General features: G+C 44.0%; 1 protein-coding gene across 1 annotated transcript; it reads left to right on the forward strand.

Moving 5' to 3' along the window:
* Nucleotides 1–23,745: 23,745 nt before the first annotated feature.
* MEX3C (mex-3 RNA binding family member C) lies at nucleotides 23,746–59,869 on the forward strand. The gene is made up of 2 exons (XM_030566945.1): nucleotides 23,746–24,483; nucleotides 56,737–59,869. Exons 1-2 carry the CDS (start codon nucleotides 23,781–23,783, stop codon nucleotides 57,960–57,962), a joined length of 1,929 nt encoding a protein of 642 aa, XP_030422805.1. The 5' UTR covers nucleotides 23,746–23,780; the 3' UTR covers nucleotides 57,963–59,869.
* The last annotated feature ends 12,220 nt before the right edge of the window (nucleotides 59,870–72,089 follow it).

Raw genomic sequence — 72,089 nt, forward strand, 5'->3', positions numbered from 1 at the left:
AAGAAAAGCAAGTGAGTTAGGTCATTATAATAGGGTGGCTTCCCACTTAAGGGCTGGAGGGCTGTGGCCAGCCAACCCTGATTACTGAAGGAAGTGCTACAGCCCAGCTGAGCCACATTAACAGACTGGATGGGACCTGATGGAGGACAGCTCATTCCCCTATAAAAGGCAGCAGGAGGTTACAAGATTAGGAAGCTGTAAGAATGTAAGAACAGCCATACTGGGTCAGACCAAAGGTCCATCTAGCCCAGTATCCTGTCTTCCAACAGTGGCCAATACCAGGTGCCCCAGAGGGAATGAACAGAACAGGTAATCATCAAGTGATCCATTCCTTGTTGTCCATTCCCAGCTTCTGGCAAACAGAGGCTAGGGACACCATCTTTGCCCATCCTGGCTAATAGCCATTGGTGGACCTATCCTCCATGACTTGTCTTATCAAGTTCTTTTTTAACCCTGTTATAGTCTTGGCCTTCACAACCTCCTCTGGCAGAGTTCCACAGATTTACTGTGCATTTTTTGAAGAACTACTTCCTGTGGTAGAGATTATGGGAAGGATCCTTCAGGGAAGATCCTGAGACCAAGGGGGTTGCCCTAGGTAGGAGGACTGGGAGTAGCTTGCTAAAGTAGAAGGAAGTTGAACTGAAAAATGTTGCCATGGGAGTTTTGAAGTCAGAGCCTGAAGGCTAGGATACAGCTAGGTAAAGCTGAGAGATGGTGAACTGAGACCCTGCTGTAGGAAGGAGGCTAGGGCCCCCTGCCGAGGGAAGAGAGTGACACTGACCTGCAAATGGGGCCGGGATGGATGGTAAAGACTAAATAAATTGGATCCCCAAAGGGGAGTGTTTTAACTACCTTTTGGACTGTGGATGTGGTGTTTCTGGGCAACCAAGAGGGGAGACAAAGGCAGGGTGCTGCAGAGTGATCTCTGGTATAAGAGGGTGCTTGGGTGGCAACTGATTCTGTAGGTTGGTGAATGTATAAGTAGTTCTTCAAACAATCAACTACAGATACATTAGTTGGAAGAAAAAGAAAAAAAACAGGCCAGAATGAATCATTTGGCCAGCTCCAATCTCACATGAGAACTTGCACCCTAGATGCTAAATCAAATTCAGCGATAAAGAGGATGGCAAACTGAATTATGAGATGATTTGTGTCACTCCCTAAGTAGTCTGTACTGCATCAGGAGACTGTATGTAAACACTTCTGACTACTTGCTCTTGCATATTTGTCTTCTTGATGGCAGAGGGCCTGAACAAAGGAAAACCCATGGCAGAGAACAATACACAAAGGAAAGTATTGCATTGTTGTTTATGTTCTATCCATGAAGAGACTCAAGTAGAGTTAAAAAATATTGTTGAAATAGTTCAAATGCAAGAGGCTCAGGTGAAAGGCATGGTTTGTTGCTTCCTCTGAAGCAAAGAGGATGGAGCAGCTTTTCCTTGTGCAAGAAAATTGTTGGTTGTTTCTAGCATGAACACCTCTCAGGTGTTCCACCTTGCAAAGAACATTCCATGATATATGTTTGACTGTTCCGAGAGCCCATTTTCAGTGGGTTTTTTTTTTCTTTTTCAGAAAGCAAAATCCCTTTTACATGTCAGACCATGATAAGAAGTCAGTTGACTTAGATAAAATGTTATCAACATTTTATCTGTATTTCTCCTGTAAAATCAGCTGTCAAGCTTTGATGTCGCACATTTTATTTTTAAAAAAATGTGATTTAGGAACTTGTGCCCTACAACAGAGAATTAGCATCTTGAGGGATATGGCACTATTTCATTGCCAGAAGAAACCATCTGGCTCCAAGGCATATTCCCAATCTAAATGCTGTCAGAGACTAGTCTGGCTGCAGCACTGAATATATATATGGAGAGGTGTTTGGCCAGATTCTGCTCAATTTACACCAATATACAGCTAGACTTACTCCCCTATGTCAGTGGAGTGACTCTGGCTTTATACCAGAATGTTTTTAATCAAGTTGCCAGCAGTTGTCCCTCATTGCTAAGAGGGGCCCCTGTCATGAATATGAGAGCTCCAGCATGGGCTCTGAACAAAAGCAGTAGTCAAGGTGAGCTTCACAAAAGTCTCTACTAACTTCCAAAGACTATTTGGAATCTCTGCCCCTAAAGCATGAGGCCCTAGCCTCTGGGATTTCTTGCCTTTTCTGAATGAAGTAAAGTTCAGCCCTTTAATCTGTACTGTATTTGGTTCACAGCCTGTCTTTGGAATTCCTTCCCTCTGTAAGGCTGAACTGAGAAAGTCCTTGGGGGGTGGGAGACCAGGAGAGGGAAATCAAACGCAGTTCCTGATCCCTACTCCCTGAAGGGAAAATGAAAAAGTCTTTACAGATTTCACTGTAAAACCATTTTGATTAATGTTTCCGAGTCCTTGATGATCAGTGCCACACTTGGCTCCTCAGACATTTCTAGCTCTCCCCTGCTGATGGTTTGTTTCCTTTGCTATGCTCTAGAAAGGCTAATGGACTCCAGCTGTTTCCTTGCCCTGCTTGCTAAACCTTGCCCTTCCTCGTCTGAAGTTCTAGGGCTTCCTGACCTTATCATCCTCCTTGGGATGCAGACAGATGGTGCACCCAGTCACTGTACTGCAACTGAGAGGTGAATTTGGCCCATTGTTTCTTAACTCATGCTATTCCTTTTAAGAAGAAGGGACAGAAGGCTGGAATCAGAAAGTGCTGGGAGGTTGTATGACTGTTGGACTTGGACAGAGGGGAATAGTAACTGAGTTTGGGCAGCCAGGGAGGTACAGGGAAATCTGAAGAAAGTATGGAGGAAACATTAGCAGGAAGCAGGGTAAAGTGTTGGTGTGAAGAACAGTGTCAGGGAAGAAAGGGAGCACAGAGAAAGAATCAGACTCAAGAAACTACCTGAAAACCCGAGTGCCTTCTGGCATAGGACAAGTTTGAAAAGATGCCCGATAAAGTGTAAACAGGATAACTTCTTTTTCTCCAGTGAGCAAATTCTAATCTCTAAGGGCCCCAGGCTGCCCTTCACATGGTTTGCTGGGAAATCTTCCATCAGGGTGCTGGCTGGAGATTCTCTGGAATTGGAGCAAATCTCAGAGGGGCTGCCAGAGACACAGGGTCAGTCATTTGGAGGCTCTGTGCCATCTCTGGGAACTTCTGCCCATTTAGTCCTAGCTCCCAGGAAGTGTTGGCCCATTGAAGCCATGCTATCAGAGACTCATTAACTATAGTAACTGTTGCCAGACTCCTTCCCCACAAAGTGAGGGACTAGAGTGCAGCCAGCAGTAGTTAATATAGCCTCAGGCCATTTGCTCCTTCAGTTCTTAGTGGGGGACCAAGAAGACAAGCTAGTTCCTTCACAGCTGATCTGGATCCTCATCAAGGGGCATCAGCAGTGCCTGGGGAGAGGAGAACATTCTGCAGTGATGTAATTCCCCTTTCCACCAGCACAAGCTCCTTCCAAATGGATGCAGGGCAGGGGAAGCTTGGAGCCTTAAACAATATCTAGCCAGCTCTGCTGAAAGAGTGAACAGGCTCATGGAGTCACACACTCAAACTGAGGCTTTTATGTCATTCATTATGAGGTTCAAGGTCACAGTGACCAGTATCAGAGGACTCTGGTGTCATCCATGCTTAGTCACATCTTGGTGCATATGATGTCTTGTTTAGGATACCGAGAACTGTGAGCCACTATGTTACCCCTTTCACCCTCAGCAAGTGAGAACTTTGCAGTTGCTAAGCTATGTGTCATCTCCCTGACCCACTAGCTCATCCTCCTTGACAGCAGACTCTTCAGGATGCTGTCATACAAACTTTGCCTTCCAGGTGACAGTGAACCCAATTCACAACTTCCCCAGAGACATCCCTCTGCAGTGTCCAGTCCCTCTAACTCAGTGGTTCTCAACCTGCAGCCCACAGGCCACTTGCGGCCCAGTCAGCGCAGAGCTATGGCCTATGTGACATCCTTGGGTCATACAGGTATTATTGGATGTGGCCCACATAACACATTGTGGGTCCCACGTGCAGCCCACAATAGTAAATAGGTTGAGAACCACTGCTTTAACTGGACATTCACAGACATTAAGTTCTCTGCCTTCAAAGAGACAAAATGCACACTAGCCTGTTAGTTTAGCTGAAGACTTACAAGTCACTGTAATACAAAGCACAGAGATGGTTTTGTAATAAAACAAGAATAAGTTTATTAACCAGAACAGAAGTTTATGTGATAATAAGACTAAAAGAAACAGGTAAGGTTATAAGTAAAACCAAACCAAACCCACTTTCTAGTGACTAAACCTTAATTTCAGCAAGTTATTTATTATCTTTGTCTGAGTAGGATCTCACCCAGTCAATTTCTAGCTATTCTTGCCTTCCAGGCGAAAAGGATCCATCTTTCATAGGCTCAGAGGGGGCTGAACCTGAAGTGCGCTCAGTGATATATAATCAAAATGGTTTTTTGCTTGTCTTTATATTCCCCAAAGTTCATTGTTTGTCTCAAGAGCCAGGTTGGCTTCCTCAGGTACAGATTCCATCCCTCCTCATGATGATTAAATGCTCTTCTCCCCTGCTTGTTAGCTTGATGTCTTTGCTCACCTTATATTATTTAGTTGCTTCCCACTAAATGCCAAATGTCATGCCACCATCATTAGTGCATATGCACCCACTCTAACATGCTCTGACAACTCAAAAGAAAAATTCTATGAAGATCTCGACAGACTGATCAAGGCCACACCTGTAACAGACAAACTACTCGTACTTGGAGATTTCAACGCCCAAGTTGGGGCTGACAACGAGAACTGGAAAGAAATAACCGGGCCACATGGTGTAGGCAAAATGAACAGCAATGGACTACTCCTTTTGAGCCTTTGTTCTGAAAATGACCTGACCATTACCAACACTCTGTTCCAAAAAGCAGATAAATACAAAACAACGTGGATGCACCCTAGGTCCAAACAGTTGCATCTGATAGATTATGCCATTGTCAGAAGGCGAGACATCCGAGACGTACTGATCACCAGAGTGATGCGAGGCGCAGAGTGCTGGACAGACCACAGATTAGTCAGGACGTCTCTCCAACTTTATATCTCTCCCTCTCGGCACAAACACCCTAAGTGTGTGTGACCTGATTTCAACATAGCCAAACTGAAGGATGCTCAATGTTTCAACAACTTCCAGAAGAGTTTTGATGACAAACTGACATCCCACGGACAGCTGATCGGTACTGGAACCAAAAAGTGGGACCAGTTCAAGCAGATGGTGACTGACACAGCAATAACATCTCTTGGACCAAAGAAAAGAACACATCAGGATTGGTTTGATGAGAATCAAGAAGAAATATGCTCAGCTCTGGAAGTAAAGAGAAAAGCCTTTATCAAATGGCAGAATGATCCCTCCTCAGTCTCCAGACGGGACCATTTCAAGTACCTTCAGAGCAAAACACAGAAAGACCTCCGTCAGATACAGGACGACTTGTGGGAGAACAAAGCCAAAGAAATTGAGCACTATGTTGAGACCCACAACTCAAAGATGTTCTTCATTGCTATTAAGACTGTCTATGGACCTTCTAAACTAAGGACGACCCCACTGCTCTCATCAGACAACACAACGCTGATTAAAGATAAAGAAGGCATCAACGAAAGATGGCGAGGACACTTTAGCAACCATCTCAATAGACCATCAACCGTGAATAATAATGTCCTCAATGAAATTCCACAACAACCTGCTCTGACAGATCTTGATTCTCCACCCACTATAGATGAGATTAAGAAAGCTGCTAGCCAGACGAGTTCAGGAAAAGCTCCTGGAAAAGATGGGATACCAGCAGAGAGAGACAAAGCAGCAGGTCCGCAGCACTAGCAGCGTTCCACAGAATGATCATCAGCATCTGGGAGGATGAAAACATACCACAGGACCTCCAAGACACTACTATTGTCTCTCTTTTCAAGAACAAAGGCAGCAAAGCAGAATGTGGAAATTATAGAGGCATATCCCTCCTCTCCGTTGGAGGGAAAATCATCTCCTGCATCATCTTGAACCGCCTAATAGCCAGTATTTCCGAGGCAAATCTACCTGAAAGTCAATGTGGTTTTCGACCTGGCCGGAGCACAGTCGACATGGTGTTTGCTGTCAGAAAAATACAAGAGAAGTGCATTGAACAGAACATGCACCTGTATGCTGTCTTCATAGATCTGACAAAGGCATTTGATACCATCAACAGGGAAGCCCTTTGGACAATTCTAACATGACTTGGCTGCCCAAGAAAATTTGTCCAGATTATACGCCTTTTTCATGACAGCATTACAGGCGAAGTATTGGCTGATGGAGCCACATCTGCTCCCTTCAACATCACCAGTGGCGTGAAACAAGGTTTCGTTCTCAATCCTGTCTTATTTAACCTGTTCTTTGCATGCGCCCTAAAGCATGCAATGAAAGATCTGGATCGAGGTATATATTTGAAATACTGGCACGATGGTTCACTTTTTGACCTCGGTCACCTGAATGCAAAGACTAAGACAGTGCAGAAACTCCTTCTTGAGGCACTCTTTGGCGACGACTGTGCTGTCATGGCTCACACTGAAAATGATCTTCAGCACATTGTCAACAAGTTTGCCGAAGCCTTGCAACTCTTCCGACTAGCTATCAGCCTCAGAAAGACAGAAGTTCTCCATCAACCTGTACCTGGATCAAATGCTTCTGTTCCGAGTATCTCCATTGATGGCACTCAGCTTAAAGTAGTGGAGAACTTTAAATACCTGGGTAGGGTCATATCCAGTGATGGATCACTGGAAAATGAGATCAACGCACGAATATCCAAAGCAAACCAGGCACTTGGCTATCTGCATGTCAAAGTTTTAAACCACCACAACAGCCGGATGTCAACAAAACTGCTTGTGTACAGAGCTGCTGTTCTTTCATCTCTTTTGTACGAGTGTGAAACATGGACACTATATAGGCGTCACATCAAGCAGCTCGAAGCATTCCGCATGCGTTGCCTCCACAACATCATGAAGATCCGCTGGCAAGATAAAGTGCCCAGTCTTGAGGTTCTCGAGAGAGCCCAGATGACAAGCATCAAAATGATGATCATGAAGTCACAGCTACGTTGGACCGGTCATGTCAGCCGCATGGATGCCAACAGAATCCCCCGCCAGCTTCTCTATGGTGAGCTCTCCCAGGGCATCCGGCATATAGGTCGTCCACGAAAACGTTACAAGGACACCACCAAAGCCAATCTGCAATACAGCAGTGTCAAACCCAGGGACCTTGAGGACGCCGCCAGCGACAGAACACAGTGGCGTGCAAAAGTCAGAAATACCTGCATCGCCTTTGAGGAAGACCACTGCCGGCATCTGCAAGAGGCATGCGAACAATGTCACAGAGCACCAGCAGCACACAACCCACTGACTGCAAACTTCCCATACACCATCTGCAGCAAAATGTGCACCTCTAGAATTGGCTTGTATAGCCATCAGAGGGCACACCATGAGACCAACAATAGATGTTTTGCTCAGATTTGTCATCATCAGATCGATGGACTACCAAGAAGGATTTGGGTGACCAGATAGCAAATGTTAAAAATCAGGATGGAGGTGAGGGGTAATAGGTGCCTATATAAGAAAAAGCCCCCCAAACTGGGACTGTCCCTATAAAATCGGGACATCTGGTCACACTACCTTATGTGTAAATATACTTACATTGTCCTCAGCCTGTGATCAAGCTGGTCAGACAAGAAGATACACATTCTTTTGTTTAGGGCAGGCTGGGCTTATGTGCTGTCCTCCAAACACACTTTGAGAACAGATTTCCAGCATGCACCTATAACTCTGTATACACCCTGCACATACACCACATAATTATTTTTTGGGACCAGTGTGTTACCAGTTTGCATATCATACTTTACATGACACTTTTTAGATACAGATTATGACAACAGCGTATTGAGGCAATGAGTGTGTCAGGCCTGATGTGAGTCACAGTAGGGTATGCCCTCTGCCAGTTGGTATTGAGGGGCTCTCAGGATCACAATGTGACTGGCAGAACACAGCCATGATGGTAGTCGCATACTTTAACCATTGTGAATATTTCCTAGCCTGAAATAAAAGAGAATAGTGTATTAAGGATGTAACAGTGTTATTTCCCACCACAATGTTCCTCTTTGGAATTAATATCCCTGGGATATGAACATTTCCGGGGATTGTTGACGCTTCATATAAAGACTAGGAAAATTAATTCCAACAAATTCATAGATTCTAAGGCCAGAAGGGTCCACTGTGATCATCTAGTCTGACCTCCTGAGTTATACAGGACACAGAACTTCCCAAAGTAATTCCTAGAGAATATCTCTTAGAAAAATATCCAATCTTAATTTAAAAATTGTCAGGGACAGAGAATCCACCCTGACTGCTGGTAAATTGTTCCAATGGTTAAATTAAAATGCTTGCCTTATTTCCAGTCTCACTTTGTCTAGCTTCAACTTCCAGCCATTGGATCATGTTATTTCTTTCTCTGTTAGATTAAAAAGCCCATTCTTATTTATTTGTTTCCTGTGTAGGTAAGTATGGGCTGTAATCAGATCACCCCTTAACCTTCTCTTTATTAAGCTAAATAGATGGAGCTCCTTGGGCCTACCATTATACAGCTGGTTTTCTAATCCTTTAATCATTCTCATAGCTCTTCTCTGAACCCCCTCCAATTTAGCAATGTCCTTTTTGAATTCTGGCCCCCAAAACTGGACACAGGAGTCCAACAGTGTTTGCAACAGTACCAAATAAAGAGATAAAATAACCTTGTTATTCCTACTCAAGATTCCCCTGTTTATGCATCCCAGGATCACATTAGCTCTTTTGTCCACAGTGTCACACTGGGAGCTCATGTTCCACTGATTATCTACCATGACCTCCAGTCTTTTCAGAGTCACTGCTTCCCAGGATAGACTCTCCTATAAGAACATAAGAACGGCCATACTGGGTCAGATCAAAGGTCCATCAAGCCTAGTATCCTGTCTTCTGACAGTGGCCAATGGCAGATGCCCTAAAGGGAATGAACAGAGTTATCATCAAGTGATCCATGCCCTGTCACCCAATCCCAGCTTCTGACAAACAGAAGCTAGGGACACTATTTCTGCCCATCCTGGCTATTAGCCAGGATGTAGCAGTGTTATGAATCTATCGAGCTCCCTTTTGAATCCCATTATAGTATTGGCCTTCCCAACATGCTCTGGCAAGGAGTTCCAGAAGTTGACAGTGCATTGCATGAAAAAATGCTTTCTTGTGCTTGTTTTAAACCTGCTACCTATTCATTTCATTTGGTGGCCCCTTGTTCTTGTACTCTGAAAAGGAGTAAATAACACTTCCTTATTTACTTTCTCTATATCACTCATGATTTTATAGACCTCTATCATATCCCCCCCTTAGTCACCTCTTTTCCAAGCTGAAAAGTCCCAGTCTTATTAATTTCTCCTCATATGGAGCTGTTCTATACCCCTAATCATTTTTGTTGCTGTTTTCTGAACCTTTTCCAATTCCAATATATCTTTTATGAGATGGGGCGGCCTCCCACATCTGCATGCATTATTCAAGGCTTACCATGGATTTATATAGAGGCAATATGATATTATTCTGTGTTATTATCTATCCCTTTCTTGATGATTCCCAACATTCTGTTCACTTTTTTGACTGCCGCTGCACATTGGGTGGATGATTTCAGAGAACTATCCACAATGACTCCAAGATCTCTTTCTTGAGTGGTAACAGCTAATTTAGACCCCACCATTGTATATGTATAGTTAGGATTATGTTTTCCAAAGTGCATTACTTTGCATTTATCAACATTAAATTTCATCTGCCATTTTGTTGCTTAGTCACCCAGTTTTGTGAGATCCTTTTGTAGCTCTTCACAGTCTGCCTGGGACTTAACTATCTTGAGTAGTTTTGTATCATCTGCAAATGTTGCCACCTCACTGTTTACCCCTTTTTCCAGATCGTTTATGAATATGTTAAATAAGACTTGTCCCAGTACAGATCTCTGGGGGACACCACTATTTACCTCTCTCCATTCTGAAAACTGACCATTTATTCCTACCCTTTGTTTCCTATCTTTTAACCAGTTACTAATCCATGAGAGAACATTCCCTCTTATCTCATGACTGCTATCATTTAACTATGAGCTGCATTCATATTTAGCTATATTAAAATGCATATTGTTTGCTTCTGCCCAGCTTATCAAACAATGCAGATCACACTGAATCAGTGACCTGTCTCCTTCATTATTTACCAATTCCCCAGTCTTTGTGTCATCTGTAAACTTTATCAGTGATGATTTTATGTTTTCTTCCAGGTCATTAATACAAATATTAAATAGCATAGGATCAAGAATCTAACCCCACAGAACCCCGCCTGGAAACACCTACTCAATGACAATTCCCCATTTGCAGTTACATTTTGAGACCTATCAGTTAGCCAGTTTTAATCCATTCAATGCATGCCATGTTAATTTTAGATTGTTCTGTTTTTTAATCTAAATGTCATACAGTACCAAGACAAATTACAGAAGTCTATTACATCAACACTATTACCTTTATCAACCAAACCTGTAATCTCTTTAAAAAAATCAAGTTAATTTGACATGATCTATTTTCCATAAATCCATGTTGATTTGCATTAATTACATTACCCTCCTTTAGTTCTTTATTAAGTGAGTCCCATATCTGCTGCTTCATTATCCTGCCCAGGATCAAGGTCAGACTTACAGGTCTGTAATTACCCAGGTCATCCCATTTACCCTTTTTAAAAATTGGCACAACATTAACTGTCATCAAGTCTTCTGGAACTTCGTCAGTGTTCCAAGACTTATTGAAAATCAACATTAATGGTCCAGTGAGTTCCTCATCCAGCTCTTTTAAAACTCTGGAATGCAAGATCATCTAGGTCTGAGCTCCTGTATAACACAGGTCATAAAATTTCACCCAGATGCCCCTTTTTTCAGCCCAAAAACTTATATTTGACTAAAAGCATATCTTCAAGAAAGGCACTCAGTCTTGATTTCAAGACTTCAAATATGCAGAATACACCATGTCGCTCAGTAGTTTGATCCAATAGTTAATCACCCTCACCGTTAAACTTTTAAAAAAAAAAAAAGACAAATTTCTCACCAATTTTTGACCAGCTCTCTTTAGGGGATTATGCAGATTATGACCAACTGTTGGAGTCTGTGGAGAGTTGCACTATGATAGTAACTTACTTGACTTGCAAACATGATTGAGAATGAGAAACTCATTTAAATTTACAAAGAAAAAAAATGACTATAATACAATAGCAACACAGGTTTAGTTTCCGCTACAGAGAGATGTGTTTTCCCCAGTGAAAGCTAACAGAGTGCAGCTGGAATGATATTCTTCTCCACTCTGCATGGTATTTAAACGGCAAGCTCGTGTTTTGGATAATATCCCTTTAAACAGGAGATTAGAATATTAGAAATGGATTGTTACATGCCATATGGAAATGGGGCTGTTGGATAGAGCTAAAGAAAGTGTCATGTGATCAGGATGTGGGTGGTCATGCCTAGTGGTTGGAGCAGGAGTCAGGCCTAGTGGTTACAACAGGAATCAGTGCCCAGGTGAGAGTCAGAGGCCAAAGGTCACAGTCGGAGTCAGGAGCCAGAGGCCAGATGCCAAAGCCAAGGCTGCAGCCAAAGTCAGTGACCAGGATCTGAGCCAAAGGTCAGAATCAGGTTATTTGCAGAAAGGCAAGTCTGGGGCCAGACCAGGTGCTATCACAGCCCTGGGCAAGTGCTTTGAATGACTGCTGGGCTTAAAAGACAGTCTGCTGACTCTGCCAACCAATCAGGCATCATAGCCAAGCAGGCAGCCTACTTCAGGCCAGCTGCACTCATTAGGTTGCCCAGAGAGATTGGCTCTCCTGCAGGGTTAGATTCCTGACAGAGCAGTCTCAGAAAGGTTGTCTTCAAGAGGAGATCCCATGTGGAGACGGGGCAAACAGAGTCAGGGAAGATAAATTAACAGGAAGCTGGGTAAACGTGAGAAGAACAGGGAAAGGGATGTGAACATGACTTGGAGAAAGAAAAAGGGATAGAACTGCAAAATTGGGGAGAAAATGAAAGTAGCCAAGAAAAAAGGTGAGAAACCTGCCTGAACTAGGGTGATCCTATTTCACTAAAGTGAAAATGGGACACTGGGTAAGCAGCGACACCAGGTGGCTTGTACCAGCCCGAACCATGTGGCGTCACCACTCGCCTGAGCTCCACTGTGTTTCAGGCCCCCCGGCTGACAACCCAAGCCACCTGGTGGTGTCACTCGCCCCTGAGCTGACATCATGACTCTTCTGGCAAAGCTGGGCGTTTGTCCCATTTGCTCTTGCCCAAACATTCCTCCGTGCCCCCCGCAGGGCAAGAGCAAGTAGGACAAATGCCCAGTTTTGCCAAAAAAAGTCGTGAGATCCAAGACAGAGCTTAAAAAAAGGATTGTCCTGGCCAAAACAGGACATATGGTCCCCATAGCCTGGATGGAAATGAAACCTGCCTCCTGGTTACTGTCTCTCTGCACTGATGAAAGCCTTTGAAATGTTTGTATAATGCCTGGTCTGTCTTTTGCTTAAATTAAAGTGTCTCGGGCTCCTTTGGTAGCTGCTTAGGTTTCTCTCCCTCCAGAACTCACAGGGGAAACAGCACAATACAACCTGAAGTTGAAAGAAAGCAGAACTGCCAGCTTCTTCCATTCATGTGTTTCTGAAACCATTCCACCCATCTATTCTCTCACATAGGAAACATCACAAGTTTCATCTCCTAAAGTCTTCCCTCCTTACATGTTTTCCCTCCCAAATGAGAGAATGGAGTCCACAGATAAGTTTCTTATTTCTCCAGTTCACAAATGACTATCTGTAAGACCACAGTGAATCAATCCTGAGTAAGTTAAATGGTCTAAGGGTGATTATACTAATTCTGGTGATTTTAAGTGACATAGTGCATGGATTCCAGCTTACAGTGGCAACTATCTGAACAGGACTCCAGGTCATCCTAGGTGAGGGACATTTGCAAATCTCTTAATTCTCTGCTTGTAAATACATATGATCAGGCTAAGGCAGGTATATAATAGGATATCAAGTGTTCCCCACTAAGCAAGATCAGTTTCAGCTTCTGAAAAACCCAAACATATTCTGTTTTATGAATATGATATCATCAATTGGGCCGCTGTCCTTATGTGACCACGGGTTAGGGTGACCAGATGTCCTGATTTTATAGAGACAGTCCCGATTCTTGGGTCTTTTTCTTATATAGGCTCCTATTACCCCCCTACCCCTACCCGATTTTTCACACTTGCTGTCTGGTCACCCTGTCACAGATAAAGGTACAGCATCAAGCTCTGTGGAGGTAACCAACTGTGGCCCAAGCCCTGAAATGTTGTTCTACGGGGCCAGGGTTGTGTATTTTTTGTTGTTGAATTAGGACTCACCTCCATGAATACCCAGATAGAAGAGCCCTCATAAAGCAGTGCTCTAGCTTTGAAAATACACACCTGTGGTTCCATATACATAAAATATATACCACAGACACCACATGAAGCATACAATAAAATATTCGAAGAAGAATCTTCAATTTAGATGAGAGTCATTAATATATTAGAAGAAATGTTATACTTGTGTGAGCAGGTGCCGTTCTCAACCGACTCTACAAATCCAGTCCCTGCAGAATGTAATGTTCAAATTCATCCCTTTCCTGCAATTTAATTTTATTAACAAAGACTGATAGCAACAATGAGATAAAGATCAGTTCCAGCCTTCTACCCAGGCTGGACTGTCCCCAGGGTTGCTCCCTGTAACTGCTGAGCTCACACCTTAGAACATCTCTCTCCCAGAGTGCCATACTGAAATAGAGTAATGAGCCAAGAAGTCAAAATAACTTTTTAAATACCCTTTCCCAGTAGGATCAACACCCTGTTCAAAGGACAGAGAGCTTCAAGCAAATACTGTTGTGTTACAATTGGTTTTATAATTCTGTAATTCTAATACTACTAACTTATATCTATAAACAAGGAGATTTCAGGAGGGATCTGTGTTCAAGAGGAATTTTTTTTAAAAATGAGTGATGGCCTTGCTAATCAGGTACACTTGAAAAGTAACCTGAAGAACTCTAAAGTTTGTGTTGAAATAGTTCTTGCTGACATGTATTGAAGGGTGGAGGGAGGAGATTTGAGTGGGAAGAGTAAGGAAAGTTATCTATTGTAGTACACGTTTTTTATAAATGTATTTCTGTTATAAGTAATGACATTATTTTTCTACATGGCTAAAAAAAGTGTTTGTAGTAAAAGAATTATTTTTCAAGTAGTTATGCTGGTAGCCCTTAAACTTGACAATGGACTTAAATGCAAAATAATAGCAGCTAGATAGCTTTGGCATTGGAAGTGTTTCCTATAGTGAGAATATGGATGCACAAGGGAATGTGAAATTATCATTATTTTAATATTATTTGTATTATTGGAGTGCTTAGGAGTCCCGTTCATAGACAAGGACCCCATTCTGCTAGGTGCTGTACAAACACAGATCAAAAAGACAGTCCCTGCCCCCGAAGAACTTGCAATCTGTGTTTATAAGACAAGAAACAACAGATGGAGACAACAAACAGACCAACTGGGGAGTACAAAGAAACAATAAGACAATACTGGTCACTGTGATAGTATGGTCTCAGCACACCATTAGCCTAATCATTGTCAAAATGTTTGCAGGTTTCAGTTTTAAGGATTGATTAGAATGAGTTGGTTTTGAGGATGTTTCTGGGGAGCTCCTCCCAAGTGTCTGGATCAGCACAGGAGGAAGCACAAAGGTGGTGGTTTAAAAATTTAACAACTGCATGATGGAGGCTGACATCATGGGCCAATCAGAGGTGGCAGTCAACCTTTTGATACTGAATGAGATGACAGGTAGAGTGGGAATAGGTCCTGAAGGGCCTTGAAAGTGAGAACAAGTAACCAGAGTCATGCAAAGGAGGGTTCATACAGTCCCTGTGGAACAAGGCCTGGACCCACAGAGGGCCCTGTTTTTATACTACTTGCTCTTTTCTTCAGTCATGGGTTGCTAGCCTTCTCTGTAACTGCTCCCTTCACTTGACCTCAATTGACCTAATCTGTATTCCTGAACTCTGGGTCATTATTTTCACTTGATATAAGTCTGAGTTTCATAGTGATATTATGACCTTTCACCTGATTTCTCTCAGAATTTTGGTTACACCTTCTGCTTGCTACCATAGTCATTCCAAACCTAGTAATTCATTTTTTGGAGAATTCTTATAATCAACCATAATTTCCTCCATGAATACCTACAAACACAAGAGTGGTGCTCAAAAGCACAAGCTGCAGCAGGCCTATGAAAAAGAAGATCAGAAAAGTGGGCTTGGTCTGCAAAGTTTCTTGAAACGTGTGAAGTTTGGCTATGTACACGGTGAACAGTCTGACGATGGTTCTGCTACTTGCACTTCTGAGATGTCCTTAGCTAGTGAGGATGTTGAGTTGGGTTTGTCAGGCTTGTTGGGTGCTGGAGTCTGATTCCAACACAGAACTTGGCACTGAATTGTTGGGTCCTGGAGTCTATGATTCTGGGACACAAAGTTGCCTGTTGGTTGCTAATGCAATTGGTATGGTTGGGGGCACTGAAACTGGTTTGATTATTGAAAGTGTGGGGTGGAATTTTTGCCACATTTTGGGGGGGGGGTAGAAAATGGTCCTGTTGTTAATTTAGAACAAGGCTTTTCACCTAGCAAACACAAAGAAAGGCAAGTATTAAAGCATGGTTCTTTGTCAAGTTACTCCAGAAGTCATGGTAGAAGCACAGTTTGACTCATGCTTCCTTGTTCTGTTTCACTTATTTGTTTTTCCAGTCAAATTCCTCATCTTCCTCTGCAAACCATAAAACTGGGTTTAGAAACTTTTTCCACTTTAGCACGAGTATGCCAATGTGAACATTCAAAAGAACATGTGGAGGCAAACACTTGCTGCTGCAATGGTTCTTCACAAATTGTTCTATTTTTTGGAATTGTTCAAAGATGGTAAATCCTGTTTTTGGCTTTCTGCTAGTTTTGGGGATGTGTAGAGAAAGCATTGTAAGGTAAACGTGAACTTAAAGAATTAGAGTTAGTTACCTTAAGATTGTTTAATGAAATATGTGTTGTAAAGACAGCCCCTGACTAGAAAGTAAAAGGAAGGCCTTGAAAATAATAACTTATAAAGCCAAAAGAAATAAAGTAGAGAGAATATCTGGTTGAAAGAATAACTAAATGAGAAGGGAAATTTCTAAAAAGAAGGCCTCTGACCACTACAGATGACTACAGATTGTTTAAATTACAACAGAGAGAATATGTCTTAAAATAAGCCAACATGGCCCTTACCAAACCACGCATGAGTCTTAAAGTCAATGTGAAAACTAGGGGGAGCAAAAAGGGAGGAAAGGCTTTGGGAACAAAGGAGGTTGTAAATCTTATCTGAATTAAGAGATGGTTTTTAGCTAAAGTCAGTACTTGGCAATGACATCACTTGTTTGTTAAGGGGTATAAAAAAAGTAAACTCTTAAAGGGTTCATTGCTAATACTTGTCTGACCATACTGAAAGTATCTTGATCAAATGCCTATAAATGTTCTGTTAATCTATTGGGTGTTGTAAATTGCTTATTATTTACATTTTTAGGAATGTTTAGAGCAATTGAACAAATGCCATTTGGCCTTTGGATTTAATAAAATAATTTATATTAAATTAGTGTTTGGTGGTTTCCCATATCAATATTAATAATTTCAAAAATTAATAATTCCAATAAGCATATTAGCATTACATTAAAATGCCAAATCATGACAAGATGGTTAGCAAGGTTTGTTCCACTTCAAAATCAGGTCGAGTGTGTTCTTGATGCTTTAGACAAGATCAGTGCTTCACACGGAAGTTGATAGCTTGCCAACAAACATTTCAGAGTTTTCATTCCTTGTTTTGGCTGAGACACGGTATACTCTCTGTCCAAAAGTTAACATTGTGAGCAAAAAATTGCCGAGTCCAGACCGTGATATTAAAACATTTACTGCAGTTTACTTGGTGGCCTTTGAGATGCTTTGTTGGAATTATGGTCCTCTGGGTTCATTTCATGTAAGAAAACTGCTACTTCACAGAATGAGATTCATAGATTCCAAAGCCAGAAGTGACTGTTGTGGTCATCTGACCTCCTGTACAACACAGGCCACAAAACTTCCCCGAAATGATTCCTACAGCATGTTAGTGAAACACCCCATTTTTACTCCTGAGAGAATTCTGTGCCAAAAAATAAAAATTCTGCACAGTATTTTAAAATTCCGCAAAATTCATTTGTCAATAAATAAATGTGGAGGTTTCAGCATGGCAGTGGGGCGCACAAGCCACTTGCTGCATGGAGGTGGGAGATCATCCTGCAGCCACCATCCCCTCCCCACAAGGATATGGACTCTGTAGTGAGGCTGTCCCAGAAACACCCCAGGGCCCAGCCCTCTGCGCCAGGTGCACCAGGTATTGGCAGGCTCAGCCCAACAGGATCGAAGTGTGGAGGGGCTTAATGTGGGGGATCCAGGTGTGGGGTAAGAGGGTTTTGTGTAGGGCAGTATGGGTGTGGGCAGCTCCATGGGGGATCCGGATACCCAGTGGCTCGTTGCAGGGTTCCAGGTGCAGGGATAACAGGACTCTGCAGGGGAGTCCAGGTGAAGGTGGTTGGGGCTCAGCAGCAGGGGTCTGGGTGCTGGGGTGTGGGCCTTGGTGGAGTGGTGCCAATTGCAGCTGGTTGGGACTCAGTGGAGTGATGGGTCTGGGTGGGGGGGGGGAGAGCTCATTGAAGTGGTTCAGGTTCAGGGGGGTGGGGCTCATCAGGGTGGGGGTTTGATGGGCCTGCTTAATGGGGCAGCCCCAGCTGCTGCTGCTGCTGCTGCTGCTGAGGGGATGCCACATGCTGGGTTTCTGAGCCCCCTGCCCACCATCTCCTTCTCTTTCCTATCCCCTCACCCTTTCTCTCCCCATTGGGACCCTGTCCCATTCTCTTCCCCTTCCTCTCCCCACTGTCCCCTGCCTTTCTCTAAAAATCACAAAATATTCAGGTGGCTTCCAGTCTCAAGAGATCAGTCACTTATCCCAGATCAATTTGTAACTTAGATCTCACACCAAAGACAACATGTGTAGCCAATCCTGTAATAAACTGACTAAAGGTTTATTAACCAGGAAAAAGAAATGAGTTATTTACACATTCAAGCAAGCATATACATATAAATGAATTACTATCTATGGTTCCTACCGATGACAGAGATGTCGTAGTCTGTCATTTCAAAATATCTTTCAGGGCGGACCCTGGAGATCTCTGCCTTAGTTTAGTGTCTCTGGCCCTGTGAGATAACCATTTCTTCTTACGAGCATCTTTATATCATCTTTTCCCCAAGTTTAACTGAGGAAAAGAGGGCTCCTGCATGCAACTTCTTCATGGGTGGATGCGGCAATCAACAAAGCTTTTTGTGATAGATGGCCCATTAAGTCTTGATAGTCCTTCTTGATGAGTGGGGGGAACCACTTTCCTGTCTGAGTTCACAAGTGCAGAGCAAGCACCTTTACTATTATAAAACCAACTTATGTTACCTTGCAGCATGGAATACAGACATTACAGGTGAGATTAACGCATGCAGTAACTTATAACTATTTTATAGACTCTAATCACTAACTGCGTTCTCTATTCCCTATTTTGAACAAAACTAATATACAGGTGAGCTGGTTTGGTTGCCAGCTATGATTTTATCATAGCTAACGCCTACAGCCTTGGCCAGAGCTCACACTTGGTTTACCAGCATCACACTGTGATCAAGTCACCCCTTAACTGTCTCCCCAAGCTTTGTTAAGCTAAATACATTGACCTCCTTGAGTCTCTAATTATCCGGCACCTTTTCTAATCCTTTAATCATTCTCGTGATTCTTTGTCCTATTTTTCAACATCCTTTTTGAATTTTGGACACCAAAACTGGACATGGTATTCCAGCAGCTGTTGCACCAGTGCCAAATGCCAAGGTAAAATAACCTCTCTACTCCTACACAAGATTCCCGTATTTATGCATCCACGGATTGCTTTAGCCCTTTTGGCCACAGAGTTGTACCGAGAGCTCAGGTTCAGCTGATTACCTACCACAACCCCCAAATCTTTTTCAGAGTCACTGCTTCCTAGGATAGAGTCCACCATCCCGTAAGTATAGTCTACATTCTTTGTTTCCAGTGGTATACATTTGCATTTAGCCATATTAAGATGTACACTGTTTGCTTGCACTCAACTTACTAGGCAGGTCATTTTATAACAGTGACCTGATCTCTTCATTATTTACCACTACCCCAATATTTGTGTCATCTGAAAACTTTATCAGTGATGATTTTACATGTTCTTCCAGGTCATTAATAAAAATGCTACATAGCATAGAGCCAAGAATACATCCTTGCAGGACCCTACTAGAAACACACCTGTTTGATGATTCCCCATTTACAATTACATTTTGAGACCTACCAGTTAGCCATCTTTCAATCCATTTAATATATGCCTGGTTAATTTTATATCTTACTAGGTTTTTTTTTTTAAATCAAAATGTCATGCAGTACCAAGTCAAATGTTGTACAGAAGTCTAAGTATATGGCATCAAATTTGTGATCTCATAAAAAAAGGTATCAGGTTACTTTGAGCTATTTTCCATAAACTCACATTGACTGGCATTAATTATATTACCCTCCTTTTCATTAATCAAGTCTCATAGCAGCTGCTCTATTATTTTGCCCAGGATCAATGTCAGACTAACAGGCCTATAATTGCCCAGGTCATCCCATCTACCCTTTTTAAATATTGGCACAACATTATCTTTCTTCTAGTCTACTGGAACTTTTCTGGTGTTCCAAGACTTATTGAAAATCAAGATTAGTGGTCCAGTGAACTCCTCAGACACCTCTTTTAAAGTTGTTGGATGCACATTATCCAAAGCTGCTGATTTTAAAATGTTTAACTTTAGTAGCTGCTATTTAGCGTCCTCCTGCAACACTAGTGGAATTGAAAGAGTATTATGATATGGCTACATCTGTTTTTTCCCCAAATATAGAACAGAAATATTTATTAAACATTTCTGTCTATTCTGCATTATTATTGATAATTCTACCATTTCCATCTAGTAATGGACCAATACCATCGTCAGGATGCTTTTTGTTCCTAATATACTTTAAAAACTTTTTCGTATTGTCCTTAAATCTGTTAGCCATAGGTTTCTCATTGTAACCCTTTGCTTCCTTTATCAATTTTCTACAATTCATAGCTTCTGAATTATATTTCATTACTGTCAACTTCCCCTTTCTTCCATTTGTTGCTTTTTTTTTTTATAGCTGCCTTCACTTCCTTCTAAACCGGATGGATTTAAAAAAAAAATGGCCTTCCTCAATTGTGAGATTGTGTTTTTGGGCAGCTAGTAAAGTTTTCTTAAACAATTACCATTCACATTTTTCTGATTAAATTCTTCCTCTCAGTTGGTTTGGCTGATAACTTGTTTTCAAACATTTAGCAATATCCATGCAGTTCAAAGAGAAATTATCTCAAAGGAGGAGAGTAATGCTATGTAAACTTGCAAAAGATGGAAGGTCATCCGATCTTGAAAAAGCTTGTGAATGCAAGGTTTTCAACTCTGTAATAGACACAATATTAACACAGTTGGAGAACAGGATTCATAAGTACGATAGAGTCAGAGGAAGATTTGCTTTTTTTCATGGGCAAGAAACTTAAAAGTATCAGGAGTGAAGATTAAACAAGCACACACAAAATTCACCAAGCAGCTATCCTGTGGATGTAAACTCTGGAGTATTGAGAACAAGATTGAGCTTTTCACCAGTTTTTTGCAAGTGAATTGTTAAGGATGACTTGAAAATGAAGGCACCTGTTGATCTCCTTAGCTACATTCACAAAAGGTCTTTAGATGCAAGAAGCAACACTGTATAATTTTGTGGCCTTCCTGTAACTGTAGCTGCTAATGAAAGGAGATTCAGCAAGCTAAAACTAAGCAAGAGTATCCATGGAGCAGAAAAAGGTTAAATGATCTGGCAGTTACTTCAATAGAACTCGGAAGCAAGGCAGATTGACTGGGATGAGTAATTAATGAGATTACTTCAGAGAAGGCTAGGAAGGTCCCTTCGTAAAAGTTATTAGTGGTGATTGCATTTCTTGGGTTCTTTTAAGAGAGTGGGGGCAGATTTGGGTTCTGGGAACCCTTGCCTGGAGTCAAGCACTTAAGTTGTTTTTTGCAAGAAATGCTGGAGAAGAAACCTCCTTTATAACTTTAGCCCTGTGGCTGAAGCACTCACCCAGGATACGGGAGACCTCAGTTCAATTCCTCACTTATACCTAACGAGAGAAAGGATTTGAACAAAGATCTCCTATCTCTTGGGACGGTGCACTAGCCACTAGGCTATTCAGATGTGGGACTCTCACTTGTTGAAGGTGTTTCACTCTTGATTGTGTGTTCTGTTCTCCAGCTCCGACTTGCATTGCATGGTTACCTTTAATGGCTGACAACCACTTGAATTGTTTGGACAAATGTGACAGACAAATAAACGGTACACCCACCAACACTTGTATGCCAACTGTCTATTATTGCATTAGAAACCATAATGAAAGCAAATGTAATAATAAACTTTACTTTTTTTCTTTTTTGCAGTGTTCAATAATATGCCTCTAAATAGGGTGGATTTACCAAGGCTCACATACTGGGAATGAACAAAAAACACTGTTTGTGCTAGGAAAAACCTGAAGGGTTTCCTGCCCAACAAAAGTGCAGGAAAACTGCTTGTTCTTTCCATCCATGCAGAAAGAACAATTGGTCCTCCTCTGGTTCTATACTGAGTCAACATCCCAATGCGGGTCAAAGGCCCAGAATGAGGAAAAAAAAATAATGCAAGAATTTTTTTTATGTGAGATTAATTTCCTATCATAGCCCTCATCCTGCAACCATTCATACACATTAGGCTTTGTCTACACTAGGACTTCTGTCAACAAAATGTTTGTCAGTCAGGAATGTCAAAAAAAAACCACCCCTGACTAATGTAAGTTTCACTGAGAAAAGCACCAGTGTGGACAGTGCTATGTTGGCAGAAGACGTCTCCCACTGCTCATTGGGGGTGGTTAATAGAGCAGCTACACGGGAGTTGCCCTTTGGGAGGAATGCCACTGGAAAAATACCAGAATATTAACCAGGGCCTTTCATTTACTTTTGAGAGAGGACTGTGTGAGAGTTGTGAAACTTGTCGGAGGGCTCAAGGAAAATGGCCACAACTATGTTTAGAATGAAAGTTGGTGCACAGCTTACGTGAACGGCTGAAAATACTGTTATGAGCTGGGTGAAGCCTTGTTATAGACGGAGTTAAAAACTTGTTCAAACTGACCTGTGAATGTGCTCTTCATTTAAGATAGTAAGAGAAGGTTAAGGGCCCATACCTCAAACATGTGGGCATGGGGGGGAGGGAAAGAGAACACACAGCCAGACACCAGTGACAGACAAGAACAGAGCAAGATGCAGAAGTAAACAGCAAGAAAGTCAAACAGTAACTGGTGAGTAGTGTGACACTGGGAAAAGCAAGACAAAGACAGCTTCGGAGTCTGTTGGCTAAAGAGGCTTGAGTCTGTATAAGCTACAAAACTGCTCCTTTTGTTCTTAGTTCCTCCTGTGTGTGAGAAGCAGGACTTTATAGTTCCTTGTAAATAAATACAGATGCATCTAAGTGAATATCAGACTTCATCAATTTCTGCTTTGAAGTGGAGCATCCCTGGGGTCCTGAAATTTTACTAGTCGCTCATGTAAAAAAGGGGCAACACCGCTCTCCAAGTGTACAGTTATTGTTGTTACTGTTGGATTGAGCACGGTTGAGCACAAAAGCAATCAAATGATACCCAGATCCCAATGCAGCATCTCAGCAGCCAGACCGCATGGGCAGAGACTCAGACTTTCTAGACACAGCCTGGAAAGGCTTGTTATAGTTATTCCACATTTGAAATAGAAAGGTGCTGGGATACTCGGGGAAACTCGCAGCTACTCCGGATGCCCCAGGTACACGCACCACAGACACACACCCCGGCGGGCTCCCAGGACACACGAGTCTGAGCACAGACAGGCACCCAGCGCCGCGCTCTAAGGACACGCGGACGCCAGGCACAGGCAGCCCCGCCGGGCCGCTCTCCAGCCAGCCACACACATGCTCAGGCGGTCGAACCTCTTCTGGGGCCGCTCCCCGCGCACGTGTTCGCAGCCGGCTCCGGAGCCCTTTCTCTGTGCCAGCCCCGATGCCTCCTCCCTTAGCAGCAGAGCCGCGGCCGCCCTGACCTGACCCAGGCCGGGGGAGGAGGTGGAGAAAGGGAGCTCCAGCCCGCCCTCCTCGCCGTCACAATAAGCGCTGGGCCTCCCCAACAATCAGCGCCTGCTCATGCTCAGGGGCTGGGGGAGGGGGGCCTTCCTCCTCTCCCAGTCCTGCCCCGGCACCGGCTCCACCATCCAATCGCTCGGCGGGGAGAGCGGGGCGGGGCTGCAGCTGCCTTCGCCGCCGCCTGCGGCTCTTTCTGGAGTGGGAAGCGATGGAACAAAAGAAGCGCTGAGCGCGGCGGCGGCAGCAGCGCCCAGGCCGCGCCCGGTGCCCCCTGCCCCGCGTCACTCGGTGTCCCCGGCAGCGGCATGGAGGGGACGCTGCCCCTCTAGGCTCTGCGGCGGCGGCAGTAGGACCCGGACCTAGCCGAGCCCCCCGCCCCCGGCCATGCCGAGCGGCAGTGCCGCCGCCGCCGCCTGCCCCCAGGAGGAGCCCCCCGAGGCCCAGCGTCTGCCCCCGTCGCCGCTGCTGCTGCTCCAGCAGCCGGACACTCTGCTCCTGCGGGAGTGCCTGGCCGGGCTGGGCCTCCACGATCACGGCCTAGCGGGCAGCGGGGAGGCGGCCGCCCGGCAGCAGGCCCGGGAGCGGCTGGCGGGGCTGCCCCCGCTGCCTGATCCGGCGCGGGAGCCGGGGCCCGACGGGGCGGAGGAGGTCGAGGACGAAGGGGACCTGGAGCTGGAGGAGGAGCTGCTGGCGGCGGAGGAGGAGGAGGAAGAGGACCGGGCCTCGCTGCTGCTCTCCTCGTCCTCCTCTTCCTCGCCCTCGCAGCTGCCGCCGGGGGGGCCGCCGCCGCTTCACCCGCTGTTGCCCGGGCTCGGCTCCGTGCTGCTCTCCCCCGCCGCCGCCTTCGATGCCCAGGAGCCGGCGGTGGCCGGGGTGCTGTACGGGGCGGACGATGCCCAGGGCATGATGGCGGCGATGCTCTCCCACGCCTACGGTGGCGGCCTAGGCGGGGGGCCGGCGGCGGCGGCGGCAGTCCCGGCTCTGAACGGGGAGCAGGCGGCGCTGCTGCGGAGGAAGAGCGTCAACACCACCGAGTGTGTCCCGGTGCCCAGCTCCGAGCATGTGGCCGAGATCGTCGGCCGTCAGGGTGAGTCCCGCCCGGGCGAAGGGGAGTCGGGACCTGGGGCGAGTCGTGCCCGAGGAGAGAGGGACGGGGCCTGGGCGAGGCCGGCAGGAGATGCGGGGCTGAGGCCTTCCCGGTTGGTAGGATTGGGGGACCGGGGAGGCCCCGGGCCTGGCTGAGCCTGGCAGGTGGGGCTCTGGCTCGACAGAGGCAGGGAGGCCCCGGGGAGGTGCCTGGGACTGAGAAATTGGGGCGGGCTCGGGCCGGCTCCCTGGGGTGGGGTAATCCCGGGGGAGCCCCCTGAGGGTGTTAGCCATGGGTAGAGGTGTGGCCAGCCTGGCAGGTGACCGTGGGAGGATGTTACAAGGGGGGCTGGGGACTCTGGGCCTGCGGTGGGAGTGGACACCCCAGCGAGGTGAATGCCCATATGAGGATCTGTTAAGGGGGGGGCATTCAACGGAAGGTGGCTGGCGACCAGCCCCTGAAGAGGAGACCTGTGTTGGTGTGAACCTTGGCCAGGGGACTTGGTTTGCCCAGAGGCGAAGCAGGGTGAGGGTTGAGGAGACTAGGCAATAGCATGCTGGATGGGTGAGCTGAGCCCTGCGGGGACCGGGCCACAGTTCCTGCCAGGAGATGGGTGGGATGAGCTCCCTGAGGGATGAGCAGTAGATTGGTAGGGCAAGTTCTGCCAGGGTAATGGGCAGTAGTGCCTGGGGTGGGGAAACTTGCAGAATGCCAGAGCCACAACAATCACTGGCTCAGGCAAGGTGGTGGTGAGTATTTATACTAAAAAGGGGTAGGGCTCTGGGAAGGTGAAATTTACCAGTCAAGTGGCCTGAAGCCTGGGTGCACCAATGGGGCAGGATGGCAGAACTGAGCTGGCACAGGACAGCTCTGGTAAAATGGGAAACTGGAGTCTGCTTAACAGACTGATGTTACTAACTAGACATGGAGGGGTATAGTATAGCTTATCTCCAGAGAAAGGGAATGCTGGACAACCGCTAGAGCATAAACCAGCACAAGCCACTGTAGGGAGGCAGAGGTATGGTTGTGAAGGGGTAGCACTGTAATCTCTTCTGGGCAGGCTGTTAGAATCAAAGACTGCTTGGTTAAACTTGATAAGGTTTTTTTCAGTTTTTGTAGCTGCAACTATTGAGGTTTGCATAATGGCATGAAAGAGCTGAATGAATGCCTCTCTTCATTCTCAGTCAGTGGAGTAAATTCTCCAACCAGTCCCTTAAACTGACTCTCCCAGTCTTTGATTTAGTTGGGAATTGGTCCTGCTTTGAGCGGGGGGGTGGACTAGATGACCTCCTGAGGTCCCTTCCAACCCTGATATTCTATGAGTCTATCTTTTTGTTTGGGGATACAATAACTGAGGCTTAGGATTGGTGGGAACAGGCCTTTGCATGTAATAAAATGTGAGACTGGAATGGCCTGGGAAGCCTGCATAAAGAGCTGAGTGCAAGAATAGTTCAGACTCATACATTTAGTGGTGATTACTTGTTTGTGTGTGTGAAACTTTTGAAGCCATAAATTTCAATGTAATCTGCTTGAGGTCAAATAGTTTTGTTTTACTTTCAGTGTGGTGGTTTAAAAAAAATAATAATTACAATTTGTGGTAAAATTGAGTTTGAAATTTACTAACTTTAGGCCAGTTTCTGCAAACACATGCATGTGAGTAGTCCCATTGGCTTCTTTGGGTATGTGAATGAAGATTGTCACTTGCCTGAATGTTTCCAGAATTGCAGGTTTAGTCCTTTATTATGACAAACTTCCATTCATGCTCATTCAGACAAGTAAGATGATGAGACTTCCACCTGAGCAAACTTAAGGGGGAATAAATGTGTGTTATTTCCCTTGTTGCTATTTTTAACTGTCACTTGTTTGACTAAGTGTTCTTGCCCTCACACTCCAGTTTTTGCTTCCTGTTGATCTTACTGCAGAGTCACATGTTTGTTTTTCAAATCATGCTTTCATGATAAGGTCATGCTTGTGACGTCATAGATTCAGTATTGTCACTTTCTTGTGGTATCAAGGTGGGAGAGAAAGATGGGGGTGTTTAAGATCAATTCATGCACAAGTGTTTCTGGTAAGAAACTTAAAAGCATTTTTCTTAACTTGTAAAGGGGGAGGGCCTAAATGATCAAACATGGTTGCCTAAAGTTAGGTGCCTAGACAAAACACTCTGTTCCCTTTCTCTTTTTGTATTACGTTGTTTACATTTTCTAGTTGAGTCAAATGGCGAGTTAAACTACACAGTCCATGGTGTTTCCTCAAAACAAAGTTAACTAAATAGTAAAAATAATTGATACGAAATAAGAGGAGCTAACAAGATGCATTCTAAACACAGTTCATTCGCTGGGTGTACTTCCCCCATCCTTTGTCTGTTATCTGTTTGGACTGTAAGCTGCTCAGGTCAAGGATTTTCTCTTTATTTGTTTGTGAAAAGCCTATACACAAATATCTTTTTTTATTTAATCATTTCTGTGGTATAGGTAGTTGAAGCGTTCATTTAACAAACTTGAAAATCAAATGTTTACAGATGATTAGAGTAGGAATATGCACCTGGATTCCCCATGCAACAAAGTTGACTACACAGATCTGAGACTTACTTTAAAAGCGTGTCCATGAAAGCAACAGATAATTTCAGTATTCAGAAGTGAAAATGATTTTCCAGGAAATAAACAAAAGTGACTAAAGACTTGGTCACATGTAATGGAAAACAGAATTGAAAAATGTTGTTGTTTTCTGTATTTCTCTTCCTCTTTCAGAAGATCATAGAAATGAGATGTGAAAGACTCATTAGGTATCCAGTTTATTCTTCACCAGTTTAGGATTGTTCCTTATAGTATATTCTTCAGTACTTGTTTTAAATGACCCACACAATGGAGTTTGCATGAAAACAGGATCTTTGTTCCTGAAGTGTTCATCTGCTCTGCCTCCTTTTATTCCTCAGCTGACGACATACTTTTTAGTTTGTGATAAAACACTTAGTTGCTGTGGTGAAGACCATGCCAAAAACAGAATGATGGCTTCAGAAGAGGACAAGTATCAGAAAAGAGACCTCAGGATTTTCATTACTATCTTTTGTTACCAAAAACACTGACATAAAAGCATTGCTTTTCTTAAAGATGTATTGGCAACTCATTAAAGGAAGTCTGTACTTCCGATAACTAAACAAGCAGCTGGTATAAAAGTGGTATACTTATCAAAGGAATTTTCAGAGTTGTATTTAGAAATACCTGTTACTCTTCTAGTATCTCTGTTTATTGAATAGAACTTTTCTCATACGCAGACAGTCTACCCATGTATTGATGGAGCAGTGATCCCAACCTTGACTGATTCATATACCACCTTCTTAAAAAAGTGTGTTGAGGTGAATGGATAGGACATCAAGCTCACACCTAACAGTTTGGGAACTGCTGCTTTTGATTTTGATGCTAAATTCTGCCTTCCTTGTGTCCATTCCAGTATTAGTAAGGACACTGCAACTGCACTGTTGAATGTGATTATCCCATCATATCTCCTGAATCTGGTTGCTTTCTACTTTTGAACTAATGCAGCTTCTATAGCATTGCATGGGTCTCCTGTTTTTGTAATATTTTTGTTTAATAAAAAGAATATTTGTGTGCAGTGCTGATGCAATTTAAAGGTGACCCATGAATGCTCTTACAGTTGGATTTGTGTCCTTTTGTATTTTTTGTTGTTGCTTTTTGTTGTGTCTTTTGTTGTACAAAGAGAACCTGGAAGGTGTTCTCTTAATATGTGTTTCCTGATTGTTTAATCACGGAAATATCAGGAATGTCAAATCTGGTGTGGGTTTTCCTGGAGGATTCATTTAAAAGGAAGAGCTAGAGTGATTGGAACTTAACAAAATGTTCTTTAGCCAAGCTGAATTTGTAATGGGGGGCGTGGGAATGGACTGCCAGAATTCTTCATACACCTTTTTTGCTTTGCTATGGTATAAGCTGACTTCTGATTTGCCAGTTATATTTAAACTTACAAAATACTTGTATTTATATATTAAAAATGCTAATTTATGCAATACTTTAAAATATTGATACAGCACTTACCCTTCTGGATTGCTGTTCCCACAACCCTCCCACTTTCAGGACTTGTGCTGGGAACTGACAGAGATCTTTAATGCCTAGATACTGGACCAATTGGAGGCCATGTCTACATTAAACAGCATCGGTATGGCTCCATAGCTATGCTACTGTAACTCGGTAGCACTGATAAATAACTGCAGCGATGAGAGGGATTTTTTCACCACTGTAAGAACTCCACTTCCCTGGGCAATGGGAGCCAACTTCACTGATTTCAGATTCGTAGCTGTGTTAGTCTGTATCAGCAAAAACAACAAGGAGGCCTTGTGGCACCTTAGAGACTAACAAATTTTTTGGGGCATAAGCTTTCATGGGCTGGAACCCACTTCATCAGATGCATGGAGTGAAAAATACTGGAACAGATATAAATACGTGAAAGGATGGGAGTTGCCTTACCAAGTGTGAGGTCTGTCTAGTGAGACGGTTCAATTAACAGCAGGATACCAAGGGAGGAGAAATAACTTATAAAACTTCAAAAGTTAATTGAAGCATTCTTCTGTCAACCTAGCTTGGTCTACACCAGGGGTTAGGTTGGCATAGCAGTGGTGCTCAGGGATGTGCATTCACACCCCTGAGTGCTGTAGCTATGTTGACCTAATTTTAAAGTGTAGTCCAAGCTGAAGGAGCTGTGTTGTGTAAACCTGCTGAATATATCCACACTGGTGAGGATGCATAGTGTGGACACCCTGCACTAGTGCAAATTACAGAGGTTCTGTTGATGTGTAAGTTGCAAATGTGCACTTCTCTGTGTAGATGATGCTTCATTGAGGGCTGCTGCTTCAGGCCCGGTTTATACTTAAAACGGGTCAAGATAGCTACTGCACGTGAGGTGTGAAAAATCAACACCCCTGAGCACCACAGTTAAACCAATCTAATCCCTGTTCTGGATGCAGTCAGTGGTCCCAAACCTTTTTGTCTGGCAGGCGCCAGATGAAGGACTGTGGCAGTGGTCAAGCATCTGCCAAAATGCTGCCGAATTTCGGTGGCGACGCCTCTCGATGACACCGCTTATTGGTGGCAAGCGGCATCATCGAGAGGCGTTGACGCCAAATTTCGGTGGCATTTCAGCGGATGCTCGATTGCTGGCCAGGATGCGGGCGCCATGGCGCCCGTGGGCACCACGTTGGGGACCCCTGATTTAAGTCGACCTAGCTACCATAACTCAGGGAGCTGGAGTTTGCACAGTGACAGAAAAACTCCTCCAGTTGTTGTAATTTGTATCTGCACTACTGGGTTATGGCAGCATAGCTTAGTGCCATACTATGTCTATAGTACCCGTAGTTTAGACATGGCCTTAGTGACATAGTCGTATATGTTTCAGTCCTCGTCTTCCTACTGTGAGCATTCATGTCCCATTTGAAAACACGTGGAGGAAGGTATAACCCATTTGTTCCAATGAATTCATGCATTTTTCCCAAAACAATACATTTTCTTTATAAATTCTGAAACCACTAAGTTTTCCACAATGTAGAGAGGCATTTTGAACACTGGCAGAAAGGAGGGGAAGATAGAGACCTGCTGGCTGGCATGATAAAGGATGGGTTAAATAACTTGCACAAGGTCACATAAGTCTGTAGCCAAACTCAGATAACTGTTGACTTGGGCTGCCCACTTGGGCCCCCGACATTGCTGATAGAAATGGGAATTTAAAAATCAAAAACAGGACAAAAATGTGGTTGGCAGTGGTGGAAGGAGATTGGGTGAAGCCTTCCAGATGTTCCAGATATACAAGTTTTTGAGGCGGAAAAATAAACCAAAGAAGTTTTGTCCACAGTAGACTTATTTACCTCCTAAAGCTTCCTACTGTTGCTACCATGGATACCCTTCCCCTGATAGAAAGCTCTAGTGTAGGCAGTAAATAACACATATAACTGCTAGTGCTTTAAAAACAAACAAACAGTTGTCACTGTCATTTTACCTCCTGAAGTAGTTAACATATAATGTTTTTTTCACCTCTAGCCCTTCCCATCCGTCTCACACCTGAAGTGTGCCGATTTTTCCATTTATATCGCTTGTGGATTTTCATGTGTGAAATCTACATCTACAGAAGTCCAGACTAATGTACTTTCTAAACCACACTGGACTAACTGGTCCTGGGGGAAGCTATTTCACAAGCTGCGTCAGCAAAGCTACCAGATCTTGAACGTTTCCCCACATGATACATATGGACTTAACAATCTGAGCAAGACCCTGACCCTAGTGTACCACTAGATGCAGTGCTCCACCAGGATCAGCAAGGTGCCTCTTTTTAAAACCTATTTTCTAAGAATTGAGCTGAGAGGTCAAGGGTCGCTTCTCAGATGCAATGAAAAAGATGATGATTTGTGGGAGGACTCAAACCTTTTAAACTGACATTGGATTGTAAACTTATCAGCAACTTTTTAAAAAAATCTTGTTGGGTCTTGGAAGCTTAAGGTGGTTTTTTTTTGTTTGTTTTTAAAAACAAGGGTAAAAAGTCCAGGAAATTCATATTCTACTTCAAGTTTCAGATACTTCTTTAAAAGAAAGCTCTCCCCAGATATCCTCTGTCTGTCAAGGTATTTAACTGTCCATATTTTTCCACACACACACTTTTCCTGAATTCATAGTACATTACACCTGCATACTTTAAATCTCCTAGGTTGATGGTACAAACCATATGGTACTGCTGTTTCATATGAGACTATGTCCTAGGCAGCAAATTGCCAGGAAACTCTACTGCCCTCAAATGTAAGAGGGCAGTATCCCTTTTTTGGCATCGATGACTTGGAAGTTATGCATTATGAAGGTTTGAATTGAAAACACATCAGTAATAGTCAAGGCTGTTGGGAGGGCAGCTGACAGTTTTGACAGTTGGGCCTTCTGACCTAAAGGGTTACCTGGGAGGTGTCTCGGTTTTCTTGCTTGGGCAATCAGGATGCATATTGAGACCGCCTTCTTCCCACAGTTGGCCTCCAAAAACTGACCGACTTCATTAGGCAGTTCAGGCTCGCTTCCATTGTTTCCTACCCTTTCCCTCCAGACCGAATTAAGACTCTTGGCTTAAAGGTGACTACTTTCCTATAGTTATTGGAGTGACTCTCAGAAAATACCTCAGTTTTTATTTGGAAAATGACCTTTTATAGATAGATATCAAGTTCTTTGGGGCAGGGACTGTCTTCGTTCTGTTGGTGTGAGGTGCTCTACAGTGGGCTCCTGGTCTGTGAGTAGGGCTCCTTGGTGCTACAGTAATAAAATAATAATAAAAGGTGTTGCTCTCTGGTTTTTCTGTTGGGCCAAAGGTGTCTTCAGAGTGTCTGGCAATGGCTGCCACTCATCTCTGGTATTAGCATATTTTTCTCATGAGACTTGCAGACTGTTGCAGTCTGCAGATTTATAACACATTGATATTTGAATGGGGCCTTGTACCTACCCAAATAACTTTTCAGAAGGGCTAGAGCAGACCTGCACAACCTGCAGCCCGTGGAGGCTCACTGTGCGGCCCGCGGCAGGGATTCAAAAGGCTCTGAGCTGCCCACAGCGGCGGAGAGCCCAGAGCCCTTTAAATCTCAAGCTGCGACTGGGATTCATAGAGCTCTGGGCTGCCCGCAGCAGCGGGGAGCCCAGAGCCCTTTAAATCCCAGCCGCGGCCAGCATGCAAAGCGCTCTGGGCTGCCGACTGCGGCGGGGAGCCCAGAGCCCTTTAAATCCCATTGGCGGCCGGGATTCAAAAGGCTCTGAGCTGCCCGCAGCGGCGGGCAGCCCAAAGCCCTATGAATCCTAACCGCAGCTGGGAGACCTTTAAATCCCAGCCGTGGCCGGGATTCATAGGGCTCTGGGCTGCCCGCAGCAGGGAGCCCAGAGCTCTTTAAATCCCAGCCGTGGCTGGGAATCAAAGGGCACTGGGCTGCCCGCAGAGATTCCCAGCTGTGGCTGAGATTTAAAGGGCTCAGGGCTCCTGTCGGCTGCAGGCAGCCCAGAGCCCTTTGAATCCCAGCGGCGGCTCCAGCAAATGGGCTGGGGCTGGGATTTAAAGGTCTCGGGCTCCCCTCAGCAGCAGGAGCTCTGGGCCCTTTAAATCCCTGCCCCAGCACCGCAAAGCTCTGGGTTCCCCCAGCCACCGGAGCCCCAGGCCCTTTAATTTGCCCCTGACAGCTTCCAGCCACCTCTTCAGCTGGGAGCCCCTGGTTGATTTAAAATCAAGTATCACCTCCCCACCTCCAACCTTCCTTTTTGGCCCACAGCTGTTTTGGTGGGGTAGCACTGGGGAAGGAGGGTTTGTTTCTGCAGGGCTGGGCGGCGCTGGGGTGGAGTATTTCCACGGGGCCGGGAGGTCCTGGGGGGCGTGTTTCCATGGGGCTAGGGGTTTCAGCCCTCAACTGTTTTCTTTGGAGTAATGCGGCCCTCACCGCTTTATGAGTTGTGCAGGCCTGGGCTAGAGCATGGGCTGCCCGAGGGCCATTTCTTCCAGAATAAAGCTTAAGTGTCACTGAATCAATCTTCCTCTGAGAGCTTAATCTAAAATCAGTAAGCTCTTACCTCAGGCTAATGGAGTAGATGGCCACTTCTCATGTGAGACACCTTTATAAAAACTTATTTCAAGTTAGCAAGGTTAGTTAGCAAGAAATTTCACTCTAAATATGGATGACATTGGAGCTCTGGTGATTATTCTTCAGTTTGTCTGCAAGCTGTCACCGTGTGTTGAAATATTCCATCCCCAACTACTGTATTTGTAACTGATGTTTCTTGGTGGAGGATCCCATCACCGGAGACTGACCAGTTAGGGTAGGTGGAATGTGTGAGAGAGTAAGTTCCGTATAAGTGTTCAGGAGCTGAAAATTATAAAGTGAGCTCTAAAATCTTTGTTGCCACTGATCAATGGCTGCATTGTTAAAATGCTAACAAATAGACAGAACTACAGCTGTATATTACGTCAACAAAAAAGGAGGTGCAACTCTGGCAGGAGACATGGGCAGTCAGCAATCCCACAAAGCCAAAGTGTATCCACTGTTTCTCAGTCTGGAAGCAAAGAGAACACAGTATCAGTTCATAGGCTTCAGGAACATCACAGTTGATGGATTAAACAGATGGGTCCACTGTTCAAGAAGTAGGGCCGTGCATCCATAGCCCTCTTTGTGACGAGCCTCAGTGCATGTCCTTAGTTGATTGTCTATTTATTCCACCACTGGTCATGAAGTTAGACAGAGCCTGAGTTATACTGGTTGCTGAAACGTGGGCCAAATGTAATTATTACACTCAATTTTTGTGTAGCCTCAGTATTTATTACCATTATCTTCAGACCTGCTATCTTGCCTTCCATCCCAATCTGGAATTGCTTTGTCTTGCTGTTTGAATCATGGGACATTTAATTACGTTTGACCTGACGTCTTGTAAAAGTGCAGAAAATTCTGCTGCAGTTTAGAAAATAATCTTTGAAATCTTACTCTCAGAAATGGAAAAGGTTTTTTCTAAATAGCCTGTATCTACATTCTACCTCCATATCCTGTACAGTAACTCCTCACTTAATGTTGTTACGTTGCTGATCAATTAGGGAACACACTCATTTAAAGTTGTGCATTGTTCCACTCTTACGTTGTTTGGCTGCCAGCTTTCTCCACAGCTGGCAGCCTCCCTACACGCGCCTGCCGGCAGACCCTGTGGATCAGCACCTTCTCATGTTATCAGGGAGGATGAGGCCCTGTTCTAGCAGTTGAGGTGTGAAAACCAAGGGAGGAGAAACTGGTTTTGTAGTTGGCAAGCCATTCACAGTCTTTGTTTAATCCTGAGCTGATGGTGTCAAATTTGCAGATGAACTGAAGCTCAGCAGTTTCTCTTTGAAGTCTGGTCCTGAAGTTTTTTTGCTGCAGGATGGCCACCTTAAAGTCTGTTATAGTGTGGCCAGGGAGGTTGAAGTATTCTCCTACAGGTTTTTGTATATTGCCATTCCTAATATCTGATTTGTGTCCGTTTATCCTTTTCCGTAGCGACTGTCCAGTTTGGCCGATGTACATAGCAGAGGAGCATTGCTGGCATATGATGGCGTATATTACATTGGTGGACGTGCAGGTGAATGAACCGGTGATGGTGTGGCTGATCTGGTTAGGTCCTGTGAGGGTGTCGCTGGTGTAGATATGTGGGCAGAGTTGGCATCGATGTTTATTGCATGGATTAGTTCCTGAGCTAGAGTTCCTATGGTGCAGTGTGCAGTTACTGGTGAGAATATGTTTCAGGTTGGCAGGTTGCCTGCGGGCGAGGATTGGCCTGCCACCCAAGGCCTGTGAAAGTGTGGGATTCAAAGACTGTGAATGGCTTGCCAATTACAAAACCAGTTTCTCCTCCCTTGATTTTCACACCTCAACTGCTAGAACAGGACCTCATCCTCCCTGATTGAACTACCTCATTATCTCTAGCTTGCCTGCATATATATACCTGCCCCTGGAAATTTCCACTACATGCATCTGAGGAAGTGGGTATTCACCCACGAAAGCTCATGCTCCAAAACGTCTGTTAGTCTATAAGGTGCCACAGGATTCTTTGCTGCTTTTACAGATCCAGACTAACACGGCCACCCCTCTGATACTTGACATCATGTCTTTTGTATTCTTTAGTCTTGCTAGAGTGGTTGGTGCAATATAACCATTACATAGTCTTACACTAGCTGCTCAGTGCTATGAGAGGACACTTGTGCAGACACCACAGGCTTGACAGGAGTGGAGTTGGGGCCATATCCCACCACTGTGAACCCACAGAAGCAAAATTCTTTAACCACAGTTGCCATGGTAAATAACAGGTGATTTCTCCATTGTCCCCCTCAAAATTTTTTACTTTGATGTTTTGCAAGTCGCCTTCATAAGTCCATCTTGAGAGTTGGAGGATCCCTGATCCTACAAGAAGCTGAGTGCTTTCAGATGTCATCAGTAGGGAGTTCAGCACTCTAGATCCTCATTTATTTGTAGCACCTGTAGGCCCCAAATAAGGCCTGGACTCCTGGCAGTAGGCGCTATATACACATGAGGAAAAGCCCTGTCCCAAAGAGCTTACAATCTAAAATCTTGGATAAAACCCTTTGACCCAATGCATTTTTGGCTCATACTGAAAGTACTCAAATATAAAGCCAAAGTCCAAAAGAGCGGACATTGATGCATTATAAAAAGGAAACAACTATGCATGACTAAATTATAATGAGAGTTGTAAATAGCTATGTAAAGAATGAATCAGTATAGAAATGTTCCACTGGTCTGTAAAAAGACTCCAGATAATGGAGTGTAATTAAATACTTAATTCTGATTGCAGTGGTAACTTAATGAGCAGAGGGACCAGAATGTCATCTTTATCAAGTTGTTTTCATTTTTTTAACATGCGAGACCCGCACATTGTTTTTCTCCCACTTGGAAAGGCCCCTCCAGAGCTCCACTTACTCTTTTTTTTGTACCATTCAATAACTTATTTTCCTCTAGTATTGTTTGCCTTTATGGTAGAGCCCTGCAATGGGACTGGGGTACCGCAGAACCCGCTGCCATGGGGAGCAGGATAAAAATTCAAGAAACAATGTGGGAGTGGATATTGCAGGGCAGGATGGAAGCGGGATTAAAAAATTCCCCACAGGGCTCTGCTTTGTGGTACTATTGTATTTGCAACTAGAAGTAAAAGAGGCAGCATCTCCTGTTTCTATAGCCACCTCTCTCAAAAACAGGCTGAACCTAATTTCACCTCAAACTTGGATTCATGTGTCTACCTTGACATCACACATTTTGAAAATAAATTACTCAAGAACTGGTTTCAGGAGTCATAGACTTTAAGCTCAGAAGGGACCATTATGATCATCTAGTCTGACCTCCTGCACGATGCAGGCTACAGACTCACCCACCCACTCCTGTAACAAACCCCTAACCGATGTCTGAGTTATTGAAGTCCTCAAATAATGGTTTAAAGACCTCAAGGTGCAGGGAATCCTCCAGCAAGTGACCCGTGCCCCATGCTGCATTAGAGATGCATTAAAGGAGTCTGTTTAGAAAGTACTGAGCACCCACCCTCTGAAAACCAAACCGCTTTAAAAGCGTTAAGATGTGCACCCAAAAATTGAGATGTGAATACCTCCATTGCAACAAGCTTGGAACCATCTGGAAGAGCACTGCCAGTTGAGGCTGTGTGGCTCAAACATTCAGAGGAAAGTTATGAAAGAGACTGCTGACATGGGTGATGGTGTGAAGCTGACAAATGTAAAAGGACTGGCCATTTGTCTGCAGCGTCATCGTCTTCAGAAACTACCTACCAGGAATCAACAGGGTAGATGACAGCTTAAAGGAAAACAAGATAGGCAGCTATCTGATCCTTCAAACTTGTTAACATCTGCATCATCTTTAAAGCATCATGAGAGGAGTCCTGAGAGTCAGTCTGTGTTTTCCCTCTTTTTTTGAGTACTGTCTGATTCATATGGAATGAAGTGCAATTGCTGTGGATCATTGAGGTTTAGAATTTAGAGGCTGGCAATGCAGTCCAGTCAAGGGGGAGCATGGTACAGAAAGAGGTCACTGCCTGGGATTTGTTCTCAGTTCTGAGACAAACTGCAGTGAACTTGAGCACATCACTTCACCTCTCTGTGCCTCTCTCCCTTCCTGCCTTTTGTCTGCTCTGATTAGATTGAGATTTTCCGTAACCTTGCTGTGCCATTGTACAGTCCCTAGTACGATGGAAGCCCCAGTTTTTGAGGTCTGTAGGTGCTACTGCGGGAGTGGACAAACTTTTTTTGGCTGGAGGACCGCATCAGGTTTTGGAAATTGTATGGAGGGCTGGTTAGGGGAAGGGGGTATAACCCCCCCCCCCCCGCTTCTCGCCCCTTGATGGCCCATCCTCGGGGCCGCTGCCCTATCCACCCTCCACTCCCTGTCCCCTGACCACCCCTGGATCCCCCGCTCCATACTGCCCCCCGTCGCCCCGTCCAACCACCCCTTTTCCCTGTCCCCTGACTGCCCCGACCCCTACCCACACCCCTGCCCTCTGACTACCACCCCGAACTCCCCTGCCCTCTATCCAACACACAGTCCCCCCACTCCCTGCCCCCTTACCGCACTGCCTGGAGCACCAGCCGGTGGCTGAGGGCGCTACAGCCACGCACCGTGCAGCACAGAGCACCAGATCAGGCCAGGCTCTGCAGCAGTGCTGCCCCAGGAGCTCACAGCTCAGCCACCCAGAGCATTGCTCCGGCGGCAGGGCAAGCTGAGGCTGCAGGGGAGGGGCCGGGGGCTAGCCTCCTGGGCCAGGAGCTCGGGCTGGGCAGCAGGGTCCCACGGGCCATAGTTTGCCCACCTCTGGGCTACTGTAATCTAAACAAAGTTCACTCCATGCTGCTTATCCTTACTTGGACAGTTGTTTAAAAGTAGCTGCTACAACCAGTGCCAAGCCTGCTCTCTGTGTGCTTCTAAGTTTTCTGGGACTTGAAGCGACTGATCACTTTTCCGCCTCAGGGTGTCTCAAGGTCACTCCCTGTCTGATTCCTTTGTATGGCAATGAGACTCTAAGTCCAGCTGCCTAGATCCTGTAACAAATGCATCTGCCATCCTGACTCCCCTCTTCTCCTAGCTGCTTAGATGTGTTCTCCAGAGTCCATCTGGCTGTAGGAGCTCTAGTTATACATACAAACTCTTTAAGAGTAAAGAGTATGGGAAAACAACATCACTCCTAAATGCAGTCCTTTGTGACCTTACTGCCTCCATGAATCCTTTAGACCTTGCAACTCTTCCAGCCTTCTTGCCCTGTCCATGGCCTTCTGGCAGTGAAATGGCCTGCTTTGCATAGAGAACATTCCAACCTCTGATTCCTTTCTGTGCCTCTGTTTGGGGAATTTCCAGGCTGCAACCCTCTCAGATTCTGGGCAGAGTTCTTCAGCGTCCATGGCCCTGCTGCCATACTCGCTGTTCCACTGAGGTAGAACCATTCAAGGTTGATGCCCCTTGATTGCGCTGTAACAGTTCCCCAGATACATTGGGTAGGAAGTTCCTGCAGCACAATGAATGCTCACAGACACCATATAGCTACACTGAAAATGGAAGTTGTAATACAACATAGCTTTCACAAGGCAAAAATGGAATTTCAGTTGACACAGATCCATCCACCAAACTGTCACATTTAGCTGTTTCTTTAAATGGGAAATGTAGAAGAACCTCAGTAGTCTGGGGGGAGAGGAAGAAGGAAGAGGTTGTAATTCTATTTTTCTCTCAAAAAAAAAATATTAAAAAAATTGAGACTTAAGCTATGTCTACACTACAGACATTACAGCAGCACAACTGTACCGCTCTAGCTGTGCGTCTGTAAGGTCTCATGTGTAGCTTCTCTATGCCGCCGGGCAGGAGAGAGCTCTCCCACTGGCATAATTAAACCACCCCAATGAGCGGCGGTAACTATGTCGGTGGGAAACACTCTCCCACCAGCACAGCGCTGTCCACACTAGCGCTTTTGTTGGTAGGGGTGGTTTCTTGGGTTTTCATAACCCTGACCAACAAAAGGTTTGCTAACAAAAGTGCTACTATAGAGACATAACTGTAGGTTGTGCTGATCTTGAGACCTCTAGACCGACTATGTGACGTTCTGGGGAAGAGCCAGTGGTTCTGGTACATGCAGATACCAATAATATAGGGAAAGGTATGAGAGCGGTCCTGGAGGCCAAAATTAGGCTGCTACGTAAGAGATTAAAGTCCAGGATCCACATGGTAGCGTTCTTTGAAATGCTTCCAGTTCCACACATAGGGCCAGTTAGGCAGAACTTCAGGGTCTCAGGGCATGGAAGAGCTAATGGTATAGGCAAGGAGGGTTTTAGGTTTATTAGGAACTGGAGAACCTTTTGGGGGGGTGGGGGAAGGGAATCTCTGCAGGAAGGATGGGCTCCACCTAAGCCAAAATGGAACCAGATTGCTGGTGTGTAAAATTTAAAAAGTTGTAGAGGATGGATTTATTTATTTATTTATTTAAACTAAGGGAACGCCAGCAGGTGCAGAGGAGCACACTGTTTGGGCAGAGACATCTCTGAGGATAGATCTTGATAAAGTACAGGTAGGAATTGAGGGGAAACAGTCAAATGAAAGAGTCCCATTCAATTAAATCACATGAAGGCACACAACTTAATGGTGACAAATTGTATAAATGCTTGTATACAAACACTAGACATCTAAGTACTAAAATGGGTGAATTGTAGTAAGTGCCTGGTGTTAAATGCAAATATTGATATAGGCATCACAGAAACTTGGTGGAATGATGATGATCAGTGGGGCTTGGCAGTACCAGCGTCAGGGCCGGCTCCAGGGTCTTTGGTGCCCCAAGGGTTGGGCGGTGGGAGCTGCGATCGCGCTCGGCGCCTGCTCCACCGCACCACTGTCAAATTCAGCGGCCGGTCCTTCCCTCCTAGATGGACTGAGGGACCTGCCACCAAAGAGCCCGACATGCCGCCCCAAGCACCTGCTTGCTGAGCTGGTGCCTGGAGCTGGCCCTGACCAAGGTACAAAATATATAGGAATGACAGAGTAGGTTGTATGGGGGAAAGTGCAATGGAGTGGCACTATATATGTGAAAGCATAGAATTAAATACATTTAAAAAAAATCTTGACTCAAACTGCTATAGAATATCTCTGGATAGAGATTCTGAGCATGAATAATAAGAGTCTAGCAGTAGGAATAAACTGCCCACCACTTTACCAGGTTGGTGGTGATGGTTGTGAAATGGTCAAGGAGATCAGAGAGGCTATAAAAATAGAAAATTCAATAATGAGGGATTTCAGCTGTCCCTTTGACTGGGTGCATGTCACCTAAGGATGGGATGCTGAGATAAAATTTCTAGATACCATTAATGACTGCTTCTTGGAGCAGATAGTCCTGGAACCTACAAGGAGAGAGACAAATTCTTGACTTGGATCAGATCTTGTGTGCCACGTTGACCTAAGAGGTGAATATATAGCTGAACTTCTCGATGATAGCAACTGTAACATAATTAAATGTAACATACTTTTTCGGGGGGGGGGGAGTGGGCACGGTGGAGGAGAAATACTAAAGGCCACCACCAGTGTTCCTTCTAATTTTTCCCACCCATGTGCAGAATGAATTTTGTTATGTGCACCAATGTGGGAATTTAGGCCACCACAGTAGCATTTAACTTCAAAAGGAGAACTACACAAAGATGAGGAAGCGAGACAAACAAATTAAAAGGAACAGGCACGAGTGAAATGCCTGCAAGCTACATGAAAACATTTTTAAAAACACAATAACAGAGGCTCAAATGTATATCCCAATTTAAAAAAAAAAAGAGAGAGAGAGAAAGAGGACCAAAAAAGCTAAACAGAGTAAAGTCATGTCTATGCATACAGCACGTCTCTGGTGAAGATGCTCCGTGTTGGCATGAGAACCTTTCCCGAAGTGTAAAAGTATAATTAAGCAGGACAAAAAATAATTTGAAGCTCAACTAGTAAAAGCCACAAAAGCTGAAAGCCTGCCAAACAATTGCTGGATGGTTGAAGTGCTGATGGAGCATTCCAGGAAGACGCAGCCATTGCAGAAGAGCTAAGTGAATTCTTTGGGTTGGTCGTCATTGCACAGGATGTGAGGGAGATTCTCACACCTGAGACATTCTTTTGAGGTGACAGATCTGAGGAACTGTCCCAGATTGAGGTGTCAGTAGAGGAGTCTTGGGGACAAATTGATAAATTCAACAGTACTGAGTCACCAGGACCAGATTGTATTCACCCAAGAGTTCTGAATGATGTCAAATATAAAATTGCAGACTTACAAACCGTACCAAATGACTGGTGGATAGCTAACATAGCACTGATTTAAAAAAAAAAAAAAAAAAAAAAAAAAGACTCCAGAGGCAATCCTGGAAATTACAGGACTGACTACAGTTACAGGCAAATTGACTTAAACTATAGTAAAGAACAGAATTATCAGAGAGAGAGCAGCATGCTGTTTGGAGAAGAGTCAACACTGCTTTTGTAGACAGAAGTCATGCCTCACTAATCTATTAAAATTTTTTGAGGGAGTCAACAAGCATGTGGACAAGGGTGATCCCTTGTCAGTGTACTTGGGTTTGAATAATAAGAGTGTTTGGATTTTTAGAAAGTCTTTCACAAGGTCATCACCAAAGTCTTTTATGCAAAGTAAGCAGTCATGGGATAAGAGGGGAGATCCACTCACTGATCAGTAGCTGGTTAAAAGACAGGAAACAATAGGTAGGAATAAATGTTCAGTTTTCATAATGGAGAGAGTTAGATAGCAGGGTCCCCTAGGGATCTGTAGTGAGGCCAGTGCTACTCAGCATATTCAACAGTGATTTGGTTAAAGGTGTAAACGGGTGGCAGAATTTGCAGGGGATACAAAATTACTCAAGAAAGCTAAAGCCAAAGCAGATTCTGAGGAGTTACACAGGAATTTCACGCAACTGGGTGACTGGGCAACGAAGTGACATAGATTCATAGACTCTAGGACTGGAAGGAACCTCGAGAGGTCATCGAGTCCAGTCCCCTGCCCTCATAGCAGGACCAAATACTGTCTAGACCATCCTAGAGAGACATTTATCTAACCTACTCTTAAATATCTCCAGAGATGGAGATTCCACAACCTCCCTAGGCAATTTATTCTAGTGTTTAACTACCCTGACAGTTAGGAACTTTTTCCTAATATCCAACCTAAATCTCCCTTGCTGCAGTTTAAGCCCATTGCTTCTTGTTCTATCATTAGAGGCTAAGGTGAACAAGTTTTCTCCCTCCTCCTGATGACACCCTTTTAGATACCTGAAAACTGCTATCATGTCCCCTCTCAGTCTTCTCTTTTCCATACTAAATAAACCCAATTCTTTCAGCCTTCCTTCATAGGTCATGTTCTCAAGACCTTTAGTCATTCTTGTTGCTCTTCTCTGGACCCTCTCCAGTTTCTCCACATCTTTCTTGAAATGCGGTGCCCACAACTGGACACAATACTCCAATTGAGGCCTAACCAGCGCAGAGTAGAGCGGAAGAATGACTTCGTGTGTCTTGTTTACAACACACCTGTTAATGCATCCCAGAATCACGTTTGCTTTTTTTGCAACAGTTATCACACTGTTGACTCATATTAAGCTTGTGGTCCACTATGACCCCTAGATCTTTCTGCCATACTCCTTCCTAGACAGTCTCTTCCCATTCTGTATGTGTGAAACTGATTGTTCCTTCCTAAGTGGAGCACTTTGCATTTGTCTTTATTGAACTTCATCTGGTTTACCTCAGAACATTTCTCCAATTTGTCCAGATCATTTTGAATTTTGACCCTGTCCTCCAAAGCAGTTGCAATACCTCCCAGTTTGGTATCGTCTGCAAACTTAATAAGCGTACTTTCGTTGATGAAGATATTGACAGAGCCGGTCCCAAAACAGACCCCTGCGGAACCCCACTTGTTATACCTTTCCAGCAGGATTGGGAACCATTAATAACTACTCTCTGAGTACGGTTATCCAGCCAGTTATGCACCCATCTTATAGTAGCCCATCTAAATTATATTTGCCTAGTTTATCTATAAGGATATCATGCGAGACCGTATCAAATGCCTTACTAAAGTCTAGGTATATCACATCCACCGCTTCTCCCTTATGCGCAAGACTCGTTATCCTATCAAAGAAAGCTATCAGATTGGTTTGATATGATTTGTTCTTTATAAATCCATGCTGGCTATTCCCTATCACCTTACCACCTTCCAAGTGTTTGCAGATGATTTCTTTAATTACTTGCTCCATTATCTTCCCCTGGCACAGAAGTTAAACTAACTGGTCTGTAGTTTCCTGGGTTGTTTTTATTTCCCTTTTTATAGATGGTCACTATATTTGTCCTTTTCCAGTCTTCTGGAATCTCTCCCGTCTCCCATGACTTTCCAAAGATAATAGCTAGAGGCTCGGATACCTCCTCTATTAATTCCTTGAGTATTCTAGGATGCATTTCATCAGGCCCTGGTGACTTGCAGGCATCTAACTTTTCTAAGTGATTTTTAACTTGCTCTTTTATTTTATCTTCTAAACCTACCCCCTTCCCATAAGCATTCACTATGTTAGACATTCCTTCAGACTTCTCAGTGAAGACCGAAACAAAGAAGTCATTAAGCATCTCTGCCATTTCCAAGTTTCCTGTTACTGTTTCTCCCTCCTCACTGAGCAGTGGGCCTACCCTGTCTTTGGTCTTCCTCTTGCTTCTAATGTATTGATAAAAAGTCTTCTTGTTTCCCTTTATTCTCATAGCTAGTTTGAGCTCATTTTGTGACTTTGCCTTTCTAATCTTGCCCCTGCATTCCTGTGTTATTTGCCTATATTCATCCTTTGTAATCTGACCTAGTTTCCATTTTTTATGACTCCTTTTTAATTTGTCGGTCATGCAAGATCTCGTGGTTAAGCCAAAGTGGTCTTTTGCCACATTTTCTATCTTTCCTACCCATCGGAATAGCTTGCTTTTGGGCCCTTAATAGTGTCCCTTTGAAAAACTGCCAACTCTCCTCAGTTCTTTTTCCCCTCAGTCTTGATTCCCATGGAAACTTACCTTTCAGCTCTCTGAGCTTACCAAAATCCGCCTTCCTGAAATCTGTTGTCTCTATTTTGCTGTACTCCCTTCTACCCTTCCTTAGAATTGCAAACTCTATGATTTCATGATCACTTTCACCCAAGCTTCCTTCTACTTTCAAATCCTCCCTATTTGTTAAAATCAAGTCTAGAACAGCTTTCCCCCTAGTAGCTTTTTCAACCTTCTGAAATTAAAAGTTGTCTGCAATGCAGTCCAGGAACTTATTGGATAGTCTATGCCCTGCGGTGTTATTTTCCCAACATATATCTGGATAGTTGAAGTCCCCCATCACCACCAAATCTTGGGCTTTGGATGATTTTGTTAGTTGTTTAAAAAAAGCCTCTTCCACCTGGTTAGGTGGCCTGTAGTAGACTCCTAGCACGACATCACCCTTGTTTTTTACCCCTTTTATCCTAACCCAGAGACTCTCAACACTTCCGTCTCCTATGTCCATCTCCACTTCAGTCCAAGTGTGTACGTTTTTAATATATAAGGCAACACCCACTCCCTTTTCCCCCTGTCTGTCCTTCCTGAGCAAACTATACCCATCCACACCAACATTCCAATCATGTATTATCCCACCAAGTTTCAGTGATGCCAACGTAATAGTTGTATTTATTTATCAGCAGTTCCAGTTCTTCCTGCTTATTACCCATACTTCTCGCATTTGTATATAGGCATCTAAGATACTGATTTGATCTTGCCTCCCAGTTTTGCCCTGACCCTCCTTTCTCTCTGCCATTATAGCCCACGCTCCCTCTTTTTTCCGACCCATCTCCCAGGTCTTCATGTTCCCCATTTACCTGTGGGCTTTGCTCACCTGTCCCCGTCGAACCTAGTTTAAAGCCCTCCTCACTAGGTTAGCCAGTCTGTGTGCAAATAGGGTCTTCTCCTCCTCGAAAGGTGAACGCCATCTCTGCCTAGCAGTCCTTCCTCAAATAGCATCCCGTGATCGAGGAAGCCAAAGCCCTCCTGACGACACCATCTTCGCAGCCAGGCATTCACCTCCATGATGCATCTGAAATTTATTGTTGATAAAGGCAAAGTAATGCACACTTGAAAAATGCCAACTGTACAGATACAATGACAGCTTCTAAATTAGCTTTTACAACTACAGAAAGATCTTTGAATCACCGTGGATAGGTGTTTTTTGAAAAAATCCACTCAATGTGCAATATCGGTCAAAAAAGGATGACAATATTGGGAACCATTAGGAAAGGGGGATAGAAAATATCATAAAGACGCTATATAAAACCATGATATGCCCACACTTTGGATACTGTTTGCATTTCTGGTTGCTCCATCTCAGAAAAGATGTATTAAAATTGGGAAAGTTACAAGAAGGGCAACAAGAATGATTAGGGGTATGGAACAGCTTCCATATGAGAATAAATTAAAAATACTAGGACTGGTCAGCTTTATAGACATCTGTCAGATCCCCCATGGAGGAGAGCTCCTATAAAATCATGAATGGTCTGGAGAAAGTGAATAAAGTATGTTTTACCCCTTCACATAACACAAGAACCAGGGATCACCCAATTAAATTAATAGGCATCAGGTTTAAACAAACCTACGGAAGTACTTCTTCACACAACGCAGGGTCAACCTGTGGAACTCATTGCTAGAGGATGTTGTGAAGGCCAAAAGTATAACTGGGTTCAGAAAAGAATTTGATCTACCCTGCATGAAATTATCTATCAGTGACTATTAGCCAGGATGGGCAGGGATGTAACCCATGTTCGGGTGTCCCTAAGCTTCTGACTGGCGGATACTGGGATTGAACAACAGGGGACAGATCATTTGATAACTGCCCTGTTCTGTTCATTTCCTCTGAAGCAGCTGGCATTATCTGGACAGGATATTGGCCTAGATGGACCATTGGTCTGGCCCAGTATGGCCATTTTTATGTTCACCCCACGACTGGGTAGTGACTGCTTGTTAACCACCTACCTCTGGGGATGTTCTGTGACCATTTGGAAGGAGAGAAGGATTACTTAACAGTAAGTGTTCTTTGACTATATTGCCTCTGCAGATCCATGCCCAATTTCCCCCTTCTGAAGAATCGCTTTGGAGGAGTCACTTCAATTTTAGTGCAAGGAAATAATTGAGGGAGTTTGGGACTTGAGTTCCTTCCTTAATGTTTACGGGTGTGTCTGCACTATAGCAGCATAGGAATGGCACTACTGTGCTATAGTGTAGACCTGTGGTCACCAATTGGTCGATCGCAATTAACTGGTCGATCCTGGAGACTCTCCCAGTCAATCGTGATTTCTGGCTGCTAAAAGTCTGGTGGTGCAGCGGGTCTGTCACTAAGGGAGGCTCTCTGCCTGCCCCAACCCCATGCTGTTCCCAGAAGCAGCCATCACGCTCCCGGGGGAGGGGAGGTAAGGGTCTCCGTGCACTGCTTCTGCCTGCAAGCACTGTCCATGCAGCTCCCATTGGCCGGGAACGGGGAATTCTGGCCAATGGGAGCTGCAGGGGTGGTGCCTGCAAAGAGGGGCAGCGTCTGGAGCCATGTCTGTGTCCCATCCCCTCTCCCCAAGGGCCTCAAGGGAGCATTAGCCTCTTCTGTAAGTGGTGTAGGGCCGGGGCAGGCAGGGAGTCTGCTTTAGCCCCACTGCACCACCAAATGGGAGCCATCTCAAGTAACTGCAGCCTGGTAGGACCCCAACCCCCTGCCCCCTCCCAGAGCCAGCACCCTGATCCCCCTCCTGCACACACCCAAGCCTCAGCCTCCTCCTGGAGCTTGCACCTCAAACTCCTTCCTGCACCCTAGCTCTGAGGACCTCCCAAGCCTACACCCTGAACCCCTGTCCCAGCCCTGAGCCCCCTCCCAGAGCCAGTACCCCATACTTCCTCCTGCACCAAGCCCCTGCCCCAGCCCTGAGCCCCCTCCAGTAGTCATTGCTTTTCTAGATGGTTCTTTTATCAAGTCATTTGGAGGTTTCCCTTTCCAAAGCTTGGCGCATGAAACTTGTTATCTTAACAGTTTGTCTCATCTGGTTTATTATGTCGAAGTCCATAAGAACATGATGATGATTATTATTGCCTATTAACAAAAGATTAGAACTGTGTAGAGCAGTGGTGCCCAAGCTTTTCCTCTTCCCCCCCCCCTTACTAGTAATAGAATGTGTCCACATGCGCACACTCCATTGTCACACAGTTGGCAGCAGAGGCGCTGGGGCTAGAGGTGGAGAGGGCAGAACTGGGCTAGGTGGTGCTCCCTCCCTGCTCCCTGTCATGAAGTGAGACTGTTTTTAATGTTTCCTCTGAATACTGTGTGGGTACCTCAGTTTCTGGCTGACACTCTGTCTCCTGGGCAACTAATGGCCCGGGCCCTTCCCCCCTGCAAGGGAATGCTGACGGTGTGGGAGAACAAAGAGGTCAGGTGACCTACTGGCCCAGGAAAGAGACAAAGGCTAGAAAGGAGGGACTGGAGGGGGTCAGTTTGGGGCTGGCTGGGGATAAGGAGTGAGTGCAGACAGGGTGGTCTGGCTCGCTGGGCCCCAGGATGTACTCAGCTGAGAGGTCCTGTTCTCTGTACCTATAAGCTCTGTTTTAGCTCATGTTCCTGTCATCTAATAAACCTCTGTTTTACTGGCTGGCGAAGAGTCACGTCTGACTGCGAAGTGGGGGTGTGTGCAGGACCCTCTGGCTTCCCCAGGATCCCACCTGGGCAGACTCGCTATGGGAAGCGCACAGAGGGGCATATGCTGAATGCTCCAAGGTCAGACCCAGGAAGGTGAAGCCATGTGAGCTGCTTGCCCTGAAGACAGTCTGTTGCAAGGGAGAGGAGGCTCCCCAAAGTCCTGACTGGCTTTGTGGAGAGCAGTTCCAGAGCATCATCCGGGGACTCTGTGACACCCCCCATGGGGCTGGCCTGGCCCTGCTGTGTGCACACCCTCAAATGTTCCTCCGCACCCACTTACAAGGGGCACACCCCATAGTTTGGGAGCCACTGGTATACGGCATTAGTATTACCATTTCAGCTGCTACATTTAGGAACATCAGTGTTTTCTCCTCAACTATTTAGTGTTGGGGTTTTGTTTTTTTTTATTTTGTTTGGTTTTTAAATACTTGAAGTCAAAAGTTGAAATTTAATGTATCTATTAAAATTTCTTTGGCTGTCCTGCAGGGCTTTGGAGTGGAGCATGGAGCAGTGGAGCTGCAGGTTTTTGCCTGGAGCTGGAGCACTGCTCCAAAGCCCTGCTGTCCTGTGCTCCTCATAGGCATCACTCTAGCTATAGTACAGCTGAGACATCTCCACTCCACACCCGTATTTTGAGATTCTGATTTGAACGAACAAAAGCTCAGTAAAATTGCTAGGTACATACATCAGTTCTGAATCTGGAGTTGCCCTATCTGCAGTGGCAGAACCTGATAGAAACTAACACAGAACATCTTGAAAGGAGCTATTACTGTAAAATAATTCTTGCCCTTTAAAAAGACTTAATTGATTGCATGGGGTAAATAAGGACATTCTTAGTGTAATCCTGACAGGCTTATTTATCACAAATCATCTTCCCTACCCCTTATGAACTGAACCCTCTTCCTAAACGCCCAGGGTTGTAGTTTGGAAATACATGTACATTTTAAATACAAAAGACCATGGAAAAACTAACTAGATCAGGCAGCTAGCTAAGGCCTTTTACCTGGGCAATATTGTCTTAAAATATTACCCCTCCAGTGCCTCAGTGTATTGAATAAGGCTGAGCATGCCATAAGCACTTTTATGATAAATAATATTTGTCTAATGCAGTATGGCTACCTCACTTGAAGCCATTAAGGTTAGCCATGTTTCCAACACTATTTTTTTTCTTCTTAAACTCATGATTTGTAATAGCCACCCTGCCCTAGCTGATAGACGAACACATGTGCCAAATCTGTTTTTAGGCTTTAAGACTGTTGCCAAAGACCTATTTTGTCCTTCAGATATTTATTTGAGCCTAAACATGTATTTATTTGAGAGATAAGACCTGCTCAAAGGAGGAAATTGCGTTTCCTGGGGAAGTATATTTATAGCTTATAACATTCATGGTCAAACAAGTCTATCTTTTAAGAAAAAGGGGAGCAGGTTTGAGAAAGATGAGCCAAACCAAGTCTTCTCATTTTCCTTGGAGTATCGACTTCAGGCTTAACATACTTCTTTGTGTATGACCAGCACAAACCAACTGGCAAATAGTTAAGGCCCTAATCCTTCAAAGATTTAGGTGTTGTCTACACTTGTTAAATATGACAGCATAAAGGAGGGGGGGAAATCTCAGCGCTTCTCAATGCTTTATAACAATGCACATACTGGGGTGTAATTTCTAAAGTGCATCAATATGTTGCCCATTAATTGGTCTCTGTTGACCATGCTAGTGCACGCTAAAAGTTTTCTAGGGCAGTTTAATGTAGCGTAACAGCACTATGCTGAAGTGCACTACAGAACATTTAGTGTACACCAGCAGGTCTACATGCACCAATTAATGTGCAGCATGTTCATGCACTTCAGAAATCATGCCCTTATAATGTGAATTATCCCACCATGTAGACAAGCCTTCAGTTACACACACAAAAGGTCTTGTACAATAACGCCTCACTTAGTGGAATTTTATGCAAAACGATGTCAGGTGAATCCAGTTTCCCCATAAGAATTAATGTAAATGGGGGAAGGTTAGGTTCCAGGGAAACTCTTTTTGCCAGACAAAAAAATGCATATACAGTATAAGTTTTAAACAGCTTAATATTGTACACAGCAATGAATGATTGTGAAGCTTGGTTGAGGTGGTGGAGTCAGAGGGTGGGATATTTCCCAGGGAATGCCTTGCTGCTAAATGATGATCTGGCACTCCATTGAGCCCTCAAGGGTAACTACACTGTTGTTAGTGTAGCCTCACTCTCTACAAGGCAGCATGGACTGAGGCAGGAGGGAGGAAACATAATAGACGCAGACCAGTAGCTGCAAACACTTCCCTGCAAAACTGAACATGATGATGAACCCACGCTATCCAGCTGGAGCACACCACTCCCTCCTCCTGACAGCACATGCACAGCTGCACAAGTGCTGACTTTCCAAAGTGTGGGAGGTGTGTGCATGAGTGAGAGACACAGACATGCATTGCCCCTTTAAGTACTCTGACCCCACTTCAAGTATGTTGCCCTTTTAAGCAGATCAAGCAGGAAGCAACAGCTTCCAGCAAGCTCCCTCCTTCCCTCCTTTCTGGGAGCTTTGTGGAGAGGGGGCCAGGAGCAGATGGACATCAACTGATATCAGCATCCCTCTTCCCCCGCCCCCCAGCAAGCAGAAAGCTCCCAGAAGCAGCTCCAAGGCAGAGGGCAGGGCAGAAGCAGCGTGGCAGTGGGGGGAGGACCACTTGAACTGCTGCTGGGCAGCTATTGAGACACATATCTTACAGGGAATTTGGGGCAGAAGCGCCCCCTCCTCCAATCAGCTCCCCCCTCATTTCTAATCTCCGCAAAGAGAGGCTGCTCTTCCAGAGAATCCTCCAAACAGTGGACAAAGCAGGCAGCTGCCAAACAAGGTTATAAGGGAACATTGCGCAACTTAAACAAGCTTGTTCCCTAATAGATCAGCAACATAACAACGTTAAGGGAGGAGTTACTGTACTGGTATAACTTTATTCATGTTCAGCAAAGCAAAATAAACTATACCAGTATAAAACCCCCTTATCTGGTGTAACTATGTCAGTTTAAACAAAACAAAATCTCGCCCTTTGCCAACAGCTATGCCAGTCTACACTTAGTTTTATTGTGCTTTACTCAGTGGTAAAGTTAAGCACAGTTGTAGGCCCATTTTAAAATCAGTAGAACTACTCAAGTTATGGATATATTTACACTACAGTAACAATACGGGGGGGCGGGGAGGGGAGGAGTTGATGGATATAGGTAGTCCACCTCTCCAAGAGGTGGTAGCTAGGTCAGTGGAAGAATTCTTCCATCAACCTAACTGTGTCTACAACATGGGTTAGGTCAACCTTTCTACAGTGCTCAGGATGAGAAATTTTTCATGGCCCTGGTAATGCAACTAAGTTAATCTAATTAAGTGTAGACCTCAGTCTAAAGTATTCTTTGGCTGTCAGACTTCACTGTCCGTGTCTGTTTACATTTGTTACTGGGATATTCTACATTTTCTTACGTCAGAATAGCTATTCAATTCAATAATTAGGAGACACAAGGGGATGGGGGAGGGTTGGGGGATTTTTCTTCATATGCGTTTTTGTCCTTGACTCAAAAGGCTGAGAAACCTCTTGATTTGTACAGTGGCCATATGACTCTTAATAGCTTAATGATTCCATGTCAGACTGAAGGCAACTTGCTCAGATGCAGCATATTGTACAAGGAAATGGAATCAGCCAAGCTGTGCATTGTCACCTCTGCAGTGACTAATAGAGGAGGGTAGGGAACCAGAACGGCCAAGTAAAAACAAATAGAAAAATCGTTCTAATAGAACTATATAATGAGGTTTAATGACCTTGTTATGACATGGTTGCCTTTTACAATAGTCTATTATGGGTGTCTTCCAGCTTTCCTAGCAAACTAAACTGAGTTGGTATTGATTGGTGCATTCATAGGTCTCTGGTGTTGTACTTGATGATTAGGGCCATACCAAATTCACAGCCATGAACACATCACAGACCATGAAATCTGATCTCCCCCGTGAAATCTGGTTATTGTAGCAGAGGGACAAGGTGGAGGGTGGTCCTGGCCAGGACTGGGGAATGACAGGACTTCCTCTGCCTCTGCAGGGGCCGCTCAAGGAGCCAGGTCAGACCCACCTCTGGGAACCTAGAACTAGATAAATTCATGGAGGATAGGTCTATCAATGGCTATTAGCCAGGATGGGCAGGGGTGGTGTCCCTAGCCTCTGTTTGCCAGAAGCTGGGAACAGGCGATGGGATGGATCACTTACTTTATGATTACCTGGTCTGTTCATTCCCTCTGGGGCACCTGGTATTGGATGCTGTTGGAAGACAGGATATTGGGCTAGATGGACCTTTGGTCTGACCCAGTATGGCCGTTCTTATGTTCTAACTTTACCTGGCTGCAAGAAGCTCTGCGGCTGCTGGCTGGGACAGCCTCTGATCAAGATGGGAGGCTTCTGGGAAAACTCGGGCATATGGTAACCCACCCCACCCGTACTCTGTGAGCCTCACTTCTGTGCTGCTGCTGATGGTGGCACTGGCTTTAGAGTTTGATTCACTGAGGGGTGAAGCACTGGAAAGTGTTACATAGGGAGTTGGTGGAATCTTCATCCTTAGAGGTTTTTAAGGCCCGGCTTGAGAGAGCCCTGGCTGGGATGATTTAGTTGGTCCTGCTTTAAGCAGGGGGTTGGACTAGATGACCCCCTGAGGTCCCTTCCAACCCTAATCTTGTATGTATGTACCTGTGATACCCAGCCAGCAACCAGTGCTCTCCAGCTGCCCAGCTGTGAAGGCAGTGCCCGTGCCAGCAGCAATACAGAAGTGAGGGTGACAATCCCATGATCCCTCTACAATAACCTTGGAACCCCTGTGACCCTCTTTTGGGTCAGGATCCCCGCCCCCCAGTTACACCACCATGAAATCATAAATTGATTACTTTTAAAATCCTGTGACTGTGAAATTGACCAAAATGGACTATGAATTCGGTGGGGCCCTAATGATTTCCTTTGGCGGCAGTTCTTTCTATCCTTTAGATAAAGTTTGAGAGTATACCTTGGATTTGGTGGAAACTGCTTTCTTGCGAAGCCAGTTTTAAAATGTCTGAGGTATTGTTCTGCCACCTTTTTGGCAAGAGGCAGATCTGGGGCTTCGCTTTTTCGAGGCTGAGGAGTCCTATCTTAAAAAAAAGAGCCATGCTGCTCTTGGTCAGTGCACCATTCTGAATGCTGACATATTATGAAACCTTATCAATGTGAGTTGTACTGGGACTGAAGTTTATTAAAAGCAACATTTTTATGAGTTGTCACCTGACATGACAAGTCCCTGCAGGTTGTGGGGATTGGGTGTTAGAGACGGAAGACTAGCTACCAGGGAAACTTGTTTTGAATGTGTAACTTATTCAGACTGGTAAAGCACCATGGAAACTAGTATTCAGTAGGCTCAGATCTACCGTTTTAAATGTTCATGTTTCATACCCTCTATGAAATAAAGACACAGTATCAGTTATCCAAGTGGAATGAAGGAAATTAAAGTAATTCTTGCATGTGTGTGTTGAAGGGGCTGGGGGGGGGGAATAGTTGGTGCACATGAGGAGGATATGACTTCAATTTGGGGTCATTCGGATAAACAAGACTTTACTGCATTGAGAAGCTTAGCAGCCGCATATTGAGCTCACAGTGGGTTAGTTTATCCCCCGAGGCAAATTTCTTGTTAAATTTCTTGTTGATTTGTCAACTTAATGTTTGTGATGGCATCCAAAACCAAGGGCAGGCTGGGCACTTACTCAGAGTGGGAAGCCCACAACACAATCTAGGTGTACAGAGAGAATAGGAAATTACTTAAATTAGGAGCTATATTGTACATTAATGTTGTTTGCAGAGAAATTGAACCTTTCTCCAAAAGCTGATCCCTACAACCTCCCACAATACTTGTGACATGTGACTTTTTTCTTAGTCCTCCCATTCAATTGCTGGTGTGGCAGTTGTCCTGCTCGATGGATTTGACTATTAGCAGACTCCACTCCCAAAGCACTTGCATAAAATCTTTCTTTACAAAGTAAATGAAAGGGACACATTGTCACTTTTTGGGGGGTTGGTTTTTTTTCCTAAATTCATTAAAGATTCCCCTTTCTGCAAGCATCCTTGTACATAGTATAGCCTGGAATATTTGATAGAAAATCCTTAATTTTTTTAAAGAGCCTTTTCAAAGGTTTTCTGGCTTCTGGTTGACACTAAGGGGCCTGCTCAGCAAAGGAGAGTAGTGGGCACAGGCACAGTGCCACCCACACTATCTGTACCTGTTTCTTCTTCTCACCTGCCTGCTTTCTGGCCTTGACAGCAGCATTGCAGTGTAGGGCGTCTTAGGGCACTTTCACATGAGGATAAAAGCCCCAGGGAGTGAGCTGCTGTCTCGGGATTCGGGGTTAAACATTGCTGGGTAGATATTCTGGCTTGGGCTGGGACGCTCCACCCTTGTAGGCAGCCTGAGCCCAAACATCTGCTCACCAATTTTTTGGCCCAAGGCCCACAAGCCCAAGTCAGCTGACCTAACATCCCCAGGGCTTCTATACTCCTCAAAAGGATCTGCAGAGGAGCCCCAAGAGGTTATGATCCCCTCCCTATCCCCCCCCACCCCTGATTCTAATCATCAGAAGTGTTACTTGAAACAGTCATAGGTAATGTTTTTGAGACGGAAATTTTTGGGGAGCTTAAATTGATCATTTCCCTTGCCGAAGTGCCCTTGAAATTGTTTTCCCCCCCTATGGCTGTTAAGCGGCTAATGTTAAAGTTGGCCCCCTTTGGATATGTTTACACTGCAGCTGAAAGCAAACTTCCCAGCCAAGGTAGACAGACTTATGCTAGTGGGGCTGAAACTAACGCAGTGTGACCATTGTGACTTGGGCTTTCAAGCCTAGGGAGTCGGAGCTGTAGCCTCTGTAGCAGTATCCATGCTGCTGGGTTTTTTTATCTGTTAGCTCGAGTCTGTCTACCTGGGCTAGGAGACTTGCTTCCAGCTGCAGTGTAGATATACCTTGTGTCCTAAAGAACTGTTACAGATCACTGACAGTCTATTGGCTGCTTCTGGGTCCTGATGATGTGCAGCAGGAGTTCAAGCTGCTTGTGTGTACAACATGCTAAAAATCCTCACATTCTTTAGGAAGAGACCTGCCTGCCATTTTGTCCTCAAACTTTTTTGAGTTATACAAGTGTAAAGCTTCTTTAACTATTCATTTCCACTCCTTCAGCATTCATTATGTAAATACAACTTGAAAATCCCAGCAAGCACCTAATGTACAAAGATTATACCAAATTACGTAAAAGGAGAAAACTGGCAGACTGTTACTCAACAGGCTGGGAGGGAAGTCTCACTTATCAAATGAGGCAAGAGTAAAGCATAAATTATACCAGTACTCACTGGTAACAACCCTTCTTGGTAAATGTCATGTTTTGGGGATGTTGATTAAAGTACCTAGTATGTGTGTGCATTGTCTGCTCCCTAACTCCTGTCAGTGTTTGACTTCTTTGTACTGAACACTTCTGATGGGGATGGGGGAGGAAGGAGGCAGGAGAAGTCAGTGGACTGTGTTAGTGGATGCTGATGTGCCTTGTTTGTGTGTTTGTCGAGGGGTTTAGCTTGATCCTGCAGGTGTTCAGCATGCATCTTGACATGATTGAGGAAATACACCCCACAAAGCCAGAAACACAGAATTCTAGTTAATTTCCACAGTGCCTGTAAATGTAGTAAGTGCCATGTGGAGGTGGTGGAGCCATGTATACCTGACTTTTTTGCTCTGTAATGTAAGGGCATTTATCCAAAGTGTGTGTGTGTGTGTGTGTGTGTGTGTGTGTGTGTGTATATATATATATATATATATATATATATAATTTTTTTTTTATTTTTTTTTTTTTTACTCCTCATGAAGCACGAGTGTAGACAAGGCTACAGGTACGCAGGCCTAATTGACACAGTGTTCAAAGGCTGCCAGCACCTTGCCTGGTGTTGCCACTGTTACTACAACTCCTGGAGGTCTACCAGTGCTAAAGTTAAAGATTCATAACAAAGTAACTGATGTAGAGGGGGCTGAAAAGAATTGAATTGAACAGCTGAGTAGCAAAATTTCTACCACCATCCCCCCCCCCCCCCACACACACACACACACAGTTATCACAGGTAAACCCTTAGCTTGCACCTAAGCAACTGAATTTCTTTTTTAATCTTAAACCTTGACACCTATTAGAACTGACATTCCATAAAATTCAGGATGGTGCGATAAACGCCATGCTCGAGCAGATGAAAACTTTTATTGCATCACTTACAACTCTGATATCTCAGTGAGTTTAATTTCACTTTCTTGTCTGGGAAACATTGGAAAGGTGCTATCTTTAATGTGTTTTAAAAAAAAAACAAAAATCCTATAGAAATGGCACAGCCTCATCGGATAGGCCAAGCACTAGGGGAGTTGCCTTCAGAATAGATTGTAGTATTAAGGAATAATGTAAAAACACTTTCAAAAGTGATTAAGAAAAATCAGTTGAATAATGTTACTGCACAGTGTCAGATTTCAGAGTAGCAGCCGTGTTAGTCTGTATCCGCAAAAAGAACAGGAGTACTTGAGGCACCTTAGAGACTAACAAATTTATTTCTGAATGAGCTTTCGTGAGCTGCAACTCATTTCTTCTGTGCATCTGAAGAAGTGAGCTGTAACTCACGCAAGCTCATGCAGAAATAAATTTGTTAGTCTCTAAGGTGCCACAAGTACTCCTGTTCTTACTGCACAGTGTGTTAGTCTCACCTTTGTGGTCACCACAGATCAGCGTGGAAATAATTGAGAGAGAAGTTTTTGCTGCTTTCACTGACATGACTTGTGAGAAGACCAGATGGCTTCAGGTTTCACCCTTGCAGTTCCTTGAAGCTTGCAAGCAGTTAAAAACAGGAGATTGTTTGTTTGTTTTTCTTTTTTTAAAAAAAAATCATTCGTTGCTAAATATGTGTTTCTTTCTTTTCTCTAAACAGGTTGCAAAATAAAAGCATTAAGGGCCAAGACGAATACTTACATTAAGACCCCTGTTCGTGGAGAAGAACCCATTTTTGTCGTCACTGGACGAAAAGAGGATGTAGCCATGGCCAAAAGGGAAATTCTCTCAGCAGCTGAACACTTCTCCATGATCAGAGCATCACGCAACAAAAATGGTCCTGCTCTGGGCGGGCTGCCATGTACTCCCAACCTGCCAGGTCAGACTACAGTCCAAGTCAGGGTGCCTTACCGTGTAGTTGGGCTAGTGGTTGGACCCAAAGGAGCTACAATCAAAAGAATTCAGCAGCAGACACACACATACATTGTTACTCCCAGCAGAGACAAGGAGCCAGTCTTTGAGGTTACAGGGATGCCTGAAAATGTAGACCGTGCACGTGAAGAAATAGAAATGCATATTGCCATGCGCACTGGAAACTACATTGAGCTGAATGAAGAAAATGATTTCCATTACAATGGTACAGATGTGAGCTTTGAAGGCGGGACTCTTGCATCTGCTTGGCTTACTTCCAATCCTGTCCCTCCTAGCCGCACCAGAATGATTTCTAACTATAGAAATGACAGCTCCAGCTCCTTAGGAAGTGGCTCCACTGATTCCTATTTTGGAAGCAATAGATTGGCTGACTTCAGCCCAACAAGTCCATTCAGCACAGGAAACTTCTGGTTTGGAGAAACGTTGCCCTCTGTAGGCACAGAAGACCTTGCAGTTGACTCTCCTGCATATGACTCCTTACCAACACCTTCCCAAACTATCTGGACCCCTTTTGAACCAGTAAACCCGCTATCTGGCTTTGGTAGTGACCCTACTGGTAACATGAAGACTCAGCGTCGAGGGAGTCAGCCATCCACTCCTCGTCTGTCACCTACGTTTCCTGAAACTTTGGAACATGCACTTGCTAGGAGAGTGAGAAGTGACCCACCCAGTACATGCAACCAGGTTGGCCTTCCAATATACATCCCTGCTTTTTCTAATGGTACCAACAGCTACTCCTCTTCCAATGGTGGTTCCACATCCAGTTCGCCACCCGAGTCTAGACGAAAGCATGACTGTGTGATATGCTTTGAGAATGAAGTTATTGCTGCCCTAGTTCCTTGTGGCCACAATCTCTTCTGTATGGAATGTGCCAACAAGATCTGTGAAAAAGAAACTCCATCATGTCCAGTTTGCCAGACAGCTGTTACTCAGGCAATCCAAATTCACTCTTAAATATATATAGATATTATATATGGACTTTTTAAACTCTTAAAGGCATGGGTGTAATGGTACCCCCTCCTCCCCAAGTAAACTTCCTAATTAATTCTGACTGTTATTGGGCTTTCTTGGGAATAGGCTAAAGTTGTTAGTAAACTTTTATCCTTTCTAAAAGGCTGCTACGGTAACACTAAACCTAGATCGTCTCTGTCCGGTTTGGTTTAAACAGATGGCATGTTTATCAGAGATACGTGTGGTATAAGGAGGGGAGAAACTTTAGATCAATTTCAAAACCAAGAAAACAAATTAATTTTACAGGTTTTCTTAGTGATCTGTATTCGTGTTGATAACGTCTGTGTTCTGGAGGCAATGAACCCCATAGCCTAAACAGAGAATTAGTCTGTGCTAGAGGGTTCGTGGTATTATTGATGTATCAAAAAAACACTTCCAATGCTGCCTTCTTTACACTGCCAGTTTTGAAATACGTTTTGGGTTTTGTTTAGTTTTATTTTACAACAACTTATGCCTAATTCTTCAGTATTGCAAATAACTTTTTAATGCACAGTTTGATTTTTTTTTTTGAATGGATAAGGTTGTTGGCAGTTTTAAATAGATCACTGTTAATTGTAGGTGGAGCGAAGAAATGGGATGGACTGCCAAACTGACCTTCATCTCACCCAGTTTGTAAACAATGGTATGTTCAGAGGATCAGGAACGATTTGGTCTCCTTCATTGTGAATTCCTACCCACTGCTTTTCTTAATGGATTGTGGAGTAGCCTGATGGTGGCTTGATCCCATTTCAGTAAGGGCTTTAGGGTGCACATACTTTGGCTAATAGTGAGGATGCTAACATTCCATTCACTAGTCTGATCATGGTGTTCTTAAATTACATTTTAGAGATTATATAGTTCAAAAATGTGAAGCATTTTTATGTTCAATCCATACTTGTCTTGCACATTATATAAATATATATATATATATATATATATATATATATTTTATTTTAGTAATGTAAAGGAAAAAGGGGGAGGTGTGTATGTGCTCGTGTATAATTCCTGAAAGCAGCTGCGACCATGGCCCTTCAATCATTTTACGTCATTTCAAAACAGTTTCCAATCACAACAAAAGATGGCTTTCGAATGTGCTGCGTACATTTCAACCTGTGGATGTCTCTAGCTTCTTCATCCTCAGTATATTCCAAAATCTGTGCTGGCATATGAAAAAATGAAAACCCCTCCACACACACAGTGGAATTTTCTATTTTTTTAAGCGTTATTTTCCCAAGACACACACAAGCTTTTTTTCCTCAGTATAACAAAACAAATTCTATGTATTGAACTAGTAAATATACAAAAATTTTATTTTTTATTTCCACTTGAAGAGTTACATTTCGTATAAAAGTTTACAAATAATGGTTTTTATTTTACGATTTTTTCAGTATAAGAGTTGCCTTGATGGCATATTATGTAATGCATAACTTTAATGCTAATTGCTTGTAGAATAGTTAAATGTCAGTATTGAAACCTAATCTTTAGCTGCAGTCTTGTAGATATGAACCAATGTTCACCAAGCATGTATTTTGTATTTTATTGCATTGTACACTGCAGCTAATAAGCCAAGGAATCGACAGATATTAGGTGCGTGTACCATTTCTATAAACCACAAACTAACAATGACAAACTATCAATATAGTTTAGTATTTGCTAATTTTACTACACTCTTTTTGTTATGTATATGTAGGGAGGTCATAGGGATTATAAATTCAATTTGAGTAAAGTTTAAAAACCATATATTTTATGATAAAGGGCCTTTAACTTATGATGGCCAAAGCACTGATATTATATATTTGCTGTAAAGAGAATTATAAGAGTTTTATTTTTCTGATATTAAAAGTTACTTAATAAAGACTTGTTTCCATTAACTTGAATGTTTTCTGATTTTTGCTGTTTTCATGGTTCTCATTTCAAGCCACTTTTGGGAAACTATAATCTGACTTAGCTCCCTTCCCCCCCTTAAAACTTGGGGTTTATATTGCTTAAGTGCTTTGCAAGTGAATAGTTTTTTTATTTTACACGTAATCTTAAAAAAAAAAAAATAGCAATGACTGACCAAATTTCAGAAAAGTTAGTCGTAGGATTGGTAATATCTGAGAGCAAATAGTCAAAATAATTTAGAAATTTTCTGTTCCAAGCCCATCTAAGATAAATTTATTTCCCTTCTTAGATACACACACATGCAGCAGAAGAGAATTATCACATATTTGTTTGAAGTAGTGTTTTACTTTCATTATTTCAGCAGTGTCAGTTTCTTGCTGAATTCAAGTTGCAGGTTTTGGTTTTTTTTTTGCCTTTCCCATTTAATTGAAATTTTTAAACAATATCAGGTGCATTGCATTTGGTGTTTAAACTGAATGTGAACACAGATGCGTTGAGGTATCAAGCATGTTCTTCTTACTAAGGGTCAGATTCTATTGTTCACCCCCATTTTGATCCATAACTCGCTCTGCAAGCCGCCCAGTTCTGATCCATTTTAGGAGTTTATAGCTCCCATTATTGTAGTGTTTGCGCATCTCAAACTTTAAACTTCAACGCCCCTGAGAGGTAGGGAAGTGCTATGATCCTGGTTTGACACATGAGGAACTGAGGCACAGAGCAGTTCAACTATTTGTCCAGGGTCACACACGAATCCTGAGACAGTGTGAGTCATTGGATCCAGGCCTCCTGAAACACAGGCTGCTGCTCTAACCACTGGGCTTCCCATCCTCTGATTTCAGTGAGCTATAACTCAGCATGAGTAAGAGTGCAGAACTTGGCCATAAATTGCCTTCAGAAACTGTTCAGAACTAGAAGGCATGTGTATGTGTGTTAAAAATATGTCTAATCTAACTGTGGCCAGTAAAGAGATTTCTACCACTCGGCCAGATTCTGATCCCTCTGGTGCAGGCTGCTCCTCCTCATGGTAACAATCTGCTGCATTAGGATTAAAAGGGAAGAATGAAGACAAATGTCCCTGTAAAGAAAAGGAGTTCTCTGTTGGCCTCTCCATTTGAAGGGACTGGAATCTGCAGCGCTTGGTTGTTTGATGTACTTCAGTCCAAGCTATTATGAAATGATGATGTAGCTCTTATAGTAATCAATATCCGGTAGGCTTTGTTGAAGTGATGGCTCTCTGCCAGCAGCAATAACAGGTGTATTGAATAAAAGTCGTGCTATTTACCTTCAAGCCTCTAAACATGCTGGGCCCTGATTATTTTAGAGAATCATCGCCTACCCTGACTTCCGTATTCCTTGGCGTCTCTAGAGATGCTCACGCCTCCTGTGCAGCAGGCCCCGTGCTGTGAAACACCCAGAAGATGTTGCTGTCCACCTTCAGATTGGAATGAAATGTTCCTCTTCATAACTTTTTTTTTTCTTGATAGAACCCTGAAGAGGACAAATAAAATGTGAATTCACCCCATGCTCTCTTTTGGTATGTCATATGGCAAGGGAATAATTTACCTTTCAGGCTCTGAGAAGATGCCACAATTAGGCATGTTTTTATAATGTCCAAATACACAGCTGATTTTCCAATAAAATCTGTTTCTTAACCAGTTAGTGTTCCAGCTTTGTTAGATTGCACAAGGCTGGAGTTAGCTTAAAAGACTAATTTTGATTTTCTTATAATTATTGTATTACATGTTGTTTTCCCTGCATCAGAAACACTTCTGATCAGTGACTAAAGTCCAGAATTTTAGCTTCTGTTTAGATAGAGGTGAAACAATTTTCATGAATCTATAATTCATTGTCAAGTCAGTGTTTGACAGCTTTTTTTAAATCCCATAGTTTTTGTTTACCGACGTAATAAAATGATTAAAAAAAAAGTGTTCAGTTTTAAAAATCTACTTGTTTCAGTTCAGCTTCGGCAATTGACAGTCAAATCCATTTTACTTTCAGATTTTGGTGTTAAATATTAAAATTGTGAACACTAAGGGAGTGTCAGTTTAAAAAAAAATAGATTTTAAATGTCCTAAGTTTTGTAGAAGTTTGTTTTAAGGTCATGTAAATTTTAAGCCAAATTTGAGTTGGTCATGTCATTTGGGTGCCACAAATGTGCGTGTAACTTGAGTAAACATGCAAGTGTGTTACTTCCGTTCCTCTGTGTGGGGATGGTAGAGGGGGCACAAAAGGATAGTTTAGTCCTAAGTTTTGATTAAAATTTTGAACACTGCAGCTACCAATGAGAATTAACCTTTCAAAAATCTGCTGGCCTGAAAATCATTTGAGGCACAAAAAATGAATCCCGTATCACGGAACTCAGAGCCAGACATTCCAGAGTTCAAACCCTGGCACAGATGCCTCTTCCTTTTAACCTCTGGTCTCCTTTTCCCATCTGCATAATGGATCTAATAATTGCTTCACAGGGGTGCTGAGGATTAATTTAGTGTTTTTTAAAATGATCTAAAGACTAACACGGCTACCGTCTTATACATGTATTTCAGCGTTGTCAGCAAACATCTTTTATAAATCGTCAATGAAAGACCTGAATGAGCTTCTATACTTACATAAAAGTGATTTATAGTCACAAGTTTTGTGATTGACACTTTTATTTTCCCTTCTGAAAATCGCAAAGGGAAACTTGGGGAGGAGGGGCAAGGGATAGTGACTCTGATATGTCTTCATTTAGCTTTCATGAAACCACAATGTAAGCTGCTCCCTAAACATGAAGAATTAGATCGGACTGCTCAGTGCTTATGGCAGAGGTAAGCAAAAGTGATAGTGAAGATTATAATTCACTTACACAAAGAACCAAGACTTGATATGCAAGAACACTTAGTCTGCCTGGTAGTGGGATGATCTTAAATATGATTTCAGTTAGAACATGGTCTGGTGGAGGCTTAGCAAATACGAGCACTCAGTGAACAGAGCATTCCATTGTGGGGTATGGGGGGGCAGCGGGGCTGCTCTCAATACATCTAGATTCTTAAAGCAGGTCGATCCCCCATCTGAGCACCTTGCTCCTATGTAGCTTTGATCAAGATTTTTTAAAAAGTCTGAAATTAGGCTGCTAAATAAGTGGGCTGATTTTCTCAAAACTGCTAAGCACTCAGCAGCTCTTAAGTCAAAAGGGAGCAGCTTGTGCACTGAACTTCTGAAAATCAGGCTGCTTAGGCAGGAGTCTGTCCTTTAGGAACTTGTGCTTGTGGTACCCTGTTGTGGCTTGTAGATAAGCTGCTGCATTCCCCACCAGTCAGCATTACCTACGGTTGAATACAGTCACTCTGAGATCGGTAGCAATGTTCAGCCCAAGGTCTCATGAAGATTTGGCTCACGACGGCCAAGTTTGAATCCAATAGGCCGAGGCATGGTATTCTTGCCAGATGCAGGTGGAAATGAGCATTTGTCATGGCCATCCTGTCATCCAATAGTAAGAAGTCCAATTGAACCCCAAAACAGCAAGCAGCTACTGTCTCCTGCCCTAACATCCCCCTGTGCTGATAAGCTCTTTTAATATGTTTCCAGCTGCCTTGGATTCTGCTTTGTCCAGGTGTTGACCTTGACTGGGCCCCAAGGAAGCTCTGTGGGTGTAATATAGAGCTAAGTGTCATGTAAATACTGATGGCTCTGCCATTGGTGTTCTCTCACCTGATCCCCTTCATACGGATGCTGACTAATACAGAGGAGATGATAGAGCTTGGTGGCTTATTATGACAATCCAGAGATGAATATGGAAATACAGCCATTGTCTATGGACAGGAAGAGGTCATCCACCAGTGCTATATACCAGGCCCTGGGTATTGACAGGTAGCATTGGAGATGTTTGGGCTAAGCTTCATTTAGCTCGGGGGGGGGGTGGCGGGATAAGAGGCTGCAGTTTGCCCATTACTGTGGTATGTATGCACTGTAGACCTTGGGTGGTAGCTTGAGATTGCTAGTATTGAGAGAAAGCATCAATACTAGCTGGACTCCAGGATGTTTGAGTGGTTAGTACATTTCATGTTTCCCAGGTGCTTCCAATCATTGCTTAGTTGCAATTCCAAATATTCTCTCTCAACACCCAGGGAGCAGATTTGGGGAGGGGCATGGGAGGCAAAATGCCAGTTCATTACCCTGAGCTAGGCTGCTGGATCGCCTCTCTCAGACACAGTGTTTGGGAGCAAATAAACCACTGGCTGATCTTCTTTAGCAAAGAAAAGGAGCAACACCAAAGGGAGAGGTTTTTTTAAAGTTTCAGAAGCCAACTCTGAGCTAATATCCTACTAGCTTAATTTTCTGATGCATCTACTTCCACAAGGGCAGCAATTCCTTTTTTTTTTAGATCAGGTAAGTGGCAAAATTCTCCACTGTTCAAAGCATTCAGCTATAGTGTCTGTAAGCAGCAAGTAGAGTTGGCCTAAAACAAGCATATTTTTCACACAAAAAACTGCAAAGAATTTCAGAACTTTTCAACCAGTTCCTTGCCTCAGTAGGTTAAGAATTAAAATCTGCATGAACAAAGAGGGAGGGCATGGTGTGGTTGGAAAATAAAGCAGCTTATTGGGCTCTGAAGTGTCAGGGCAGGGCGTAAAAGTGTTACATTTGCCTTTTTCATTCCAAAGTGCTACACGAACAGGATAGAGCAAGTGCTGCTGAAATGCATCTGGCAACCAACCAGTCCACAGCACACGATTGTGTTAACCCTGCGTGGAAATGAATCTGTGGGTCCAGAATCTTTAGGTAGGTTCAGCCTGATGCCTTTTATATTCCGTTATTTAAAAACAAACAAAGCTGCTCACATTCTGAAAAACAAAAAATGGGTTTGTTCCAATGATGCACTGGAAATGTTCGGTTGTTGTGTACGCTACCAGCTCTCGTATAATGTACTAACTGCCTGTTCTGAGTTCCATTCCACATCCCCTGTGAAGGGAAGAACACACGACCCCAAAGCTTTCCTGTTTTGAATATGTAGGAGCCCAAAGCAGTATTATGCTGGGATTGAATGTGGCTGAATGCGAACCACCTAATTGTATTTCCCAGGGAATGGCTTCAGAAGAACTCTACACAGCATCAGCCATCTAACAGTCACTCTAGTCAGGTAGGTGGAGGGAGGATTTCTTCCACTGAGCTTCCATTCAGTACATGCTTGCAGAGGCTAAATAAACAGCCTTAAATATGCTACACATAATAGTCAGACCTTTGACTTCTACCAACTGTCCCAGCTCAATTGAAGGGCAAAGGAGCTCTGAAGAATTGACACTAGGTAAGGAGCTGGTCAGTTGTGTAGTGTATTTCACACTGTTTGTATTTTGTGGATTATTCATGCACAAAGGGAAGCAGTTGGTCTCTGAGCGGAGCTCACTTTACCAGCTAGCCAACAGAAACCACTTGCTCCAACAGCAGCAGGTGTAAAAAGACTCCATAAACTGCCTTTGCACTCAAGAAAGAAAGGGCTAGGGCAGAGATGAATAAGTAATTTGGAGGCGGTGGGTCAATACACATCAGAGGTTTTTACCCAACAACCTGAGTAAAGAACCTTACTGGTGAGTGTGAGCACCAACCCGGGTAGAGCTGACACGGGCCACATGGTAGCTGCAGGGTGCATATTGCATACATACTTCAAGGCATTCAAGAGCGACTGGTGGTTTGTGAGTGGAAAAAATGAGTGAGTTGAGCCTTGGCCTTCAGCCAGAGATGCATGAGGCTTTGCCTGTAGCTCAGAGAGAACAGCAGGGAAATAAGAGTGATCTATGACTCCTGTGTTAGATTTGAGACCTATTGGCTCAGTAATCTCAAGGCAAAGGGTCCACGTTTCTGATGACGCTCGCCGTCTCGCTACAATGAGGAGACCCCTTTGAGCCTTCCGAGTAGGGGTAAGCAGGTGGTTTAATGTAGATTTCATCTTCAAGGTTTTATTGTAGGGTATTTCTAGTTCCTCATTAGTGCTTGAATAAACTGGAATAAATTAGTTTACTTTATGGTACCCGGAGGGGTGTTGCCTCTAATGTGGAGATAATAAAGAGACTATGAACTAATTTTCTTTGCTTTCAAGACAAACTAAGCAATAAACTGAGTACAGACAGGCAGTAGGGTGAGGGGAATAATCTTCCCTAATGAGGCGATACAAATAGCTGCATAGACCGTTAAACCTCAAGCAGCCACCATGCGCTAAACCAATGCTCGTGTGTGAGAGACGTCCAGCAGAGTAAATTAGAAAGGGAGCTGGTAGTTAGTGATGCCTTGTGTGTGTCCATGAGTTATTTGCTGAAGGATTGCTGCCCACTGGGTGCAAAATGGTTAAAAAAACTGCTCTCCGGTAGAGCCGGAGGCATGAGGGGTTTGTCATGTAACTGTCTGGGGCAGTCTGAATGAGTTGTTAATCAACTGGCTGAAGCCACTCGCATCAATAGAGGATCCAGAAAGACAATGGGAACCCCAGTGACTGATCAACTGACCCCTGCAACAGGAGACTCAAGCAGGTAGAACAGGTCAACTCTACAGGAGGAAGATAAGGGACCACGAGGTGACGAGACTAGAATAAGAGCTGGCTTGTGTAGAGACACGGGACCTCACTTAGGGCTGGAAGACAAAGGAACAGAGACAGAGAGAAGAAACTAAGATTTTTCCTTCAGCAGCACAGCTTGAGAGACCTGGCTTGGCCAACATGGACTATGTCTTAGCTTTTGCTTCTCTGTGCTAAGCTAAGAACTGCCTGGTGCTGTGTTCCAGCTGACTCATAAATCCTCCTCTGTTTTGAAAAGGCTGCCTGGGGTTATTGCAAATACTTACTATGGTGCATTGGTCCCTGGAGTGTGTAAAATCTCTGAACAGGAGGTAATCCCAGCGGAACTTGCTGGGCAGCGTTCACAGTGTGAAACGAGTGCTGAAGCCCAGAGGCTCAGTCATGGAGGCAGTGTGGCCATGGGGCCTAGCCTTAAGGAAAAGTGGGGGCCGCTTAGGGGTCTGGCACACTGAAGGTGTTTCTCCAAGGGACTGTTTAAAAGCTGAGATGCAATACAGATCCTATGGATCTGCAGCACCCCTATATTAAGGTTGCCCAATGCTTCCATTATGTTTCTTTCAGTGTGTGTGTGTGAGAGAGATAGAGACGCTGTAACACCTCCATGGTTTGCTGCAGGCTTTTGAAATCTGGCCGGAGAAAACCCTCAGGGATAAGAAATCCAATGAAATTTCATTAAAGTTTAGCCAACTGTTAAAAATCACCATTTGCCCCCCTCTCTCATTTGCATTTGGCAGCAGGCCTAAATAACTCACCCTAACATTGGGCAAGTTGTGCAATCTCTGTGATGTGGTTCCTCGTATGTAAAAGAAAGAGAATGCTTCCTGGTCTTACAGGCACGTTGTGAAGATACGACTTGTGAGGTGTTCTGATATCTTGGTGCTGGGTGTGTATAAGTACCTAGATCAGTGAATGACAAACAGAGAAGTTACATGACTTATGCAGGATTGTACAGTAAGTCTGTGGCAGATCACACAATAGGACCTAGGAGTCTTGTGTTATAATTATTAGACAACACTGCCAATAATTCCTGAGAGTGTAATACATATTTCTAACAGAATCCTATCGTGCTGCTAACCTGCTGGCAACTGTTCTTAGACATTGCGGTTTATTTTATTCCCTGCATATTCATCAACATCCATCTCAGATTTGGTTTGTATCATTTCTTGTATCAAAAATAACTTCAAGCAAAGATAGTGCTAGTCAAACTCCTGTCCGGGACAGTATTGGGTTTTTTTAAATAAGCAGTTATGAGCCAGCATGGGGCTTCCCTTAGTTGTTTGTTGCACGGGCATTAACACATTCCAGGGCGTGGTGCAGCCTCAGAAAGGACAATGTGCTGGGCAAAAGACTGAAACCTGGGTGTCTGCGGGGGAAGCATTTTGGAGTCAGCAGTTTCACCAGTGACTCACCTATGCTGCATAAGCAATTGCCCAAAGAGGCTTTTTGCTAAATAGTTGATGTTGTAATGCAGTACCTGGAGGAGTTTCTTTAAAATGGGCAGCAACCACCTAATGTCAACTATAAAGGAAGTAACAGGATGGTCAGGTGACTCATCTGTGCGTCAGGCAGACAAAGAACAACTTTATGGAGAACATAAAGGATAACTGGGCCGGAGGGGGGGACATACATGGGGCCAAAGGCATTTTTAGGGAACAGTTACAATGCAGATGTGATTGTTGCCTCAATGTATTTTATCTGATGAACACTTATTAGAAGCAGCATGATTCAATGGTCAGGGCACCTGACTTGGATTGAGGAGACATGGTTTCTATTCCTTGGCCCTGCCACTGACATGGGGGGGGTCACTTGCTGGACAAATCACTTCACTTCTCCTCCCTGTGCTCCTTTGCTCATCTGTAAAACAGGGACAATGCTTTCTCTGCAAAATACATCGAGATCTACAGCCGAAAAACCATCAAAGCTGCATGTTGTGAATACTATTGGACTGGGGAGGGGGACAGCTTCCTGTTCAGGATGGCTGGTTGACTGCCCACAGTGGACTCTTAAAGGTCCAGGTTTTCATGAACATCCCCAAACTGTTGTTTCTGCAGAACATGGTATCCTCCTTGGGGAGAAGGAGTTGTGCATGGCTATGTCGGTCTTTAAGATGCAGCTATGTGTGGGATGGGATGCAACAGTTATTTCATGCAAGGAGGGATGGCTACGATGGTAACCTCCAGTATACGCTAATGGACAGTAATATTAGTGTAATCACACGCATAATCTACCTCTTCGTCTGGAAGCTCTGAACCTAGGCACACATCACCTATTTCCTTAAACACGGAAAGAGTCTTTGCTCCCTATGGACAAGAGGACTGCACCTGTAAAGTTGTGATGTAGGCCTTGTCTACACTGGGGGAGTCTTGCATCAGTCTGGCTACACTGGTACAAAATCCCAGTACAGCTGCACTGCAATGCAAACTGACTTCCACTGGTGCAGCTTACCCCAGTGCAGCACGTGCCACTGCAAAACTCTGTACATGAAAAGCAGCAGGCAGACAGTTCACAGTTTTTTATGTAACAAAGGAACCTTTATTCCACCCTTGCTGTCACCATAGAATACAGGTGTCTGCTCTGCTCAGTGCCAGAGAATCTGCAGAGCTTTCAAGTCAATGTATTTTTGTCTTCTGGCAATCATTCTACTCAGGCAATCTGTTCTGAGCTAACTCCTTGTCCTCACAACCAGCAAAATTGAGCCATCTTTCACAAACGCGAGCACGCTCACACGGTGCTGCAAGGCCATGGGCATTATGCAAATCTCACAGCCGAGAAACATCAATTCACATTTCACCTAGCTCCAGTGTAATGCCTGGCTGCAGCTCCCAAGTGGTTAATGAAGACAGCTGTTCTTCAGTGTAAGGGACTGTTTTTTTCCAGAATCTTAGCAGACCACTGGACTTAAGAACAAAACTTAGATAAAATAATTATCTGAAATATGCAGGGCTGGGGTCTCCTGCAAAATGGACTCAAACTTAAGGGGATCACAAATGACACTTCACATGTATGGGTCTCCTGTTTGTTTTAAGCATCTGTAACATTGACCCCCATTCATTAAATCTCTCTTCTTTTGAATGTTTACAGGGGACCCAGTTAGGCAGTTGTAGGGTTTGCTGCAATTTCATCTGCATCTTTAGTAGTTCTGTGTCCCAGTTATGTTCCATTTGGTTTCAGACCTGTATGACCTGCCTATATTTAAAATGAACCTAGGAACAGATGATAAATTCTGTTACCCCACGCAGCTGAAGTTTTATGCAGATTCAAGGTGGTTAATTTGTACCCAGGTTGTAGTAGTGGTGTTTTGAGTTCACTGCTCTTCAGCCAATGGGTTTACAAGGAATAGGTTTCTAGAGGAGACTTGGTCTAGTGATTAGATCACAGGAGTAGAAGGACTGCTGAGTTTTGCTTCTGGCTCTGTTTTCCTGTGAGAGCTGGGGCAAGTTATTAAATCCCTCTCTGTATCAGTTTACTCATCTGTAAAATGAGAAGAGTTAAATCTCACCTTTGGGCAATACTTAATTGATGTTTATAAACTGAGCTGGGTGACTATCCAGCATGGAAAGTTTTTATTTTGTTAGGTTTGGTGGAGGGGAGGAAGGCGTGTGGTTGGTAGTTTGTTTGTTTGCTTGTTTGTTTTTAAATGTGCCCGTTTGAGTTCACAAAACTTCTGTGAAACTGGAGCAATATTAAAAGACATTGGGAAAATTTCTGTGAAACTTTACACATGCTGTTTTTTACTACTTAGAGACTGGCAAAAGCTCAAAGCCACCTTCACTTGGAAATATAGCCCAAGGATATGATGCAGAAGAGCCCATGTTCCATTCCCACCTCTGAAAAATGCTCCTTGATGCTGTTTTGCAGATTTAAACAGCACTTCACAAGCTTCAGTTAATTACACTTCGCTACCATTGCCCTCATTTCCCAGACAGGGAATATCAGGCTCCAGGAAGTCAGAGTCTATAGTCTAGCAGATTAGCGACAGGACAGGGCACCAAGAGAGGTTCTAATCCTGGCTGTGACTGGAGCTAGTCAGAAAAATTTGGAGTAAACATTTTTTTCATCTGAATTTGCCGATTAGTCAAAATTGAAACATGCCTGGGACTGTCGATTTTCAACAAAATTCTGATGCAAACAGGGATGCTTCCAATAGAACCCTGCCTGGTTTGCTGCCAGCTTGCCTGCCCAGCTTCTCAGCAGCCTGCATCATGTGTTGATGGAGCTGAGAACCTGAAGCCCTGGGAATCCTGGCTTACATGATCATTGCTTCTTAGCAGCCTGGGCTCCCAGGGTCCCCCAGTCTGGGGTAGCATCTCCCTAGGCAGACTGCCCCAGAGCAGGGACTTACCCATACAGCTGAGGACAGAATTTCCATTTAACCAAAGATTTCAACAGTCTCCATTTTCATTCGCAATTGGAATGAAACCAAATCTCCAACTCCTCCATGAAATGGATTTCCATTGTCCACCAAGTTCTGATTGCAACATTGACTTGCATTATGATCACAGATACATCACTCAGCCTGGGTTCCCTAGCTAACATCTAGAGGACTAAGTATGGGACAGGGAGGCGAGACGGGTTCTAACCTCGTAGTGATATTGGCTTGCAGTCTGATCATAAACACATCCCTTAACTTTAGCCTGGGTTTTCCTGTCTATAAATGAAAACAGTGATATTTCACTTAGTTCATAGGTGCATTGTGAAGCCAGCCAGGGACAGGCGTGAATTAGACCTCTCCCAGTTAATCTTCTGATCAATAACTTTTGCATAGCACTTTCTCCTGATTCTTCAACTATCACAAGTATGAATGTGGGGGCAAAAATGTCCCCATATCTTGGGCTGAGGTGGACATCCAAACCTTTGAGAGAAAGCAAAATCATACAAAACAGGCAACAATCACTGCATGATTTTTTGTAGACACTTCTTGCCGCAGTCAGCCAGCTCTATGCTGCAGTCCTCAAATGGAAAATGGTGCCAGATCACTGCAGAGAAACTGCAGCTGTTGTCCAAGATGAGGTGCTGTGGTGGGAGCCACTGCTAGCATGGCGGAGTATAATGGGACAGCGGGATCTTAGATAAAATAAGCACATACATGGATGCATGGGGCCTGCTGCCAAAAAAAAAAAGATTTAATTAGAATTTCCAGCAGCCATAAAGATAATCAGATTAGCCCTCAGATGCCTAATAATTATTGTATTCCTGAAGAAGCAGCAGCTTCATAATCTATCTCTGTAATTTAAGTACTACTTATTACACTTTGCATTCGCCATGGTGTGCTAGCTTTTAAAATAAGCAAGTCCCCATGAAGTCTATATTCTCATGTTGGACCTAGCCACAAGCTTGAGCATTTGAGTTTAATTAGGGCTAAATAATAGCATAGCATAGCAACCTCTGCATTTCCCGAGTCTAGATTTATAAGCATGCGTGTTCATGCTGAAAGGGCTGTTGTCATTTTCAAACTTGTGAATGGCAAGAGTGTTACTATTTACTCCTCGTGTGGGTGTGGATGTCTGTGCAGTGCGGTGGGATATGGTCACTAACAAAAGCAGGGGTATGATTTCAAATGTTGGTTTCACTGTCCGGTCTCCAGTTCTGGTTTGCTAATTGGAATTAGTTCATGTGCAAGTAGCATTTGTGTGTAGGCCAGATAAAGCTGGGACTGTGTGCTATGA

This window comes from Gopherus evgoodei, chromosome 6 (assembly GCF_007399415.2).
Source record: "Gopherus evgoodei ecotype Sinaloan lineage chromosome 6, rGopEvg1_v1.p, whole genome shotgun sequence".
In the NCBI taxonomy this organism is placed as follows: domain Eukaryota; kingdom Metazoa; phylum Chordata; order Testudines; family Testudinidae; genus Gopherus; species Gopherus evgoodei.

Bases quoted from the DNA above. Each gene is read 5' to 3' on its own strand.
- MEX3C (XM_030566945.1), top strand. From the start codon at position 23,781: ATGCCGAGCGGCAGTGCCGCCGCCGCCGCCTGCCCCCAGGAGGAGCCC. The intron at 24,484-56,736 runs GTGAGTCCCGCC...TTCTCTAAACAG, and splicing joins CGAGATCGTCGGCCGTCAGG to GTTGCAAAATAAAAGCATTA.